Here is a 71620-nt window from a genome sequence, read left to right on the forward strand (position 1 = left end):
TTTTAATAAGGGTTCTCAAATGGTTCAACCCCCTTTATAGCCCACCATTCAAAGGTAGGGTAGAAAATATGGTAAACAGGACAAGGGGATGTGGACCTGTTTAGAAGTACTTCTTTGGGGCGACTCCAATCTCTATTTGTCAGGATACCAGCAGTCCAATTCAGTAGTATCAGGATACCAAACATGAATCAGCAGTGGCAGCAAGAGCCAGTAGAAATCCCCAGACCTCTGCCAGATTGGCTTGAGTCAGCAGGAGCTACCAGGACCAGTCAGAATGCCAGTTCTCTGCCATGCTTTTCTCAACAACCAGGTGGAGATCAGCAAAGACTCAAGATCAACAAAGCATTGCAAGGCTAGCTATGTAAGCATGCCATCATTGTCTGTTGAGTTCTATTTATACTGTCTCCAGACTTCACGTGTCCTTCCATAGGTCTTGCCTTAGCAAAACACCATGTGAGTCTGAAAGTCTGCACCACATGTCACATGCAGAAATTTCCACTTCATGGGAAGATCTACTTCTAATCCAGATCCACAGGCAGTAGGAAAGGAGAGACACTGGGACGGACTTGAGCTTTTGAAACTTCAAAGTCCATCCAAAGTAACTTATTTCCTCCAACAAAGCCACAGCTCCTAATCCCTCTCAAGTAGTGTCCCTTCCTAAGGACCAAGCATTCAAATATACGAGCCTATGGGGCCCAGTCTTAGTCAAACCACCACCCCAGAGAAAAAATCTAGAAACTCCCTCCTAAACTAAAGGGACTACTAAAAATGACTCATGCTGTTGATGAAGGCACAGAGGCACTCTAGAGTGTCTGAGAATAACATGTGGTTCATTATTGTATAAGATACAGTAAATATTGAAACTGCTAATGAGATATGTGACACATGAAGTTTTATGTAGAAATATGTGTAACAGGGTGTGCTTACAATAGCCTATGCCATGCAAATGAGCCCCAAGGCACCTGCTGTCTGATGCAAAAGGTCCAATCTTTTGGACTGCAGCAAAAACCATGCTTTAATTCTGGTTTGTTCCCACCTCCCCCAGAAGTGTACAACCCCCTGATAAACTATCTCAGTTACTGTTGCAACCATGGGTTTCTGCTCAATATTTTTTTCAGGGACACAGCCTGAAAGAGACACTGTCCCCCAACCCCGAGGTATACTCTGAACTCTGATATCAGCTAATATCAATAAAGAACACATGGTCACAACTATAAAAGTTGTCTGCTGGGGTTACCCTGCTCGGTAGGAGGTAATGGTTGCTAACTGGACTAATCTACACCATGCACTGACTGGCGTTCAGTGAGTCCTCCCAAAAATAAGTTGCTAAAAAGTTTAAGTCCAATAGACTCCCAGTATCTGCCTTACTCCCATTTGCTCATAAGCCACCAATTTAATAGGCTCATTTCTAGGAAAGAAAAAATGGAAACCAGACTCTTTCAGAAATGTGCCAGGAGTTAAAGTTAATTCACTATTGAGAGGTCCTGGGTCTGCACACCCCACCCCCTCCTCCCTTTAACAAGACAGCTCAGCTCACTGACCCACTCTAGCAGGGCCCCTCCCTCTCCCACTCCCCTGGACTTCTAGAAGATTCCTAATGCTGCTTCTGCTTTCACATCTGCACTTCCTCTCACAACCCTGGAATTTAATTCATCTCAGCCTAGAGACAGGAATCCAATTGAAGACATCAGACCCTCTCCCTGCCCCTCCATACTTCTGTTGAGTTGCAGAACCCTGCCGGTGCCCTGTTAAATGCTGATGAGACAGAGCACACTGCCTAACTGTCTTAAACAGGGTTTCTTTTTGTGGGTCAGTTGTTCAGTCCTTTTGTTCTGAGGTGGGGCTCTCTCACTTTTGGTCCCTTCTTATCCCCTGATAATTTCACAAGGCTTTCTCTGAATGGCAGGTCTGTCTTTCTCTTGTTCTTCTTGATCTATGCAAATCCTTACTGGCCTGCTTTGGGTGAGTTCAGCACATGCCCTGGGCCTCTGCTCCTTTGTGGTTCTGTTTCTGTATGTGGTTCTTTTATACAGAATTAACTCCTGTGCCCAGATGAAAAGGACTCTCAGCTCCAGGCTTCAAAGTGAACACTGAGATAGACTTTTGTAGGGAGTCTATTTGAAGAAGTATTAAGACCATGAACAGACAGGCAGCATGGCAGAGTTCTGAGCCATGCCAGAGGCAGACAGCATCCTGGAAAAACCTCAACAGAGACTTGGTCTCTCTTCTTAGAACTCTGTGAGGAAGGGGTTTGCTTCACAGCACACGCCTGCAGTTAGGCTCTCTAGCTTCCCTGTAGGAAACATGGAAGCAGGTGGGGGCAGGATGTGTAGCCATCAACACCTTCTTCTGTAAACTCATTTCCCCAGGGGAGAAACCCTGGCACCTGGGTAGCTGTTAGAGATTCACAGAAAATATTCTCAGTAGGGTGCCTGCTGATATCTAAGACGGGAGGGCTGCTGCAGACCGGTCTGAAGTCTAACATGGCATTTATGAGCCACCTTCTCACTCCCACTCTAAAGAACATTGGTCAGTATGAGGCAGTTTGGCTACAGTAAGAAATGCTTAGAGCAACAAGACACGATTGTTTAATTTTTGATCAGTGATTCAGCAAAATAGAAGAGGGCTTATTGTCCTATCCTGAACCACAAGGACATGTGGCTTTCTTAGTCAGTGCAGGGGAAAAAGAAAACACCTTCTGATGAGTTCAGCATTTTCCCTAGGCCTCATCCTCATTCACAAACCATTGGTCAGAATTTGCTGTGCCCACAGGTTTGGAGAAGGACAATGAGTGAGCATGTGATGTGCATTCCATAGGCTGAGTCAGTCCCACAATGACCTTCTCAGCTCTGTAAGTGTATAGAACCCCTGGGACCCTCCAGCTCTGTTATCAAGCCTATTTCTTTCTCTGTGTCTGCAGGGGGTAGGGGGTGTGGCTGTGTAGGCATTCATATGCACATATGCATGTGCATGTATGTGTGTAAATGGGTATGTGGAGGTCAGAGGACCTCCACTGTGCCTGGAGTTTCCTCAAGGTTCCTCAAGTGCCTTACACTTTGGTTTGAGGCAAGGTTTCTCAGCCTAGAATTTCACCAAATAAAATTGGCTAGCTAGCCAGGGAGCTTCCAGGGATCTGTCTGTGTCCACCTCTCATCTCCCCATAACTGAGATTACAATTGTGTACCACATGTCCACCTTTTTATGGGGGACCTAGGAATTGAACTCAGGTCCTCATGCTTGTGAGGCAAACATCTGACTAAGCCATCCTCATGCCTTTTTATAAATCTCTTTTTTCTTTCTTTCTTTTCTTCCTTCCTTCCTTCCTTCCTTCCTTCCTTCCTTCCTTCCTTCCTTTCTCTCATTTCTACCCTACTTTGTTTTCTTTGACAGGAAGTCATGTAGGCCATGCTGGCTCTAAATCTTATGTAGCTGAAGATGACCTTGAACTACTGTTCTTTTTGCCTCCATTTCTCAAGTGATGATATCACTGGCATATACCAGCATGCCAGGCAGAGGCCTATTCCTTTTTTAAAGTCTATGCCTCATGTCCAAGGTTCTCCCAGCCTTTCTCTTCATTTATTTGCACCATTGTTGAGAAACTATTGCCATTCTAACTCTACTCTTATCATTTGAGTCACCTAAGTAAAATATGATTTGAGGAAGGCAGCCCGTGAGGATAATGGCAAGATAATAATGTGGTCCTAGAAAGAGAACAAAGACAGATGGCAAGTAAGTGACAAGTCCTGTTAAGGGACAGAAGACACAAGGAGGCTTGCCTTCTGCTCCAAGCTGAGTCCCTGCTCCAGCTGCTTCTACAATCCTAGCTGCTTTTAGAAACATAGACTCAGTTCCACTGAGACCCACAGTCAGACTGCATCTTAACTAGACACCCAAAGAGGTCACATGTGACACAGTGTCTGGAAACCCTAGATAGAGTGGCAGACCACATCCGTGGAAGCAAGGACCTGGGTCTTTGGACCCAGGGAGAAGTGGGCAGAGAGATGGCTTGATGACCCCATCTTAAAGACAGGATTCCTGAGACATTCCGAGACCAAGTGAGTAATTAGCTGATACAGATACTCAGCAAGAAAACCCATTGAACTTGCAACCACATTGCTAGATATGGAAAGGAACTTTGCACACAGTCAGAAACAATAACTGAAAATTACTTATATGAGACCAACAAGGAGTGGGCTATTCTCACTAATTTCTTAATTAGTATTTGATATTAGCCCTGAGAATGAACACAGCACCAAGGGTGGTGGTATACACCTATAATCCCAGCACAGAGGAGGATGAGACAGAGGTTCATGAGTTGGGGGATAGCCTGTATCATATCAAGGACTTATCTCACAGAGCAGGAGGAGGAGGAAGAAGAAGAAGAGGAGGAGGAGGAGGAGGAGGAGGAGGAGGAGGAGGAGGAGGAGGAGGAAGAAGGGAGGGAGGGACGGAGGGAAGGAGGGAGGGAGGGAAGGAGGGAGGGAGGGAGGGAAGGAGGGAGGGAAGGAACTGCTTCCCAAGGTGCAGTTGCATTGTCATCCTTTACATATTCTTTATGCAAAGGTGTTCATTTGCTAGAGGGGTCAGAATCAATCTACCCCACAGGCCTTCTTGCTAACAGTGATGAGATTTTAGCCTTTGGGTTTGTCACTCCAAAATCCTGGAACTTCTCATTGCCAATGCCTCAGCTTCCTTTCCCTACACTATGCTGATGGCTCTTGCATCTGTACGGATGGAATGAATCCATCCGTACATGTTATGGTATAGTATGCTCAGACAAGCAACTCAAGTGTCTTTGAGACACTTTGAGACCCTTCTTCATTTTAAGAGGTCCTGGACAAATTGGAGGAGGGAAGGAGATAGATAAGAAGGCCCTGAGCATCTGTGCCAGTCACACATATGTGACAGAAGCAACCTAAAGACAGATTGATTTTAGCCCATAGATTGAACAGGTGCAGGTCATTATGGAATGGAGGGCAGGGCAGAGTTCCTAGTGGTAGGAGTGTCCAGCTGGGACTTCTCACTTCTGGAAAGACCAGGAAGCAGAGAACAGGAAATGGTGTTTATCTCACTTCCTTTTTATTCAGGGTTAGACCCCAGCCCGTGGAATGTTACTGCCTACACTCAGAGCATTCCATACCATTGAGCTGTCCCTCCTCAGTTAATCCTCTCTGGAAATATCTTTAAGTCACTCCTACAGTGTATCTCCTAGGTGATTTCAAATCTAGTCAAATAGACAACTAAGTATTATTCTATCTACCTCTCTGAGATGTGACTTTTCCTAAGTCCCAAATACCCCCTCTGCTTCCACTGCCCTCCCATACACACACCTTCTAGGACACTGTGAATCTTTTGTATACCCAGCTCAAACCAGCTTTCTGTGGCTGGAGCCAAGAGATTAAGCCATTCTCCAAAGCTTCACCTTTTTTTCCTTATACTGCTGTGGGTGAACCTGTGCTTTACCAACTATGCTATATCACTGTGGTTTTAGTTTTTCATTTACTTTATTTCTTAATCATACTGAGGACAAAACTCAGGGTCTCACATATGCTATACAAGTGCTCTATTGCTGGGCTATGCCTGCATTCCTATATTACAGTAAAACCACAAGATCGATGTAAAGCTGCGTGTATCTATATTGTGATATGGTTCTACAATGAATCCATCCGTATATGTTATGGTATAGTATGCTCAGGCAAGCAACTCGAGTGTCTTTGAGAACTCAGTAAATATGAGCAGCTCTGCACACTCATTTTCACCATCTTTGGAACAATTTGGCACATGCTCTTCTAAAGACAGACAACTGAACATCCCTTACATGCTATTTCCAAACATTTGCTCCCATGAGAAGCCAGGTGTCATGGAAAGATGAGGCCATTCCATAATTTCTGAAGCTAGATGAGTCCAAGGCAGGGAAGAACCTTCTGAGAATCTGACTGTGCCAGCACCATGAACTCTCTCAAACTTTAGCATCCACTAGATAGGCACGGTGGTTCTGACTTGGGGAGGCAGAGCCAGGAAGATCCTTGGGACTTATTGATTATCAGCCTAAATGAATCAGCAAGACCCAGGCCAATAAGAGACATTTGGGGCGAGGAAGAGGGGAAAATGCACTGCTCTTGAGGAATAACACCTGAAGTTGTCTCTCTGGCTTGCATGGAATCACACACACACACTCACACACACTCACACACACACACACACTCACACACACACACACACTCACACACACACACACTCACACTCACACACACTCACACACACACACACACACACACACACACTCACACACACACACACTCACACACACACTCACACACACACTCACACACACACACTCACACACACACTCACACACATACACACATACACACACACACCACTATTGGCATCTATTTGCTACAGAACTGCGTGTAGCTCTTAATCCTATAGAGGAAACATGAAATTGAGGTTTGGTAAGGCATGCTCAAAATCACAAGTTAATAAATGATTCATTTAGGAGTTGACTCTAGATCTGTTCATCACATCTCTTGGTGTGCAGCTGTGATTCCTAAATTGAAACTTGTGTACAGTCATGTGGGGATTCCCTAGGTACAGGCAAAGTCTGACTCAACAACTACAGACTCTGGATGGGAACTGGCAGTTCATATTTTTCTTTTTATACTTGTTATGTGTGTGTTTTACCTACCTGTATATTTGTGCAACCTGTGCATACCTGGTGCCCACAGAGATGAGAGGAGGGAATCAGGTCTCCTGAAACTGGAGTTACAGATGCTTGGGAGCCACTGAATGTTCTGGGAACCAAACTTGAGTCCTCTAGAAGTGCAACAAATGTTCTTTACCACTGAGCCGTCTTTTCAGTCCCTTTATTTTTCTCTTTTGAGATAGGGCATCATGTAGCTCAGGTTGGTCTTAAACTTACAATGTAGCTAAGGATGACCTTGAATTTATCTTCCTACCTATCTCTCGTGACTCTCCTGGGATTACAGGGGTGTACTACCACTGCTGGTTAAGAGTCCATATTTCTTTTTTACTTTTATTATTTAATTTTAATTGTATGTTTGTGCCTATGTGTGAGTGTATACATGTGTGTGCAGGTCTCAATAGGAGTCCAGAAGAGAGCATAGATGCCTCCAGAGCTGGAATTACACATAGTTGTGAGCTACCCAATATAGATGCTGAGAACTAAACTCAGGTCCTCTGCAAGAGCCGTGCAGACTCTTATCTGAGGAGCCATCTCTCCAGACCCAGAACTCATATTTCTGATAAACTCCCTGGAGATATGAAAGCTACAATCTCTAGACCTATAGCAGGTGACTTTAGATGACAGCATACCCTTGATCATGTAAGTCCTCTGAGCATTAAGAGGGAACTCAGGAGGAAGCTTGATTTTGTAGACCTCGGAATTGGACGAGTGAGTTAATTTTATATAGCTCCTGTAGTGTAGGGGGGCCTCACGGTAACATCTGGGCTACATAAGTATTCAGCTGTACCGAGCACAGCTTTGTTTTTTAAGATACAGGGGGGAAAAAAAGACTGAAAACTCCTTTTTTGGTCTGCTGGCAGAAGCTTCCCTAAGAGAGAAGACATATTTCCCTGCACCCTGCTCTTTTCAGAGTTGCTCTACACTGGCCAGTTTGTCATTTCACCTTATACATGTGTGGGGCAGGCCATCAGCCATCAGCCATCACCTAGCTGTAGCAGGAAGTGTCTGAGCTCCCTGCCCTTCCCCCACTGCAGGTTTTCCAAGAGGCAAAACGATAATAATTCCACGATTTTCCATGATAAATGTCACTTTGAGAAATGGATTCACACAGTAGAACACGTCACCAACCCAGGGAAAAGTCCAAATTTTCAGGAAAACAATTTTCTAAAATTTTTTTTGCACATATTTGAGAAAGGGGGCAGGGAGGATAAAGACACTTGGCCTAGGAGATTGCTCATTGAGTCAAGGAAACCTAAAATGGCTGTTGGCAGTTCTTTGCTGGAACGGGGTGTGGTTCCCATTCTGACAGCTCCAATAAACTGCTCAACGATGAAAGTGACCTTGAGCTGTGTCTCCAAAGCAAGAGAGACTTTCTGCAGCTTTTTCCTGATACTAACTTGGAGCTCATTTCTATCCTATCAGGAGTTGCAACCGTCAGCTCACAAACTAAGCCCCACTTAAAACTTAACTATCCAAACCCATGTCCACATTGGCAGTGTTACATAAACCATAAAAGTACGTGCATGAGATGTGACCCACAAGTCTACCCTCCAGTGCAAACTCAAGAGACATGCACTGAGGACAAAGTGCTCAAGGAAGCTCTATTCTCAGTGGTGCTGAACTGAAAACAACTGGATTATCTAGTAGTCAGAGAAAAATGAAAGGGGCGGCATTTATACTCTGGGATATTATAGGGTGTTGGGAAGTGTAGTAGACTTCTCCAGTTATGATGTAATCATTATTGTCTTGACTCAGACCAACTGAGATCACTCAGATCTTCCCTCACAAGACTGAGCCTATTATCTTTTCTTCCTAGAAGGTTATATCCTTGGGCCCTCATCTGAGGGTCCAGTCACAACTCCCTCCTGCCACTGTCAGCTGCATATAATCCTGTCCTGGCTACAGGAATTGTTTTGTTTGTTTGTGTTTTGGAAGGGTGCTATGGAAGGCAGGAGTTTGAATTGGGTCAGGGGAGTCCAGTGATGCAGCTTTCCCAGGTCTTCATCTATGCTGGGAATGGGTAGGTTTTGGTAATACAGATATATTCGAGTCACCTATGTCCCTGTAAGTGATCTCAGTGAGGTCATTTGTCAAGCTGAGCTTCCATGGAGATATTTCTTGGGTCTGTAAGTATCCTATCTGGGATGAATAAGAAAATCCATGCCTTAAGGGGAATGGAAGAACACTAAGGTACTCAACAACAGTGGGCGAATTCTACAATGTACTACAAGATAGACAAATGTAAACAGAGATGGGTGAGCAAGATGGCTTAGTGGATGAAGATGATTGCTATCAAACCTTAAAACCTTAAGACCTGAGTTCGATCCCTTGAACCACATGGTGGAAAGAGAGAACCAATTCCAGTAACTTGTCCTCTGAATTCCATGAGTGGCACACATATCACCACCACCACCAAATCAATGAAATTAAATTTTTTTAAGTAAACAAAAGTGTCAGGAGTCAAAATAGTGAGATCTCCAGAAGTGGAGAACACTGGGGTAAGGATACCAGGGTTCTGGTTATGCTCAGGTCCCCAATCTGCACTCTAATAATATGAGTGTACAGTGTGTGAAGCAGAATTTGTTGTGTTTATAAAAAGATAAAGAGAGAAAGAATATGTTTTGGTGGGTGTGTGGTTAGGTGTGGGGGAAGGGGGTGCCTCGGCGGGCACATGCTGAAGCGTCGGTATGATATAGAATAGAGTTTGTTCAGGGCATGGGGAGGAGAGTTGAGAGGGTAATAGAAGCAGAGAAAGGCAGAAAGAGAGAGAGAGAGAGAGAGAGAGAGAGAGAGAGAGAGAGAGAGAGAGAGAGAGAGAGAAGTAGAGGCCAGCCATGAGCATGTGGGTAGGTGGGGGGATGGGGAGAAAAGGGAAAGGGGACAGGGGACAGGAGAGAGCAAGAGAGAGAGGAGGGGGCAAGCAGCCCCTTTTATAGTGAGTCAGGAACACCTGGCTGTTGCCAGGTAACTGTAGGGTGGAGCTTAAACAAAATGCTAACATAATCCAGCTGAATATTCATGCTTATAGACTTGTTATAAGAACCAAACCTTCAATCCCATCCCCAATACCATAAAAAGTGGACATGATGATTTAAGTCCATAATTCCAGCACTCAGAAAGTTGAGACAAGTAGACCAGAACATCAAAGTCATCTTCAGCTACATAGTGAGTTCTGGGTACTCTGAGCCAATGAAACTCCATCTCTAATTAAATAAAAATAAATAAATATTGACTTAAAAAGAAAGCCTACCAGTCTGTTGATCTCCAAGCAGCACCGAGGACTCCTCCTGGGGCCTCTACCACCTCAGGCCTTTCTGTGCTGTGACTGATGGGACTCTTTTCATCTGCTTCACTTCCTTAGAGATGGTCTCCCACTGAGACCTGTTACAGATGAAACTTCCCATCTCTGGGCTCTGCTTTCTGTCCTGCTTATTCACTCCTTCCAATGTGTCAATGTCCACTTCTATCATGATCTTTTTAACCACCCACCTACCACCAGAGTCCAAGATAATACCCAATTCCTCTGTGTGGCCCATACATCTTCAACCCCCTAACCGGCTTTATCTGCTCTTCCCTTCCCATGGCCTTTTATGACAGATTCCTCGGCTAAATAATTTCTTTGGTTCTTTGGTGTCACCATCCCTCTTATCCTTGCTGCCTGTATTCCCAAGGAGCAGAGAAATTCCAGATCACCTCAGTCTTACTCAATCTTTCTAGAAGGATTGTCATTCAATCAGATTTGCTAGTGAGCCCGGATCATGTCCAGTTTTTCTCTCCCCTGATTTACCTTACCTGCGTACATTATCCACAATTGACTTTGCATGTTTGGGTTTCTTCAAAGAAACTAAAGAGAGAGAATAAAGTGTTCTGAATGTTGCTCACCCATGCATAGGTTCCCAACATGTGCCTGCCTGTTACTGTCTAATACAGAAGTTTCTGGCTCACGCCTTTAATCCCAGCACTCAGGAGGCAGAGGCAGGTGGATTTCTGAGTTCGAGGCTAGCCTGGTCTACAGAGTGAGTTCCAGGACAGCCAGGACTACACAGAGAAACCCTGTCTCGAAAAACCAAAAAAAAAAAAGAAGAAGAAGAAGAAGAAGAAGAAGAAGAAGAAGAAGAAGAAGAAGAAGAAGAAGAAGAAGAAGGAAGAAGAAGAAGAAGAAGAAGAAGAAGAAGAAGAAGAAGAAGAAGAAGAAGAAGAAGAAGAAGAAGAAGAAGAAGTTTCTGTCTCAGACCTAGGTCACCTGGACACCACTGATGATGGCCTTTTAAAAAATAAGACTTACTCATCTCTCTCTCTCTCTCTCTCTCTCTCTCTCTCTCTCTCTTTCTCCCTCCATTCATCCATAGTGTGTGTGTGTGTGTGTGTGTGTATATGTGTGTATGTGTACATGCACCAAAGCTCAAGTGTAGAGGTCAAAGGACAATTTGTAGAAGGCAGTTCTTTCTTTCCATCATATGGGTGCCGGGGATAAAACCTAGGTCCGAGGCTTGGTAGCAAGCCTTCACCTGATGAGACATCTGAGGCCCACATAGTTGGTCTTAAACATCAGAAGACACAGACCATTGCCTGGGGACTGCCTAAAATGGCATAGCAGGGGGATCTCTTCCAGCCACTTAGTGGAGGAGCTAAGTAAAGCCTGAGATTCACTACTGACGGCAACCAGAATCACAGGGTACTAAGGTCAGCTGAAACCTTAGATTGAATTCCCCATGCCTCTGCCTGCCCTCCCCTCACCCTTTTCTCTGGGATAAAGCTTCTTGGAGAAAATGAAGCTTTTTTTTTTTTTTTTTCTCAGAAAAATCAAAGCTGGAGTCCCTGCCCAGACAGTTGCTGGCCTGCTGGCCTGGGCTGGGTGCCTCCCCACCCTGCTCTGGGTCAGGCTGCTGGAGGACTGGAGAGAGAATGAGGCAATGCTGGCAGGGTGGTGGCCCAGGGAACTGAGGAAACTGCCCAGGCTACAGCCTACACAGAAAAGGAAGCACTTTTACCAGAAGCAAGCAGGGATTTGCATACACAAAGAAGAGTCACAACTGCATTTCTGACCCTGCAGGGTCAATCTATCCCAGTGTGACATTACAGTAGTCATGGACAAGTCAGAAAAAGGCCAGTGAAAAGAGGTTTATGAATGCAAACAAGAAAGGGAAACAAAACAAAACAAACAAAAACCCCAGCCTTTCAGGAAAATGGATGGAAGTGGTAACTATGTTAAATAAAATGACATGGGCTCAGAAAGACATATATTGCATATTCTTTCTCATATACTGACCAATGCTTCTGATTTTTATATATGTGGGAGTGTTTAGTCTGGTTCTGGAAACTAGAAAGAGGTCAATTAAGAGAAAGGGGGGCTTTATGGAAGGAGGCAGGGAGGGTTCTAGCACCCAGCACCTTAGAAACAGACACCCCTCGATGAGTCTTTTACAGGCTTGTGGCAAACTAGTCACATGCAGCTTGGGGCTAGAATTGGAAGTTGAAAGATACAGATTATTCAAGAATACAAGCCATTCAGATGGGTAGATTTAGAAAAGGGGCTTGTAGTGACATCTTCAATGTGATCACAACAGGAGAAATGTTGTGCCAGATACGTGTACTTGAACTGCCAGACTATTGAAACAATGGACTGAAAAGAAATAAATCTCCTCCAGGAATCCCATGCTGAAGGAAAGGAAAGGTGGAAGCCATAATGCCAGCCAGAAAAGAAACTTGTCTCCTGGGGAATGATTCCACATGTTTTGACAATTTATCAGATCATCTTTCAGGAAAGACCGGAGAAGAGACAGACTCTTCTGTCTCTTGTTCTGTATTTAAACCAGTGGTTCTCAACCTGTGGGTGGCAACCTCTTTGGGGATTGCATATTAGATATCCTCTATATCAGATATTTACGATTCATAACAGTAACACAATTACAGTTAAGATGTAGCAACAAAACAGTTTTATGGTTGGGGGTCACCACAACATGAGAAACTGTATTAAAGGGTCACAACATTAGGAAGGCTGAGAACAACTGATTTAAATGTAGACCTTGTTAAGACCCAAATGAACTTGTCGCTCTTCCCAATGAATAAATCTTATTTCTCTGCCTCTTGCTATTGTCTCTTTAAGTGACATATTGTAGATTCGTAGCCAGGCTCTCAGGCTTAAAACCAATTGGTTAGAGCTTCCAGTGGCTAAACATTGATCTTTAAAATCTTTAAAGTGTGGATGTGGGGATGACGTAGACCCCACTCAAATCCCATCTTTACCTATTATCACATGTGACCTTGAGGGAGTTACTTGACCCCCTCTGGGCCTTGTTGATTTCACCTGTGTACCATGGCTGATGATGCCCAGGCTTCTATGAAGATACATGCTTGGAAAAAGTACCTGGATCTCAGCATCACATCGGCATTGGTTTTGTTGGCAGAGACTGGGCAAAAGATTTTGAGTTCCAAGGATCCCTCACTGCTCCCTGGCGGTTTCCACTGCCTCTGCTCTTGCTGCCCACACAAGAACAGATTCCTGTACACTCTGATATACACCGGGGACGAATGTCTAGGAGTTGTCTGAGGATTCTAAACAGCAGATTTAGAACGTTTCTTTCTTTCTTTCTTTCTTTCTTTCTTTTTTTTTTTTTTTTTTTTTTTTTTTTTTTTTTTTTTTTTTTTGAGACAGGGTTTCTCTGTGTAGCCCTGGCTGTCCTGGAACTCACTCACTCTGTAGACTAGGCTGGCCTCAAACTCAGAAATCCACCTGCCTCTGCCTCCCAAGTGCTAAGATTAAAGATGTAAGCCACCACTACCCAACTGATTTAGAACATGTCAATGGTAAGATGTACCCAAGGTTCCGAACTACTAGCTTTTGTTGACTATTTTATGCGTCGACACTGTATATGACAAATTGTGTCCTTAGGGACAAGATCCGAGTTTATGTCTGATGGAAAAATATATTTTGTCATCATAGTGAGATAGGGACAGTAAAGACCTATTATGGGAAAGCTGGTTCCTTCTGGTCAAGAAGAAAAAAAAACTGGCATGGATGGAGACCTAACATTCTTAGGTTTTTTTTTTTTTTTTTTCATATTTTTTATTGGATGTTATGTTTATGTTTACATTTCAGATTTTATCCCCTTACCCCATTCCCCCCACCACCCAGGAACCCCCTATTCCATCCCCCCTCCTGCCTCCACAAGGGTGTGCCCCCACCTACCCCTCACTCCCCCCTCCCATTCCTCAAATTCCTCCCCACTCGGTGTTCAGCCTTCATGGGATCAAGGATCTCCTCTCCCACCCATGCCTGACAAGGCCATCCTCCCCTAAGTATACAGCTGAAGTCGTAGGTGGCTCTCTTTGTGCTCCCAGGCTGGTAATTTAAACCCTGGGGAGCTCTGGTTGGCTGGCACTGTTGCTCTCCTCTTGGGGCCACCAACCCTTTCAGCTCCTTCAGTCCTCTAACTTCTTCATTGGGAACCCTTGATCAGATCAATGGGTAGCTGTGAGCATCCACCTCTGGATATGTCAGACTCCGGCAGACCTTCGAGGAGACAGCTGCATCAGGCTTCTATCAGTATGCTCTTCCTGGCATCCATATAGGCGTCTATCTTTGGTGACTGCACATGATATGGATATCAAGGTAGAGTGGTCTCCCGATGGCCCCTCCTTGACTTTCTGTCCCACACTTTGTCACCATATTTGCTCTCTTGAGCATTTTGTCACTCCTTCCAAGAAGGACCGAGGGATGCACACTTGGTCTTCCTTCTTCATGAGCTTCATGTGGTCAGTTAGTTGAATCTTGGCTATTTCAAGTTTTTGGGCTAACATCCGCTTATCGGTGAGTAAATACCATGTGTGTTCTTTTGTGATTAGGTTACCTCACTCAGGATGATATTTTCTAGTTCCATCCATTTATCTAAGAATTTCTCGAATTCATTATTATTTTTAATAGCTGAGTAATATTCCATTGTGTAAATGTACCACATTTTCTGTATCCATTCCTCTGTTGAAGGACATCTGGGTTCTTTCCAGCTTCTGGCTATTATAAATAAGGCTGCTATGAACATAGTGGAGCATATGTCCTTGTTATATGTTGGAGCATCTTCTGGGTATATGCCCAGGAGTGGTATAGCTGGGTCCTCAGGTAATGCTATGTCCAATTTTCTGAGGAACAGCCAGACTGATTTCCAGAGTGGTTGTACCAGCTTGCATTCCCACCAACAATGAAGGAGTGTTCCTCTTTCTCCACATCCTCGCCAGCAACTACCATCACTTGAATTTTTTATCTTAGCCATTCTGACTGGTGTGAGGTGGTATCTCAGGGTTGTTTTGATTTGCATTTCCCTGATGACTAAGGATGTTGAGCATTTCTTTTTTTTTCTTTTTCTTTTTTTTATTAGATATTTTATTTACACTTCAGATGCCATCCCCTTTCCCCATCCCCCCTTAGAAAACCCCTATCCCATGCCCCCTTTTACTTTTTGCATTTATACATTTTTTTAAAAATAATGTTAATCATAAGCGTTATAAGTTTGGAATTGTTCAATCAGAGGTGTAACCCACTGACCGACCTAGATATAACAACTATCTTTGACTGGTGGAGATACATGAATATCTGCCTCCCTGTCTCCCCCCTCTTCTTAAGGTGCTTCTCAGCCATTCAAATTTCCTCAGTTGAGAATTCTTTATTTAGCTCTGTACCCCATTTTTAATAGGGTTATTTGGTTGTCTGGAGTCTAATTTCTTGAGTTCTTTGTATATATTGAATATTAGCCCTCTATTGAATCTAGGATTAGTAATGATCTTTTCCCAATCTGTTGGTTGCCATTTTGTCTTATCGACATTGTCTTTTGCCTTGCAGAAGCTTTGCAATTTTATGGGGTCCCATTTGTCAATTCTTGATCTTAGAGTATAAGCCATTGGTGTTCTGTTCAGGAACTTTTCCCCTGTGCCTAAGTATTCGAGGGTCTTCCCCACCTTCTCTTCTATTAGTTTCAGTGTATCTGGTTTTATGTGAAGGTCCTTTATCCACTTGGACTTGAGCTTTGTACAAGGGGAGAGACCTAACTTTCTAAATTACCAAAAGCAAGTCAATCTAGTTGGAGTGTCAGTTAAGGAACCACCTCTTAGGAAGGAGCTCACCTTAAACCATGCTGAAGAGATAAGCAGAATACTTATCCCTTTAGTGAGATAGTGTACCTTTCCTTCCCAGAATTCCTGTCCAGTAGCATAGTTCCTGCAAACTGCCATGAGGTTCTGTTGGATCAATTCACCTAACTCAGAAAAATATCACTTTTCCTTTTTCTTTATTCTGTCTCTTTTGAGTCCTGGCCAGGTATGTTTCATGTTCATTTCGTACTCTGGGCTTCCATGTTATTTCTCTAATACCTCGCTTCCCATTACATGGTGCTTCTACACCATGTGGCTGACTTCCAAGCTGGCTTTACTCAGTGGGCATGGCTTCCCTCCTCCCCATCTTTTCTCCACTTTCTTCCTCTGGGCATCTGTTGTGATTTACATCTTGCCTGCCTTGAGGTTTTTCTTTGAAACATGAATAAAATTGTTCTATTTAAATATACTTTGGCTCTGCTTGACTTTTAAACTTTTCCTGTCTTTTGATTCTCCAATGGGTAGAGAAAAGGAAGCTATTGTTGCATCCCCGGACAATGTCAACAAGGATAAGGGAGAGCACAGGAAAGGCCTAAAGGGGCTGTCATGTTAAAGCCAAGCATCTGTGTCATGGAGGTGGCTTGGAAGGGCTAGGGAGCTCTTGCAATCTAAGTCAGACAACCTGAGTTCAATCTCTGGTCCTCACTGTGGAAGCAAAAAAGGAACACTGTGAAAGTTATCTTCTGACTCCACCCATGTGTTACCACACACCCACAGTCAGAGTCAAACAACAATGAATGAACTGAATTAAAAACAGCATCTAATAAGAAAGCTCTTACTATCATAATGATCCTTCTTGACCTCAGCCTCTACACTTAAAAGGCAGGAACTGCTTTATCTTGCTTTTCTTTGAACTTTTGGTCTCAGCCTTGTTTTCCCTGGGCATCACCTATTAGGGAGCTTACGTCTCTCCTTGAGTTTCAAGTTCTTCAACTGTAAAATAGGGTTGAAAACATTTTACAGGGTTTTAATAATGCATGGATGGGTTTGGAGGTGCCTCATACGTAGCTATTGACATTAATATCGTCAGCAACAATACTCACTTGTAATCCCAAAGGAATTGTTTCTCACTAAAAAGAAAAAAAGGCCCTTTTCCCTAGAGCCAGGCATGGTGTCAAACACCTGTAATCCTAGCATTTGAAGGAGGATGGATCAGAAGTTCAAGCCCAGTTTTGGCTTCTGAGTGAGTTCCAGGCTAGCCTGGTCTACATGAGACCTTGTCTCTTAAAAACATTCATTAAAATAAATGAACAAACAGAATTCTTTCTCAGCACATTTTGCTGTAAAGTCAAGCTCCACTCCACCATCATTAACTTGGTACAAAAGTGCCATCCTGAAATCCCAGGACAGAAATGGAGCCTGAATCCCTAATGCCTTCTGAAGTTCCTCAAGTTGTCCCAGATTGTGAGACATAATTAGATACCTAAAAAAGGAAAGTGAACATTCATGCTTCCCCAGAACATTTCAGCTATTTAAGGGTCATAAGTGGTGCCATTCAAAGTGACCTAGTCCAGTGACCTCATTTAAAGAAGAGAATCCTGAGACCCAGGGACAACAGCTGCTTCAAGGTTAGTGAACAAGCTGCTGAGAACATAAGTTCTTGATCTAGAAGATCGATTGGGTATTACAAAGCAGGTCTCTCAGCAGGGATAGTTCTCTCTCTCTCTCTCTGTCTCTGTCTCTGTCTCTCTCTCTCTCTCTCTCTCTCTCTCTCTCTCTCTCTCTCTCACACACACACACACACACACAACAGGGATAGTACTCAAAAGAAACACACTTCTCTCCCTCTCTGTCTCCCTCCCTCCTCCTCCTCCTCCTTCTTTTTCTTCTTCTTCTTTTCTCTCTCTCTCTCTCTCTCTCTCTCTCTCTCTCTCTCTCTCTCTCTCTCTCTCTCTTTCTGTGACTGGAGATCTTAATCCCCACCTAGACTCCAAACCACTTAAGGCAAGAACACATTTAATGATTTGTCCACCAAGGCCTTGTACTTCATAAACGTCTGTCACTCAGGGCAAACGACTGCCGCTGTACAGAACAGGTAACTTTCTTTAACAAGTTGCTCTTAGCTGGGAATGGTGGTGCACATGGGTTATCCCAGCACTCGGGAGGTCCTGAGGCAGAAGGATGAATCATTCATAGAGATGATCGCATGAGTGCTACCTGTTAACTATTCAGAAGCGGTAAGGACTAAGTGCATTGTAGTATATTCATGCAGTCATGCTGGAATTGTGGTTTTGTATGTTGGTGGTGTCTGCATATGTGTACATGTGTGCATATACACTACTACTACTACGCGACTTTTATGTGAGTGCACAAGATTCAAATGTGCATCCTCATGTTTGTACAAGGATCACTTAACCCACCCACTGAGCCATCCTCCGAGCCTTGGAATTATATTTTAATTGCATCTTAATTAAATTCTTGTTGGAAAAATAAAAAAATATTAAGGAAAAGGGTCACAAAATTATTTGTAAAATCAAGTTGCTAAGTGTGATGTTTCAGACCTTCAGGCATTAGAAATTAGAAATTAGATTTACCTTTGAAATTATCTCTTAAGATACTGCTGGTGGGACTGGAAAGGTGGCTCCACAGTTAAGCATGGCTCTTGCTCTTGCAGAGGACCTGGGTTCAGCTCCCAGCACCCACATCAGGCAGCTCACAGCTACCTGATACTCCAGGGCCTCTCTGGCTTCCTCAGAAACCCGCATACACATGATGCATATGAACACATGTAGGCACACAATGTGTATAAATAAATTTTCACATGTGTGTAAAAATCTTTGAAACAGTGACAGGGAGGCAAGGTAAGAAGGCAGAGACATATAAGGGGGCACGGGAAGGGAAAGAGGCCTGCAGCCCAGGCGACCTAGCTCATGTGTCCTGCTGAATGGTGGTCAATGAACTTCAGTGTCACCGGCAAGCTGACCTACAGAGATAGTGTTTGTCTTCAGACACCTCAGGCAAGGTAGGGCCACACTATTTGTGTCCACTTTTTGCACTGTGCTAACCATCTGCTCTCAGCCCTAAACCCCCAAGCAACGTACTTCATAAAGCCACCTTCTAAATTAATTTACAAAAGGAAATTCTTTTAAAAAAAACATGTAAATAAGCCTTTTTAAACATAATTGTATTATCTGTTTGTGTGAAGATATGGGTATGCGTGCATGTTCATGTGTATGATGTGTGCATACAGATATACCAGAAGACCATGGGTCACCCACCAGTGTCATTCTTCTGTCCACCTCAGTTTTTGAGAAAAGGTCTCTTACTGCAACCTGGAACTCACCAACTGGGCTAGGCTGGCTAGCCAACAACCCCAAGGATGCCTCCTATTTTTTCATTCCTCCAAGCCTTTTTGCATGAGGCCTTCATGTCACATGCCAAAGAGTTCACTGAGCTATTTCTCTAGCCCTACCCCCTTTTACTTAATGTTTAAACGTGACTTAATCTTTACAATATTGTACAGTACAACTTTTAAACAATGTAACTTAGGATGATGCAGAGTCATATCTAGCCATTATTAAAACACCAAAGGTAACTCTCAGGAGAAGTATGTGCTCAAATCTGGGTGTGTATTGAAGTTTTCCTAAATACCCCATCCACTCACCCCAAACTTAAATCTAAAAGTGTAAGCGCATTTTTTTGGTTACTTTATTGTGTTCTTATATCTAACACCCTTCTCCACCCCCAATCCCTTCCAACATTAGGTAGGTGAGAAAGGAGGTCAGAGGGGAAAGGAGGTGTTGATCTCTCCTGCTGATTAGGGGTGTCAAGTTCTTTGGGGCAAGTTTGACCTTCTCTGTCAGGATATCCAATTTCTTCTTCTGTTTTTGCTCATGACCACTTGACAAACTGCAAAAAACAGACAGGAACATCAGCAGGGGGAGAGCAACCCCTGCAGCCTCTCCAGGCTGTGGTATTTTTGTACCCTCTCAAGACCAGAATTCCAAATGTAACTGATTTTCCACTGGCAAAATCACTCCCATGCCAGAGAATGAGACAAATCATAGTCAGCTGCTGCGGACATTCGGAAGCCGCCCCTTTATCCTACACCTAATGTTAAAACAAAAACATATTCATATAACATAACTGGGGTTTTAAAGAAACCAAAATTGTCACTAAACAAAACTGTGTACTATCCTCTTTACAATAAACTCTTTACAATAAACCTGAGATTCTTTTCTCACGCAGTAGCCAAGGTGCCAGCTTTGCTTGAGGGAGGGTGCCTAGGACGGCCGGGCACTCCTTGGCTGCTGTCAGAGGTGCTGAGCCTCAGCACTGCCAGCACAGTAGCATTGACTCAAACATATGCCACAAGGGACAAACCTAAGACTCCGGAGACTTCCCTTAGATGCTAGATACACCAGAATAAGGTTGCTGTTTTAGTAATGCAGGAACAATTTTACAAATGACAACTACTGCCATAAGATAACGTCTCGTGAAAGATGGGGGAAGGATATACTCAGAATATATCCATGAAGCCCATGAAGGTGTTTGAGTCCACTATAAGTAGCTGCTGTGCTGACATTTCACAATGTTCTTTTCCACTCTGCCCAGACATGAGATCTTTGTCATGGATATGCTCTGATCCTCAGCCAACATCTTGGAACCACTGTTCTGGGTGACAATTAAGGCCAACTCCCTATTCCCCAGAACATTATGTAACGTCCAAAGGCTTCCAAATTGTACCAGAAGGTAAAGCTTCTAAGCAAGGCTGTCACCTAAAGCAGCATGGAGTTGCATCCTACAAAATCTTTTGCTTCTTTCTGTATGGCAGTAGCAGGCAGGCTTCACCTCTCAGCTAGTTCATCTTTACAGATGGCACTTATTTCCCAAATCTTCCGTATTAAGAAAAATAACCAAGCTAAGGTCCATGGTTGTGAATATCCACTCACTGCATCAGAAGCTATATGCACAGCTAACCCTGTTTTACCATCCCCAGCTGTTGTAGTAAAGCTATCCTCCTGCCCTCAACATACTACACACACACACACACACACACACACACACACACACACACACACACACACACGTCTGTTACAACCCTCTTACCATCATGGAGGCCAGATTGTTGTGATGACCTATTGAATGCCTGGCCCAGTAGCCATGACAACAGAATAAGCAGAACACAATAAGCTACTATGATCTTGGAAAGTTCTCAGTGTTTAAGAGATGCAAGGTTAAGTGAAGGTGAGATTTCATGATGCAGTTTGCATGAGGTCATCATTGCTGAGGTGCAGCTTTTCAGTGATGCCACTGTTCTGAAATCACCCACACTCTATAAACTAACCATCATGGTCCTGTAAGTAAGCTCATTGGTTTACCAAACTAGGCTTGGCTAGAATTGTTCCTTTGGCCTGTTATCAAATTTACTATCTGAGATGAACAAACAATCTGTTCATGTGTCCCCAGGAAAAGTCACAGAACACCAACATGACCCTCTTTCCCTTCTAAAAGAGCACATAAACTTCTCTCCCTGAGAATAAGCCACCCACAAAAATCGCAATAATTTCTGACAGTTTTAAGTATGGGATGTATCTAGGAAATTAGTATGATACTATCCTAATGTATCATTATTAATTATTAATTAGTGGGGGTGGGAGATGGGGGATGGGGGTTGGGCAGGGGCCGGGAAAGACTCAAAACTCATGTTCATAGAGATAATAATGATAAAGGCCAAGACCAAAGGGGTGATTCAAAGGACACTGGACAGAGATTTCTATGTTGCTCCTCAAAAAAATAAAAAATAAAAAAATAAACAGATTTGCCAGGCATAGCAGTACAAGCCTTTAATAACAACATTCCAGAGGCAGAGACAGGTGATCGCTGGGGTCAAGGCCAGCAGGGTGCCCACAGCAAGTTCCAGGACACCCAAGGATACATAGAAAGACTCTGCCTCAAACAAATCAAATCAAAACAAACAAACAAAAACAAACAAACAAACAAACAAAAAACCCACCACAGACATTCCTGAGCCTTGCAGGACTTGAGGTGATTGTAGTCAGCACTGGAAAGCAGGTTATATGCCAGAAGCTCCAATTCCAGTAAGGAATGGTGCACTTGCATCACTGGTACTCAGCCTCAAGGAAGGTTCCAGAAACTGTCAGCCTAAATATATATTCAGGCTTCTGGGGGAAGGAGCCCTGAATATCCAGTTATCTAGACAGCCCTATGACAAGAGTGAGGCATGGAGCTAAGTCTGGGCTTCCCTCAGGGATCTGAGAGGCAGGCTATTAGCTAGGTGGCCTAGCCTTTGGATGCTGTACACATGGATATCCAGAGCCTAGAATACTGATGCATGACTTTTCCTGGGAAGTCTATTTCTATTCACTCCAGATAGGGAGGACCAGGACACATCAAACAAATCCAAATCCAGCCTAGTGAGCCCACAAGTTTAATTGGGATTGTTTAAGGACAGCTACACCACCAAAGAGTTACCCCACTGGCCCACACCCCACCCCTGCCAACCATTGTTAACTGTTTTTATATCCTTGAGTGTAGGGTACAGATGAGACACCCTCTTTCCTTTCCGGAATGTTAGTGAGCCCAGTGAGGGTGGTCTCACTTGGCAACCAAGGCTTGCTATGACTTCAGACGGCAACAGCTACATCAAAAGCTCAGACAACAGATCATTCCAGCACGGTGGCCCCCAGCAGGAGAAGACACTTAAAACAAAAAAAAAAAGACATTGTGACCTTTCCTTTGGCTGTCAGACTATTGAAACAAAGAATCCCAAAGAGTTAAATTTCCACAGAATCCTATGCTGGGGGAAGGGACAGTCTGATGCCCTGGTACCAGCCAGAGGAAGTGCTTGCCTCCCAGAAAGAGACTTCAAGTAGTTCTGATAGTCAATTAATGTGTGCATTTCCTGGCTTCCCTTCATTGTTTCTATAAAATTCTATCACTACAAGAAAAGCCAGAGAACTCACAGTCTTCCTTTCTGTACCTCACAGTGTAAATAAATCAACGCTCTGTATCAAATGCCTCCTAACTTCTTTTAAAGACTGGTGCGTTTCTGAATCTACATCTTTTCAAAGACCAAGATAAAACCTACCAGTGGATTGAAGGTGCTGTTGCCAAGCCTGAGTTGACCTGAGTCCAAGCTCCATGATCCACGTTGTGGCAGGAGAGACTCCCAAAGGTGTTTTCTGACCTTCACTTGTGTACCATGGTACACTCACAGACCACACACACACACACACACACACACACACACACACACACACACACAAACGCACGCACGCACGCACGCACGCACGCACATATACACAAAATATATAAACAAACAAACAAATAAATAAATAAAATTTCTGTTTTGCTTTTGTTGTTTCAAAACAGGGGTTTCTCTATGTAACCCTGGCTAACCTGGAACTCACTCTGTAGACAAGACTAGCCTTTAACTCTGAGATCTGCCTGCCTCTGCTTCCTAAGTATTGGGATGAAAGGTGTATGAGACCACTATAAGTTTAAAAAAATATATGTATGTATATTTTGGAGAATGTTTGGGGAGAGGATAAGATGCCCCAAGACAGATGCACTGGCTTCTCTTCACACTGTCTTTACATCCTGTGCACTGTAACCCCAATGCTGGGAGAATAGAATTCTAAATTATGGCTCTGATCCCTGCTTTTTCTGATTCTTAAAGGAATTATTTATTTTCTGTATAGGAGCACACTGTCACTGACACATCAGAAGAGGCCATTGGATCCAACTACAGATGGTTGTAAACCACCATGTTGTTGCTGGGAATTCAACTCAGGACCTCTGGAAGAGCAGTCAGTGTTCTTAACCCCTGAGCCATCTCTCCAGCCCCGAAGCTACAATGGTTCCACTGGGGCTCGAACCCAGGACCTTCTTCATGTAAAGCAGACGTGATAACCGCTACACTATGGAACCATGTTTTTCTGATTCTTAACAGCAGGCCACCTTGGGGCTAGGGAGCAGTTAATCACTCTTGTAAAGGACTCAAGTTCAGTTTCTAGCACGATACAGTAAGTAGTTTCATAATCCTCTGTAAGCCCAGTTTCAGGGAATCCAATGCCTTCTTCTGACCTCCATGGGCATCAGGCCATGTGGTGTAAATGCATATAAGTAAGAAAAACTTTAATAAAGTAAAATAAATAAATACATATTAAAAATAAAAGCAGGCCACCTATCAGGCATGATAGATATCTGTAATCCTACCAGACGCAGAGACAGAGGCAAGTGGGTCTCTGTGAGTTCAAGACCAGCCTGGTCTACTAATGTGTAGGTAGCCTAAGACCCTAACTCAAATGTACTGGTGGCCTGGAATCTTCTGAGGCTTGTTTGTTTTGTTTGTTGACTGATTGGTATTTTCGGGACAGGATATTACTTTATAATCCAGGCTGTCCTTAAACTGGCTATCCTCCTGCCTCAGCCTCTTTGGTACTGGGATTATAGACATATTTCACCATACCCAGCTGCTCTGAGACTTTTACTTTTCCTGAACTCCCTAGTGTCTTGGACTTTTCATCCCCTGAGTCTGTCACTTCTTCCATTTAGAGAGGTCTAGGTCTGGGAAGCAGAGTACTGTGTGTGTGTGTGTGTGTGTGTGTGTGTGTGTGTGTGTGTGTACTGGGCACTGCTCACTCCAGAAACAAATTTAAGTACATTATCATAACCTGAACCTGATTATGAAAAGCCATGAGTAATTTTTGCATTATAACAATCACAGGACTAGAAGCCAGAACTCAATTCTCACGCCAACTTCAAGGGCTCCCTGGGGAGTCTGGTTCTCAGTGGATGTGTGAGAAAGACCAACTTCCCAGGGTGGCGAATGGTTTCTAGACCCTTGAGGAGAAGAGCTAAACTCATTACCAGGTGCACACCTAGGCCTACAGTTCACAACCCAGAGTTCAAGTTTAGCTTAGGCCCTAGAAGAACTATCAATGTAACAGCCCCCATTCCCAATCCCCCAAAACAGAGGTCAGTCCACCCAAATCCTCTCATTTCTCCTTGGAGTTTCACTCAAATACCTGGGGAGCTTACAAGATTTTATTTTTCTGGGGGCTGAAGAAATGTCTCAGTAGTTAAGAGCACTGGTTGTTCTTCCAGAGGACCCGGGTTTGGTTCCCACTGCCCATATGGCAGCTCACAGCCATTTGTAGCTCCAGTTCTATGGGATCCAACTCCTTCTTCTGGCCTCCATGGATATGTATATAGTTTACAATGCAGGCAAAATACTCACATACATAAAACGCACACACACACACACACACACACACACACACACACACACACACATATATATATATATGAATGAAAGGGTCTAGTGTAACCCAGCCTGGCTTCCAACTTATTATGTACCCAAAAAACAATCTTGAACTCCTGATTCTCCTACTTCCCCAAAGCTAGGATTATAGGTGTCTATCAGCAGGCTAAGCAGAAGCTCAGCCACCTGAAGTACATCTTCAGCCTCCGGAAGGCCTACAAAGGCCCCATGCAGGCCATGGCAGCCTTGTCCTGACACTGATAGTCCTCAGCTTTGGACCCAGAAAACACTCTTGTACTTAGAAAGACAGGAGAGAAACTTCGCTGAGAAGCCAACAAAGCAAAGCACAACAGGGATGAGAGTGGGCATGGGATGCCTTACACCCATGCTACTAGAACCAGGCCTTGGGCTAGAGAGGAAGAAGAGGCCTCAGCAGTGGTAATGGCTTGCCTTTGTTTTCTGTGGGCCCCATCCAGTGTCATGCTGCCAATAATGAATGTGTAAAATTTTTGACAGATGGAAGTCACTGTGTAGGGTCAAGATTTACTTTACAAGATTTACTCTACACTTAACCTGTCTGTCAGAGTCCACTCTACCACAGGGCTGGGCTGTAGGGAAGCTCGGAGACACTGCTCCAGAGAAAGGAAAGTGAAGTCTGAGATGTGAGAAAGCCAGAGCTGGTTCAGGGGTCCCCAGGCCTGTGATGAGTTCAGGGCCTTGGGATTCTCAGACTCTCGGACATCCATGTGCAGCTGGGAGCCTCAGGAGAGCAGAGGCTGGAGTGTGTAATAAGTCTAGGCCCACAGAAGATGTTGTTACCAGACCTGAAGAATGGGGGAGGAAAAAGAAACGTGGGGTGAAGAAGGAAAGACAGCTTAGCCTGTGCAACAGCTTAGAGACCAAAAGAACACACAGAGCTCAGTGTCAGAGGCATAGTTTGCAAGGCAGCTATGAGACTCAACCTTCTGGAAACGTCTTAACTAGGAGTGTAGCTTTTGCCCTCGAGTTAGTGGGAGGATTGTGGGAAGAACTGCGGAGTGGGTGAACAACAAAGACATTTGCATCTTTAGAGACCCAAAGGTTCCTTAACAAACCAGAAGCCAGTCTTGCTCAGGCATCCTCCAAAACCCATAGGATGCTACAGCCAGTATCCCACCTTTCTCTATGTCTGTTTTGCCTGAGTCAGTTACTAAAAGCTCTACACAGTGCTCTGTAGTGGCCCAGGAGGAGCTCAAACCAAATGTTTGAGACTCAGGAAAAAAATTCACAGAAATTACCCTCTGGATGGTGAAGAAATAACTAGGTCAGAAGCATATGATCTAAAAGAGCAGAGGGACTCCATGTTAGAAATTCACTCACTGACGTAGCCAAGTCCTAATACTAGGTTCTGTCAGAGATAGCCCATGGTTCATATCTTCCTGTTTCCACTTAGCAGCTTGTGACCTGGGCAAGCAGTTTCAGTTAAGCATCCTCTCCTGAGAGAGTTCTGTGTCCCTCAAAGTGTCAGTTGAGAGCTGAGTGATATAAAGGAGGAACCATGCCAACTACTATTACCCTTTCATTAACCAGCGTACTGAGAGTCTAGTTGATACCTAGGGATGACAGGGACGAAAGAGACATGCCAGTCACCCTCCCACCCATATGCCTCTTCTATTGTCCCAACTCAGCTCTTGGTGATCTATAAAAGCAGTCAGACTTAGGATCTATCTGTAGGTAAATGTGTCCTACCAGCACCACACAAGCTCCTGATCTTAAGACCAGGCTAGCATCAAGTGGAGAGGACATGTTCTTCCATTCTCTGCAGATCAGACTTAGTATGTTCAAAGAGCCTTACATCTTGCGTCAACACAACCTGGAGATTAGAAAAGGATACATGGGCCTTGTTCATTCCAAGGTACCTATGGCCTCTCTAGAAAACCAACCTTCAATTAGACAGAAAACAAATCATGAAATTCCCTCTCACATGTGGTCACTAGAAAGAGGTGGGCAAATCAGTTCCAGCCAGCACCATTCTTTTCTGGCAGGTTAACATAGCCAATATGACTCCAACTAGAGATTACGAGGACTGGAGATAGGCAAAAGGTTAGGTGCTTAAGCTGTTCTCCTGTGATCTTCCTTGCCTCTCTACCAACTATACTACATGATAATCATCTTTGTGTTCCTGGCACCCAGCATCCTCAATGTACAGCCAACTTCGGGAGTCTCTACTAAAGACCCCTGAACTCCATTATCAGTATCCTCACAACTGCCAGTAGCTCTAATTAACGTCCTCTGTATGGAGTTTGCCAGCATGTACACACACACACACACACACACACACACACACACACTTTTTAATACTTACTTAGTAAGGTAGAAATTACAGTTGTTTCTACAGATCATTCGAACTACGCTGGGATTTTTATTGTTGTTTTATTTTATTTATGTCTATGGGTATTTTGCCTGAATGTATGTCTGTACACTGTGGGCATGCTTGGTGTACTTGGAGGCCAGAAGAGGACATCATTTCCTCTGGAATGTGAGTCACAAATAGTTGTGAGCCACTTTGTAAGTGCTGGGAATTGAACTCAGGGCCTCTGGAAGAGCAGCCAGTGCTCTGAACTGCTGAGCCATCTCTCCAGTGCTTATGGGATTTTTTTTTCCTCATTGTGTTTGTGGTAGGGTGTGTGAGTTAGAGGGTGGCGAGCAGTTTCATCTAGCCCAGACTATACTGAAGCTGGCCTTGAACTTCTGATCCTCCTGCCCCAGCCTCCCAAGCACTAGTTTAAAAGTCATGAACCACTCACTACACATAGCTTTAACTACCTATTTTGAAAATTAGTACTACTTGTGTTTAACATGATATGAGAAGAAACAGCTGTCAGGGAGCCTTTTAGGAAAATCTGTTTACCAAAATATTATTTAGTTACAAAATCCTCTCTCCCTCTCCCTCTTCCTCTTTTTCTCCCTCTCCCTCTCTCTCAGTGGATTTTGTTTGTTTTTGTTTTTTGACATAGGGTCTCATGTAGCCCTTAAACTTCTGGCCTTCTTGCCTCCATCTCCCAAGTGCTAGGATTACAGGTATTTGCCACTTTTGGCTGTTGGTCAGTTGATTTTACAACAGGAATCTGGTGATTACCCAAAGAGTAAAGGTGAAAGGAAAGGGCCTATGTCACCAAGCTGCCCTGAACCTAACATTCAGCGAGATGATGCCGTTTCTTCCAGTAGCTCTCCAGTTCTGGAGATTTGCCACCAGTCCAGACCTCCTGAAAGGTGTTTGCCAGGAGAGCCAAGGTAACCGATAAATGATTTTGCTTGATCGGTATTTGCTTCAGTACCTTCCAAAATTTAAGGAGGCTACAGCTCAGTGATAAAGCATTCATTTAGCACGAAAAAAAGTCGTGGGATTATCTACCCACACAGAGAGACACACAAAATGAATGAATTAACTGTTAATAATTGGGTTGTTTACAAGTGATTTGTATTCTGAAGTAATTTGTGCTTGGATAATACACCTCACATCTTCAGCAGTTTGGGGAAGTGACACACTCAAGTTGGACGAATCCCAAATTATATTTCCCTTCCTCTAAAACAGGATTGACTAACTCTCCTCTGTCTTTTCTTTAGCCAAAACTGAATACATGTGTGCTACACATTAAGAATAGGGTCAGTTAGCAAACTCAGCAGACAAAGCTTAGCAAGCCTGAGGACCCAAGTTGAATGCCCAGATCCCATATAAAGGTGGAAGGAGAAAACCAATTCCCCAAGGTTGTCTTCTGACTTTCACATATCCTTGTGACATGTGTGCACACACACACACACCCCAAACACATACATTTGAACACATAAATCATCTTATAACTCCACTGTAAGCCATAGTTTCAAACTGAGGGGACTGGTTTGTTTTTCAATTATGACCGAATTCATATTTAACATCTAAGTCTTCCCTGAAGAACAAAATGTAAGAGTTGAAAGATTTTAAGACATACAGTGTTGTAGAGAGTCTGGATTGGAGGCCTGAAACTACACAGAACATGTCTCAGAGGACAGAGAGAAAGCATCAAGGCAATTGCTGTGTCAGAGCACTCCAAGTTAAGGCAAGAATGTCAAGGAAAACCATGTGAAGCTAACATTCAGCGAGAAGATGCCGTGAGGTAGATGGGGCTACTCTGGTGGATTCCATCACGAAGTCTTCCCCTTCATGGAGTTCACTGTAAATATTTGCTTTAATTTTTACAACGGGAAAACAGAGGCACAAATGTTTGGAAGACAGACACAGTGAGTAATACCTATCTCCTCCCAAGAGTGTTCTAAGGACCCAAGGACACATTATGGGTGAAAGTGGTTTGTAAACTAAAGAGGCTGAAATAAGGATAGTAGATGCTTCAGTTCCCACAGTTGAGAATAAAGCCAGGACTCAGTCAATGCTACCTCACACTGACACAGAACAGTCCCAGGGTGAATGTGAGTAAGATCTCCTGTGCCAAAGAGCAGTTCTTACTAGGCAGGGTTAGGACCAGGGTATGACTGAGATCCTGTGTACCCTCTGACAATGCATCCATCATGTGAGTAGCAGCTTCTCGTCTCAGTCCCCACTCCTGCCACTGTGAGAGTCTTCTAAAAGACAACTCTAGTTTTTGAGGCTGGTCACCCTTAAAGAGCCCCTATCTCTTGAGTGTATCACATACTACAATATAGATTTCCTGCAGTACATATTTTAATAGGTCTGCACATTAAGTTGCTTGTGAGTATGTTTTATAAACTCAGTAGCCAGGGCTAGAGGGAAAGCTCAGCAGTTAAAAGCACTCGTTATTCTCACAGGAGACCCAGGTTTGTTTCCCAACATCCACACGGTGACTCACAAATATCCATAACTTCAGTTCCAGGGAATCTGACACCCTCTTCTGACCTTCTTACGCACTAGGCATGCACATGGTACACAGACATGCATGCAGGCAAAAACTCATTAAAAACAAAAACAGAAAACAAAACCCTATACAAAATAGTAAATAAACACAGACGTGAAGTGTTCTTTCTTGAGTGGTCAAAGAGCTCACAGGTTGTCTCTTTTTTTTTTTCCCCTTCTAATTCACCTTGCTATTTCTAGGACAAAAGACAATATGTAAGAACATAAAGCCAGAGAGAGAAAAAAAAGAGGAGAGAGGTGCTTAATTCTCAAGCTGAAGAGATGGCTTCCAGGGTATTGCTATACAACTTTGATGATGTAATTCCCAAACTTGTCCTCTGATCGCCACATGTAAGCTGTGACACATGCATAGTTGCGCGCGCGCGCGCGCGCGCGCGCACACACACACACACACACACACTCAAACATCTATTTACAAAAGAAAGTTCTTAGGGTCTGGGGACATACCTCAGAGGCAGAACACTTGCTTGCCACATACAAAGACTTAGGCTTAATCTCAAAATATCCAAGAGAAAAGAACACCAGAGTAAAGGAGGAGCTCATAGAAATGATATAGCCCCTGATACACAAGTGGTGTATCCTGAAATTTAAAGATGGAAAAAGAATAAAAAGAAGCTTGCATACTCTATAGGGTAGGAAGTCTCCAACCTAGGCATGCATCAATGACCTGAAGAGCCTGACGCAACACAGACCAGCTTCTATTGAACAAAGCTGAGGTGGCATCCAGAATAATGCAGATGCTGCAGGTCCTTAGACCACACAGCAGTACTGAGTCTAGATCTGTATCATTCACAGCTGTATCTGAGTTGGCTCCCACTGACTTTTGGCCCAGTGAATGACCATTATAACTATTTCACTACTTGCTTATGTAAACTCGTTGCAGGCATTTTATTAGTTTCATTTAAAAGCCTAAACCAAAATCTGTGTGTCAGGCATTATAGCCTCTGACCTTAATGGGCACGCTGCTTTGTTAAATTGACCCCAATTTTATTAAACTAACCCCAATCACAGATGCCCATGCTAACAATAGGTTTTCCTTGTATCTAGACAACTAGTTTTTTGAGCCTTTTATCATTGTAGAGGGAAGCAGATCACTCCCAGAAACTTTGCTTAAGCAAAATGGACCAATCAGATAACCAAAGTAAATAATGGAGCAAACTGATGATCTGCCTGGAGCACAAGTGTCTGTTTCTGCCCTTAAAACCCAGGTCTCCTTAAGAACTCTTTCACTTACTAGAGCCAAAGGTCAAGTCAGGCAGCAGCCACTGGCAGGGGTGCTAAGTCTGTGGATTTCTTCTCCAAGTCCTCTCAGTCTCTGTGCACTTCTTGGTTGCTAACTCAGGGAGGTCCTCTGTCCAACCCCCAACCCCCACCCCCCCACCCCCGCTCCATTCTGCCTGTTCACCAGTCCCATTCATTCAGAAAAACAGGTGTTCCTGTTAAAATTAGCTGTCTCAAACTGCAAAATATCTCATATCCCTATACCAGCTTTAAAAGGAAAGTGAAAAATAACCACCATTCAGCCGTTAACTGACGTTTCCAGAACGTTTCCAGAATTAGTCTCTCTTTCTCTCTCTCACACACACACACACAGACACACACACACAGACACACACACACAGACACACACACACAGACACACACACAGACACACAGACACACACACACACACACACACACACACACACGCACGCACAGTTTTGCATTCTTACCAAGAACTCAAGATGAATTACAAAGTCCAAACTTTAAACTGACAAAGAAAGGCTTCTTGTCTTGTTTTGATCTCCTCCCCCCCAATATGCTTGAAAGCCTGTTCTGTCCCATTTCTTCCTTGGGTTGACTGTCACAGACAATGGCTTTTGTTCAGGGAATTCAGCTGTTTTTCCATCTTTCTCTTTAGCATTCCTAAGAAGGTTCATGACATCTTTTGGTCAGAAAGATTAAGGCTCTGCATTAAGCCTGACTTACAAACCTTGACCTGGAAAGTCAGAAGAACCCAGGGATGGACTGGAAGTTGGTGGTAGTGAAGTTTAATTTACATATTTATAAAAGGAAGGCAGAGTGAAATGAGGCCGTTCTGATTTTATTCCTGGAACCAGTAACTCTGCTGACCTCATTACAGCCTATTATAAAATAGGTTGATATACTTCTTTAAGATAGTTGTTATATCTAGGTTGGTCAGTGGGTTACACCTCTGATTGAACAATTCCAAACTTATAAAGCCTATGATTAACATTATTTTTAAAAAAATGTATAAATGCAAAAAGGAAAAGGGGGCATGGGATAGGGGTTTTCTAAGGGGGGGGAATGGGGAAAGGGGATGGCATCTGAAGTGTAAATAAAATATCTAATAAAAAAAAGGAGAAAAAAAAACATGGAATACTTAAAGAAGTTTGGCAACTAATATACTGGAAAGAAGTTAGAATGCCCAAGTTCTGTGTGTCTGCATGCAGTGCCCAAGTTCCTAACCAGGCACTGCATGCAGACACACAGAACAGTGCTGTGCATTGCTCACTCTGGCTTCTAAAAACCTACTGAAAAGACAAGAGATAATTTCAAGACACCAGACTGTAGGACAAACCCTGACCCTTACAAACCGAAGAGAAAAAGGAAGTTAAATATCACATTTCTCAAGGACAGAGATTTTTAACATCCCGCACTCAACCCCTATCATATACACGAGCACTGAAACAACCGCTACTCATCTGTGAGGAAGAGCAGTTTCAAATTTAACGTGGAGACTAGCTAGTTAATGGCACGCAAGGAGATCGGGCAAGTCTTTTTTCCTTTTAGCTTGCATAGTTTTAAAATTAGTTCTTCAAGGAGAGAGTCCAAGAATAAACTGACAATTCTTTTTTCTTAATTACCAAAATTACAGGTTTCTGGCCCTTTATTCCTTTCAGTTTACTCTCTGTGATCTGCTTACTAAAGGAACCATACAAAATTTAGACTTTATCATTATTTTCGTAAACCCAGTGAATAATTTCCATGTGTATGTAGGATTTCCTTTGGCACCCCACTTCCCAATCTCCTGAAGCTGATCTAGACTAAACTTTACAAAAGAGCTGGGATAAGGAACATACTCAAGGCCACTTTATTTTACTTTATACCTTAACTCTTGCAAGATCTAATCAGAGAAAACTACTCCTTTAACCATTTCTTATTTAATTCCTAATGCATATCTGTCTGAGACAGACTGTGCTGGCCTCAAACTTATGGCAAGGCTTCTACTTAAGCCTCTTAAGTGCTGGAATTGGAGGTGTGAGCCACCACAGCCAGCTTTCCCCTGACCATTGAAAATAAAATGTATATACCTTATTACTTTAACTTTTTCTAAGAAACTGTGGGGGAAAAATGATTCTATAAGTTAACTTTCATATTCTTGTAATAAATACAGCCACTCAAGCAAGTCAGTCGTATGACTTTTTCACTCTAATATTTTATGGTGAAAACTTTTCAGATCTGTGGGCACTGCAAAAGGTTTAAGCACAATAAATCCCCCTGAAAAAAAAAAAAAAGTAAATGATACACTGAAAGCTATAGGAGTTTTTGTGCTTGTGGCTCTTCCAGGTTTAAGGCTGCAGATTGTTTGTCACTCTTTTTAATAAGGGACTATTCAACAGTGTCTCCCTTTTGAAAAAGCCCATCCCAAATTCCTTTACATACCTACAGAAAAGCCAAACTACCTCGACATAATTTCAATCAAAAAAAAAAATACTCTTCCAATACGCAACCAACCACTTGGAATCAAGGTCAGAAAAACGAGCCCCCCCTCCCTCCCGCCCCCCCCCCCCCCCGCAGTTATACTCTAGAAAGTTCTTAATACTCTCCAGAAGATATCCTCCTCCATCAAACTGCCTAGAATCTTCTTTAAAGCCATAGATATTTCTGAGTTAGGCCTAGCCTCACCGAAGACGCTAAAGGCACTCGGTTGATACATAGTCCCATGCAATATCCTGTGAGCTGGCAAGGAAGCATCCGCACAGTATTAGGAAGTGCTTTAACCTGAAAATGACAGGCTGAATACAAATCAGTAAGCCTGAACCATGACTCGCTAATTATGTTGGAGAGGTGAGTGGAGGACAAAGAGGGCTAGATTACTTTCCAGAAAAACTAGAGGGAAGACAAAACCCCTACTAACAGCCCGCCCTCAAGCACTGCATAATCCAGTCACCTCTCGCTTGCCTTTAAGAATAGTTCACATACATTTGTCTTTCTAGGGTGCAAGGATACTCAGAGGAATAATACTTGAGGGAAAAGGTTAGGTACTGGGGATTCACCTGCTGTCAGAAGTAAACCGATGTCCCCCACAGCTCCTTCCCACAGATGACAGGCAGCATGCACAGTTATCGAAAATACAGCAAAAAGCCATCTGAGAAACATAACAATTTAATAGATGAAATAAATACTCCAGTACATGCAGGGTAAAAACTTGACATTGGGGGAAAAAAAAATCACTCTATAGTGTAACTTAAAAAATAAAACTCACGCTCACAGTAGCTTTCCCCCCACTTGCAAATCATATGGCAAAGTCATACTCTTTTCACACCGTGTATACTCTAATTCAACAAAAATAACGACATACAAAAAGGTAGCTACATCCATGTCTAAAGGAGTGAAAACTGAGGTAACCTTTCATTTAATTAAAAAGAAGAAAGAAATGAACCCATGACCTCTTTCCTGCTCAATTGATAACTGAGTTGAGGGGCTGGAGTGTGTAGGGGTAATCCTGCAGCCAGCAGACTACCCATCTTCTCTGTCTGAGTCTCTAGAGTGGGCTGGTAGACACCTGGGCCCTCTGTGTACACGTTGAGTGCATGGCCCTGCCTTCTGGAAAATTCCTCTTGAGCATTTAACATGGGGGAGGGGTCACCTATGGTTTCTTTGGTATAAATGGAGAGGGAAGGAGTTAAGTGTCTTCCTTTAGCCTGGGGTGGAAATCGGGTATGGGGGCTGGGGTGGGGGCGGGGAGTGCTAATTCACAGAATTGGAATTCACTGGCGGTAAAGTCCTGGGTGAAGACCTTTCCCTTAAAGCCTGAGATAGCAGGGTGCAGCCTTCAGACACGGCGCAGGCCGAGTTCCTCAGCCTCTCCCTGTGGTCCGACATCTTGGCGCTCCCATCCGGGTGCTGCGCCAGATCCCTGAGGCACTGGGTCAAGAGCACGCAGGCCGACACCACACTCATGGCACCTCCCAGGATGGCGGTCTGCACCGCCTTGCCCTCAGTGCTCACAGCAGCTGCGCGACCCAGGAATTGAGGCTCGGTGGCAAAGCCCACCAAAGCGCTCACCGCCTGCACCAAGGGCCCACTGAAGAGCGCGCACCGGCTACGGGCCAGCTCGCTGGGCGCCGCCTTCACTTCGCGCACACATGCTAACAGCGCGGATGCACTGGTGCTCATGCACTTGACGCCCAGCTTGAACTGTTCGCGGGAGAAGCGGTCCCGTGACTTGTCACTGGCCAGGGCGCACGCATCCGTCAGGAACTTGAGGTTTCGAGACAGGCCCTGGGACACCTCCAGCAGCAGCTGTGGGGTCATGTCTGCCAGTGGGGTGGCTCGCAGCACAGCACAGCCTTGCTCCACCTCGTGGCGGCAGCGTGTCACACGGTAGCGGTCCACAAGGCCAGGCTGTGCAGGTTGAGCGCCCGGTGTGGCAACGGCTGCCAGGTAGGCCGCATGTGCGGAGCACTCGGTCAGCGACACCACCAAGTCGCCCAGTTCCACAAGACTGTCCCCCGCCTCTCCGAAGCGGCCCATGTTGAGCTGGCTCTGCACGTCGTGGGTGAGGATGGACAGCCCCTTGGTGCGCGCGATGATGGTGTCCCGGCACTGCTCGAAGGACTCGGCACCAGCGCCAGGGGAGGCGGGGCCTTCGAAGAGCACCGGCCGCGCCTCGCTCGACAGCAGCAGCAGGTCGGCCACCAGCTGCATCTTGCCCTTGCAGTGATCACAGATAGACACCAGCCTCTTCCGCGGCTGCGAGCTGGCCCCGCCGACGGCGCTCCCAGGAGCCGGAGAAGCCGCCTCGCCAGTGGGCTTCCCGGCGCTGCCGCTAGCCATCGCGCCCAGGGGGCACTGGCATGCCGCTGGGGAGCCCGATACCACCGCCGCCGCGACTCAGCTGGCCAGGGCCGCGCTGCCTTCCGCGCACCATCATGCCACCCACCGCGGCGGGCACAGAGATCCGGGTGGCGGCGGCCGGTGGCCGGGCGTCGCAGGGCGGGCCCAAGCCCGCGGCAAGCTCTTCGGGGTGCTGTGTAGCTCGCGGGAACCGTGAGCCGGGGCACGGCAGACTCCTGGTCCGCGCCCCTCTTCACGAGCCTACCAGAAAAGTCCCCGCTGCCGGGCTGTCGCCACCTTCCTGGGCATGGCCGGCCGGGCCGCCGGAGCGGAGAGGGCGGGACAGGGAGGCTGGGAGTTGTCCTTCCTTCCTTCCTTCCTTTGAAATCAAAATCCTCTGCTCCTAGAGGAGCGCGGGCGGCGGCCCCGGCAGGCTTTGCTGTCAGCCGCTGCGCTGCGGCGACCCGGCTCAACAGCGCACGTGGGCTTCAGGGGCGGCGACCCCGCCAGACGGTACTGGCTGGCGACGGCGGCCGGAGCTGACGCCCGGGGGCGCGCGGCCGCATCTCCTGCTCCGGCTCTTGGGGCGCTGGGCGGCCACAGGGCCGAGGGCGTGGCTGGCTCTGTGGCGGCCGCGCGGAGTCAGTCGGGCGGGAGGCTGCAACGCAGGGTGCAGGGCGGCCGCGCCTTCCCGCCTGGCGGTTCAGAGTGCGCGGCCCGGCGCCGCGGCGGCACGCCCTCCCTGCCTGAATGGCCTGCGACCGGCGACCGGCTGTCGTGGAGATTCCATCTCTGTTTCCCCGCAGAGCCCGCGGGCCCTGAGCATCCGACGCCCCAGGGTAGTCGGCTCAGAAGGTGAGCGCAGCGTCGCGGAGGCCGCCCCGGGCCGGGACTCCTGCCATGTTTGTCAACCAGCAACTTCCGAGCGACCTCCGAGCAACTGAAAGGAAGGGCGGAGACCGCAGGCCAGGGGACACCCGCCTGCCGGCGCGCGAATGCGGCTTTCGCCTCCTCGCGTCCGCCTCGCCCCCGGCTCGCCGCCGCCACCTCGGCCGTAACCTCCCCGGAGCCTATAGGAATCTTTTGTGTGGCGTCACCGCCTTTCGTTTAAATCCCGCTTCCTCCTCTCGCCCTTCCTCCCGCCCCCTCCGCCGATCCCGGATGCTTGCGCGATGCGCTGCTCCTCCCCCGGGAAGCTGGGGGCCGTGGGAGGACGCCGCGCCCAGCCCCGACGCTGCGGCCCTGGGGCCGGTGGTCCCTGCATCCGGAGAGGCTAGGAAGCTTGTGTGGTGGGGAAGGCCCGCCCTTGCTCCGCGCCCGGGCGCTGCGCACACTCTGGGGACACCGGGGCGCAGCCGCTAGTGGCCTTACGTAAGCTCTCAGGCTGCCCCACGACTCGATGCTTCCTCCCCGCCGAGGGAGCTAGTGTAAAAGGTGATCTGTTCTGCTTGCTTGGGGAGGACGCGGCTCACTATTCCCTGGTTCTCACCCCAGCCTCGAGATTCCAATCACCTCTGAGATTCGATGACTTTAGCAAGGCCTCCTCCGCCCTTTGTTGTGTTCGACCCTCTCCTGTGGGTGGGTTTCTGGGTTTCTGTGAAGCAGTGAAAGGAGCGCTGGTCACGCTCGAGTTCCCACAGCTAGTGGGGCTCAGAGATACACTCGTCCTGGGATTGTCTCCCCCCCCCCCCCCCCCGGCCATTTAAGAGTTGTGTGACCTTGGGCAAGTTCTCTCTCCAAGTCAGATAGTGTACGGTGACCTCGGTTCCAGCTGGCTAGGATTCGTATGTGCCTTGATCAGCAGTTCCTGACTCCATCTAGATAATGGAATAATAGCAGCCATTGTTAAGTAAGTGTCTATTGAGGTAAACATTGTTATCTCTGGGTTACGGACTGGGAAACTGATTGCTCCTGGCCCTGTAACTAGGGATTAAGCCCAGGACCTTGATCAAGCTACTGTACTTTTTATTTACTGATTTAACTGATTAAATTGTACAGACTGGCTTTGAACTTCTGATCCTCCCCCCTTCAGTGTCTCAAGTAGTTGTGATTGTAGGCCTGTGCCATAGGGCCCTGTGGCCAGGTGGACTTAAGTGACTCCCTAAGCTCCTGACCACAACAGATGGCTAGAAGAGATGGTCCCCCACCCCCACCGGCCACAGCGACCCCCTTTCTTTGTGTAAGCCTTGTCTGCCAGAAACTCCTGGAACACCTGGGTCTCCTCCCAGCAGCCCTGAAGTCTGCTGGTGCCCAGCACAGCCGGTGTGTGCTCAGCCAATGGAAACGTTTGCTCTTCTGTCTTCCTAGGACCTCCACGTCTACATTTTAAAGACAGTTGTAAATGTTATTTGTAAGTTGGATGACCTCAAATTTATTGTCCAAACCCCAGTAGTTTACAGAATGAACTATGAGGCAAAATTTTAATAGAAGTCAGCAAGGAACAACAGATAAAAACCTGTATATGCACTCTACTCATCACCAAAAAAAAAAAAAAAAAAAAAAAAAAAAAAAAATGCCCTTGCAAATTCTCTAGATTCTAGGTGAACCAACTGTCTCTGCTAACTAAAGCCAGTAAAACTAATGGCTCTCTTAACAAAAAGTGATTCTGTCAAAATACTCCTTTGTATTTTTCTACAAGGGAAAAGCAGATCAGACTCCTTCCATAGTAACCCAGGAATAGCAGTTAGTCCTAAAGAATAGTTTCCTTAACTCTAAGAGCCTAAGAGAGGGCCCAGTAAGATGGTTCAGCAGTCAAAGGTGCATACTCTTCCTAAACTGATTAATTATCTACTATGTGCCAGCCCTCGTTCAAGGCGCTGAGCTTACATAATAGATTGTAATAGGCGGCCTCTGCCTATGAAGATTAGAGTCCAGGAAGGGCAGGTTCACAAACAAGTGCTCCCAGTTACTGTTTGTTCAGTGAAAGCACAGGACAAAATGGACAGCACATCAAGTACTGCATACTAAGTTTTTGGTCAAGATGGGCAGACTTAGGCGTTCTGATCAGTACTAAGGAGGGAAGTTGAGGTGACCTGCAAGCCAAAGCAGTGGAAACCAAATCTAAGATTCCTTGTACCTTGCTATAACTGCTGGATAGGTGGGGGGCTGGGAGGCAATGGTGAGGGAGGACTGTGCCCAGTACCATCCACCTTCAGAAATGTTTCATCTTCCCTGACACTGTACCTGTGAAATAGCATCTCTTCATTCTCCTAGTCTCTGGCCATCACCAACTTCATCCATGAACTTGATTATTTGAAGTAGTCTGTTCTTTGTGCCTTTCATTAAGCTTAATATCATTAAGGTTAATTAGTGTTATAGTGTATCAGAATGTCCATTTTATGGGAAATAATATTAACTTGTATGTACTTTGGACATTCATACCGAAGTTTCATGATACACCCCCAAAATTTGTGTACTAGCAACCAAGCTGTCTGTGGTATACAGTGCCACCCAGTGGTTGGTAAGCAGCAGTCTTGGCCATATCTTAACTTTGGACCAGTGTTTCTTGGTTTTATGTTTGTGCTCACAGGTGGGCAGTGATCTCAGGTGATCTTTCTTACGTATTTGCAGTCATCATGGTTCTTGTTCTTTTGAGTATCAGTCTTGACCAGGCGTGGTGTCACACACTTAGCACTTGGGAGGTAGAGGCAGCAGGATCAGGAGTTCGAGATCATCTGCCAGCTATGTAAGGAGTTCAAAGCAAACCTGGGCTAGGTGAGACCTGGCCTAACAACAATAGCAACAACAAATAACACCTCTCCTGGAGAAGAACAGTTTACAACTGAAGGATGTGGTCCCATCCTTTTTTTCATCACTGTTGATACATAAAAGCTCCTTATTGGCTAGGGTACAGAATTACCATGGAATAGACCACCCTTCTTACTTGGTGAATTCTCTAGCCCCCTGGCACACCGTGATTTTTCCTGTCCAGTAACACACTTGGGGAAAGACTTTGGTCTTTAGTTTCTCATCTTCTCTGTTGCTTCTGTAGTGAGCAAGGAAGCTGTGCACAGGCCCAGTGAATGCCTGATCATTAAGCTTCTAATATCTAGGAGAGTGGGATTTCCTCCAATTGTTTCCCAGGGTATCCTACTATGTTACTATTGCTATAAGCCTTACTGGTACCATGGTAAGGCTGCTTTCACAGGCTAATAATTTCATAGCCTATTCTACCAGCCAGTGGGAAAAAAGATGAATTCCAGGATTTAGGGACCATAGGCAGCTAAGACTAATCATTCCTGGCCAGGATACCTGGTGGTCAGTTATAGATAACTCTGTTATCTATATTGTTGCTCTGTTATCTATATCTATGTTTCTGCCTCACATGGAGCTTCTCTAGACCTTTAGACACACTTGGGTATGTCTGTCCCTCATTTCTACTATGCTGTCCGCAGAACCTAGCTGAGGTCATTGCCATGCTGTTTGGGACTACTGGCTTAGCTCCCTCCACAATTCTGTTAACCTGTGAAGAACAGAGGCAGTATCTATTTTCCCCTACATCTGATTGCCTTGCATAATCACAAGACAGTGTTAATAGCATTCATTTGTCAGACCTTCACACAATTCAGTCCTTAAAGGGTTAACGTTTGTTTCCCACTGGGTCCTAGGCCTCACTGGTGATGGTGTCATTCAGGTTTTGGATGTTGCTCATGCAAAGTTTCAGGTAGTACTAGAAGGTGTTGCTCTCACTCCTTAGCTGTGGAGAACATAGGCCAGCATGAATGAAGGCCCATGCTTTCTTTTTTTTTTTTTTTAAGATTTATTTATTTATTTTATGTATATAAGTACACCATTGCTCTCTTCAGACACACCAGAAGAGGGCATCAGACCCCATTGCAGATGGTTGTGAGCCACCATGTGGTTGCTGGGAATTGAACTCAGGGCGTCTAGAAGAGCAGTCAGTGCTCTTAACCACTGAGCCATCTCTCCAGCCCAAGGCCCATGCTTTCATTAAACTTAGGATGCACTTGGGATGAGTATTTAACCCAGAGCCTGGCCTCTCGTTCAGGCACTGAACACAATTTTACATCCGGCCCCTCTTCTCTAGCTCTATACTGCACTGCCTCAGACCTGGTTCAGATTCCAGGACTATCTGAGTTCTCCTGGCTCTAAACTTTGAAACAATTTTCTATATGGCCACTAGTATTACTATGCTATAAGCCTCACTGGTGCCATGGTAGAAGACAGACATCAGAGAAAAAAGTGTCCTGGATTCCTGGGTCCGTATTTTTGTCCCATGGCTATACCATGTATTTGAACACAGCTAAATGATTCCAAAATGAAAACAAACACAATGGGCAGGATCTGGGGAGATAGCTCAGTGGGTAAAGCACTTACTGAGCAAGCATGGGGACCAAAGTTTAGATTTCTGGAATCTATATAAAGCTGAGTGGGCCAGCCCTCAAGGAGACAGAAAAGGGAATCCCTGTAGTAAACTAGTTAGCCAGATTAGTAGAAATGGTAAATTCGAGGTTTAAAGAAAATAACTGGCTTCATTGTATTAGTAAGTGGAAATCAATGAAGAAGAGAGAGAGAGAGAGAGAGAGAGAGAGAGAGAGAGAGAGAGAGAAGAAGAAGAAGAAGAAGAAGAAGAAGAAGAAGAAGAAGAAGAAGAAGAAGAAGAAGATGATGATGATGATGATGGTGGTACAGACATTTACCATGGCATCATGATCCCTTTAGCTTCTGACCTGGAATCTGTAGAATGTACTGTAGATGGCTCCCTCTGCTATTGCAAACCCTCCTATATGATATCAAGGACTTCAGATTCACTTTCCTCTCAATGTCTCAATTGCTGAACAGTGAGTTGTTAGGCAAATAAGGTCCATCAGGGTTCCAAAACACCAAAATATACTTAATGTTGAAAATGTAGTAGCTTCAGATATTTTCAGATCAGTGGAGTAGGAGCCAGATGGGTTTCCTCCTCAGATGACAGTCAGTAGCTCTGGAACTTCTGACTTGTTTTAACAATTGTGGTACAATACTAAAAAAAAAAAAAAAAAAAACTTTATTTTCTGTAACTAGGTATTTTGGGCCAAGAAAACCAGTATTTTTTTTTAAACCTTACCTTGGCAGTTGGCAGAATAAATGACCAGGGTGACCCCGCCCTGTAGAGCACATGATCTGCCACAGCTGTGCATGGTTTTTAGCATGACTGTGCCAGGACAGAGCTCCAAGCCACTGGGTGGAGCAATGTACCCCTGGGAGAAGGCTCATGACATTTCCCCTATGATTTCAGAAAAGAAAAAAGTTTCTTTTTTTTTTTTCCTTTTATGAGTTGTTTCTGCACAATGTCAATAGAAAATGGCCTTGTGTTTATTCATATTCATGCGTGAATATGGAAAAAAATCAGCCACTTTACTACAGTGGGGATAAATGCACACCGAATTTGACCTTAGAGTGGAGGTCAATAAGGCACACGTTGCTAGTTAGCTCTTTTCTTAACCTCTGCTTTATGCTTTTCCCAACAAACCTAAGTTTATTTGACATGGTAGCAAATACAGCTAAATGATTACTCCCCAGCCCCTCTCAGAGAGGTAGCTCAGAGAGACCAGAAATGCTGTGCACAATCCGAATAGGATGCTCTCCCTTCAGCTTGGCTTACTTCTCATTTCCGTTGATTGGAATGTCATGTGATGGCTGGAGTCATCCTGGAACTTTTGATGACCTTGAGGATGGAAACTCCAGACCTGTGTGATGAGGCTATGGATAACCCAGGACACTCTTAGACTCAATTTCCACCTACTTCTGTGAAAAAAGTATCAGTCATAAGAAAGACTTGCACTTAAACATTTTATAAAGGATTTTCACTATATGGAACCTATTGATCATATCCATCCAAAGCATAGAACAAATACAGGGCAAATAGTAATAACGACCATGAGTAGAGAAAACAAAAAACACTGGCATAGTAGTGAAGAATGCTATATACTGGTAGTGGTAGCACACGCCTTCAGTCCAGCACTTGGCAGGCAGAGTCAGGCAGATCTCTGAGTTCTTGGTCAGCTTGGTCTACAGAGTGAGTTCCAGGTTAGCCAAAGAAATCCAGTCTTGAAAAACCAACCAACCAAACAAGACAAAAAACACCCCCCAAAACAACAAAAACTATACATTAGAGAGATGAAGCACTCAGCAGCCCCAGTATGCTTAGTAATTAATACAGTATGCTGAAGTAAACATTGAAACCAGTTCTTGAAATACTTTCACATTTGTAAATATAGAAAGGAATTGTACGCAGTATGTGGCACCTTGGGGTTAGTACTTAAACTATATTGTTCTAATTTTTCCAACTACACCAAGGTTTCGTGTCTTACTATATAATTTGAAATTTTAAAGATATCAGATCTGCCACTTAAAGCTTAGGAAACTTTAAAGTATCTCTGATCCCAAGTATTTTATTTCTGAAAAGCTTAGTGGTCAAAATCTTGTAAAACAGAAAACAAGAGAATGGAACTATTTTAAACAATAAAAGTGGTAATCAATGAAATGATTTTTTTTCAGTTTAATTGACAGTGATATTGAAAGACTGGTGGGTTGAAAATCATCTGTGGAGCAGAATAACAGTGGATCCCATATTTACAGCCTTCAAGAAAAGTTGCCCTAGCTGTTCTTAGCTTTTTAGAGGGTGGTTTGTTCTGGCAGGAAATTACTAGGGAGCTTGGTTGAATGTCCACACCCTGAAAAGGGCCTCAGGGTCAAGGCAGTTTGCATATCTTCCATTCTCATTCATTTAATAGGCTTCGTGGACTCTGTCAGTTTATGCAGGCCCTGAGGGAACGTTTGGACCAAGCTAGTGAATGAGAGACAAAAGGGCTGACTTCTAACAAAACCCCAAAACAGCGGAAAAAGCAGTCTGGCAGGACCCAGCTAGAGTAGATTGCTTGGCCAGATCGAGGGGAGGAGCTCTCGGGGCGGAGCCTGGCAAGGGGCGGGATCAGGGGGAGGAACCCTTGGTGCCCGGCCAGGTGAGGTCCCAGAGCTATGGGGCGGAGTCTCGTAGGGAGGCGGGACACTAGGAGCGGAGCCAGGAAACCGTAGCTGAGGGGCGGAGTCAAGTGGTGAAAAGCTCGATGATGGGAGGAGCCTGAGGTTGGAAGCCCCAAGGGAAGGCAGTTGTGGGGTGGAGCCAAGGGGAGGGGCGGAGCTACCGGATGAAATCAGGACCGGAGGAACCGGGACGAGGCGGGGTGCGGTAGGCTGCGGAGGCCTGAGAGGCGGAGCCATTAGGACTTGAGTCCGCGAGGGTGGGACGGGGTCGAGTTCTGGGTTTAGTTCTGCACAGAACACGCTAGGGACTGGCTCGGAAGGCAGGGGGTGTGGTGGAGGCGAGGCCTTGGTGCGGAGACTCCGCACGCTGTCTGCGCAGGCTCAGTGTACGTGACGCTGGGCAGTCCGTTTCGCTGTGCGGCTAACATGGCTGCCTCCAGGTGGCTGCGCGCGGTTCTGCTGTTTCTCTGTGCCTCGGACCTTCTGCTGCTCTCTCCTCCTGAAGCCTACGCGGCCGATACTCCCGGCGAGGCCACCCCACCTCCACGGAAAAAGAAGGACATCCGCGATTACAACGATGCCGACATGGCGCGACTTCTGGAGCAATGGGAGGTCTGTGTCGCCCGCATACTCCTGAGCATCTCCCCATACAGATAGATCCCTTTTCTCTAACCCTTACCCTCTTGGACTTCTGTCCCCTGATCCCTCTTCCCTGCCCTCTTAGGGTCCTTGTTGAAATGTCTCCCAGTACCCGTTGGTCTCCCGCGTTTCCCTTCATTTCACCACGGCTCAGGCCTCTTGCCCAGTGTCCTCTACAACCATGGCTTCTCCACAACCATGGGTCCACTCCAGTCAGGACTTGGACTCTCACCAGTCAAGCCCTGCTCTCCTTGCTGTGTCGCGGTGGTCTCTACATTGATCTTGGTGATCAGTGAGCCGTAAACATGGAGCGAGCGCTCCTAAAGAACGTTCTCTTCTTCCCCTTCCTGTTCTGGAGTTAATGTGTTGTAAAGGTGGTCTCTCAACTTTTTCTTTTTTTTAAGCTTTGATAGAGATTCTTCCAAATATAGAAGGTTTCCGACTTCTTTTGATGTATGTTTCTGCTGGGACTTTTGTAATTTCGTGGGTGGATTTATTTTAATGGTAGAGGGAGCTAAGGCATTTCATATGGAACTCAGGTTTTTCACGGATGGGAAGGTAGTGAACTTGTTTTGTGAGAGGCCGAATTCTGATCTGTTACTTGATTGCATTTGCGGTGTGCAAAAGGTTCTAATTCCTGATCAAAAGTACACTGTAGCCCTTGATTGTACTGTCGTATTTGATTTGCGAAGCTCATGGAAAGGAATCACACACATACAGCTGTACTCACTATAACGTTGGGCAGGTTGTCTCTTTCTGCAAGAGAACTTTCAGGGTTTGTTTCCAATGCTGTTTTAACTTGTAGCTAACTGTGTACTGTTGGAAAGGGGTAAAGACTTTTGGGCATAAGTTTAAAATATCCACCTGCTGGACTTGACTTGAAAAGGGGGGATTCCTGTTTTCATGCTGTCTGTACCCAACAAGAGAATTGGAGCAGTGAGTGGGGCCATGGTAGTGCATGGTTGTAATTCCAGCACTTAAGAGACTAGCGGAGGAGGCTAGCCTTAGTTAAACCTGGGCTACATAGTAAATTTCAAACTAGTTTGTGAGACCCCAAAAAAGAAAATTTAGAGTAGATTTGAGTGGGTATGACTGAATCCCCTATTCTTTTCTCAATTCCAGACTGTCTTTTTTTGGACTTTAGTAAATAATGCCTTTTAATCTGCCAAAATGAGAACCTTACCGTGTGAGAAGCCTAGCCATGAACAATGCTCAGACCCCGAAGAAGAGAAGGTTGCAGAAATGAGCATCTGTCAGAACAAGTGGGAAGGAAATAACCATAGTAAACAGAAACAAAAATGGTTGGCTCTTATAAAGAGAAAGTGTGGAAATGTCAGAAGGTTTCAGGGAGAAGGTTTGATTTTAGACAGGCTAGGAGAGTGTGCTAGAAGACAGTTAGAGAGACATGGATACATGGGTACGTGATACAGAGACCAACAGATTAACATTCCATGCATTTAATACACATAAACTTGTGACTTGGGTCTAGGAGAGATCTGTGTGCCTCAGCATGCCTGTGAGGGTCAGACAACAAGTTGGGTGTCAGTGGTCATTTCTTTTCTTCCACCTTGTGGGCCCTGGATGTTAAACTCAGGTCATCATGTGTGCCAAGGCAAGCACCTTGGCCACCGAGCCAACTTACCAGCCCTGCAGGGATGTTTGTCTGCTTGTTGTGTACATTATTTCCATTTATTAGTTGTTTTATTAGTTATTCTATTTATTAGCTATTTATTGATATTCTTTTTTCTTTATGTCAGTATGGACTTGGAGAATTATAAATCCTCATTATTATTTTAACGTTCATAATATTCCTGATTTGGTCTTTGAACTGCTTCAGGTTGGCATCTATGTCATTCTGACGTGTTATATGAGCATTTCTTTCTGAGGCAAAAAAGATATTTAAGGCTTCACCTTTTGTTTTTCATACAGTGATTAGGCTTTTCTTCAAGAAACCCATGTCTTAATATTTTTATCTATCCACTCATCCCGGTACCTACCAAGTCAGTCTGCCTACAATTCCAGTCTGCAACCACAAGGGGCTCTCTTCCTGCTTCCATGTCGTATTGTCCCCCAAGTGAAGGATCTACTATAGTCACCCTTAGGTTTCTACACTTTTGCTCCTTCCTAGACTTCACAGAAGGTGTTTTCAGAATTGCCAGAACACACCACTACATAGAAGAGGCCTAACACCTGGGGTTGAACATTTGCGTGCAGTGACTTGTGGTTGTTAAGGATGCAACATGAGGAATTTGTTTTTCCTCTGCTGAGAGCAAGGACCCAGGACCTCTAGGGGTTGCTAGAAATGCACTGTAACTGAGAACCTACACTTTATTGAAATACAGAACTGAGTGAGTCCTGGGATTGCAGACCATCACACCAGAAGGTTTCTTCATGTTCTTTTTCAGTCAGACCTATCTCACATCCTCCCAGAAGCAATCAGTATTCTAATTCCTGTCACCCCACATTAGTTTTACCTGTTCTTGATACCTTAAATAAATGGGATTGTATAATACGTCTTTCTTTTATGCCTGTCATCTGTTATTTTAAAAAAAGAAAATTGTCTTAGTGGTGTTGGAGATATGCCTCAAGGTCTCACACATACTGGGCATGTGCTCTGCCACTAAGCTATATCCCCAGGTGGTTTTGTAGCTAAGATCCTGCTAAATTGCTTAAGTTGGCCTTGAATTCTCTTTCTCCTTGAGATTACTTGGAGTCACTGAGAGTGCAGACCTCAGCCATTATACCTGTATTTGAGATCTGTTGTATGCGTATTTGATTTTCTTTTTTTGTTTGTTTGTTTGGGTTTTGTTTTGGTTTGGTTTTTTCGAGACAGGGTTTCTCTGTGTAGCCCTGGCTGTCCTGGAACTCACTCTGTAGACCAGGCTGGCCTCGAACTCAGAAATCCGCCTGCCTCTGCCTCCCAAGTGCTGGGATTACAGGCATGCGCCACCACCGCCCGGCTGTGTATTTGATTTTCATTGCTAGGTAGCATCTATAACCACACCAGAATGTGCCTGTTTTATAATCTAAATTGAGAATAAAAGCATTGTAGAAACCTATGTGACACAGGATCCCTAAGTATTCTCAAGGGGGATATCTTGTGTAGTGGTTTGGTGGTGTGTTCCTGCTTCTGACATCCTGGGCAGAGTCTGTACAAGTGCAAAGAGCATCTCTGATAACAGGTTAATGCTTGCCTCCCTCTTGACAGAAAGATGATGACATAGAAGAAGGAGACCTTCCAGAACACAAGAGACCCTCAGCACCTATCGACTTCTCAAAGCTAGACCCAGGGAAACCTGAGAGCATCTTGAAAATGACAAAGAAAGGGAAGACTCTGATGATGTTTGTCACCATCTCAGGGAACCCCACTGAGAAGGAGACAGAGGAAATCACTAGCCTGTGGCAGGGTAGCCTGTTCAACGCCAACTATGATGTTCAGAGGTAAAGACCCCAAGCTATGCTAGGTCATTTTTGTGGGAATTTGGGGTTTACATTTGATTTTTGTTTTGTTTTTGTTTGTTTGTTTGTTTTTCAAGACAGGGTTTCTTTGTGTAGCCCTGGATGTCCTGGAACTCACTCTGTAGACCAGGCTGGCCTTGAACTCAGAAATCCGCCTGCTTCTGCCTCCCAAGTGCTGGGATTAAAGGCGTGCGCCACCACTACCCGGCCGACTTTTTTTTTTTTTTAAGATAGGATTTTTAGCTGTAGCTTTGGCCATTTAGTCTAGCTGGCCTCACTCCTCACACTCAAAAATATCTTCTTGTTTAGCACTGGGATTAATCTTTGTGCCACCTCACCTGGATGTGTGCTGGGGACTTTTCTGGGGCTGAAGCAGGCGTCTCTTTTTGGTAGTCTTCCCGCAGGCCTTGGACCTTTCCTGTATATGAGTTCTTTTATTTAAGTTTTTTCTTGAAACACTGGTTTGTTTTTTGACCAAACTCAGTACTTGGAAATTTGGTTTGTCTTTGTCTCTTTAACTTCTGCTTCATCAGAATAAACATTGTATTGCTTAGTCTCTTTGAAGGATGAATGAGTTACAGCTCCTCAGTTTATGGTGTAGCTATGTTGCCATACGTTGTTACAGGTGGTTAATAACTGATGTGAACAAGTCTGTTTTCAAAGACCATATGATCTTAAATTTTGAAATCTTAAAATGTGAAAGATTCTATATATTTTATACAGTATATTTTTAATCATATTCACCACCCTATACCACCTCCTCCTCCTTTTCACCCTCACCTCCCTACCCACCCAACAGAGGTTCCTTTTTTTAGAGCCTACTTTTTCTGTTTAACAATAGTTCCAAAATTTCAAGTCTTCAGATATCTTAATGGAGGAAGTAAGGAAATGGTAAGAAAGAGGGGCAGCATCGTGCCTTCTGTGACTCGATGAGCTGTCTTGGTGAGGACTGCTGTCTGATGGTCTGTGCTGAAGAGAACAAATGTGCTGTGCTCAGGAACAGGGCCTCATGCCTTCTGGGCATGCGTTTATGTGTCACCCAGACCCATGCTGTTGCTCTCTTCTTCCGGGGCACTAGTGTATGGGGATAGGCTGAGCTGCTTGTTTCTAACCTTGGCTAGGATTTCTGTCTGCTTCCCAGGTATCTTTGTGGGCCCCTGAGGAGGAGTCTTGTAGGACTTGCTCCATGCTAGTGGCTTTTAGCTTTCTTATCAAAAGCCTTTTGTCCAATGAAACCAGTTTGAGACTTCAGAACATAAAAAAAAAAATGGCTGAGCATAGTGAGTGGCATATGCCTGTAATCTCAGCACTTGGGAGACGAAGTCAGGAGGATCTGAAGTTGAAGATCATCCTCATATGAAGTCATACTGAGCTATGTGGGAACATTTATCAGGAAAGAAATAAACAAACAAAAACCATAAAATATAGATGGAAGTGTTAAAGATAAGCATGGAGATTCTCCCCTCCGCAGCATACCTGTGTCCCTTGCAGCTCCCTAAGGAGTTTGCCTTTTATAATCTCTTCACAGCATCACTTATGGATGCTTCAGGACCATCAAGCATCTGCTGCTTCTGTCTTGATCTAAGCAGGATGCTTGTTTAGAGCTCAGTGAACATTAAAGTCAGCAGCCACTTGGCCCAAGGCAGAACAGTATAGTGTTTGCATTTAGATGGAATTGAAATATAGGCACCCCAGCCTTCTCTGATCCCAGGCACCTCACTTATGTTGCTAACTGGTGGCTTCTCTATCTAGGTTCATCGTGGGAAACGACCGTGCTATCTTCATGCTCCGGGATGGGAGCTATGCCTGGGAGATCAAGGACTTTTTGGTCAATCAAGACAGGTGTGCTGAAGTCACTCTAGAGGGACAGATGTACCCTGGCAAAGGGGGAGGAAGCAAGGAGAAAAACAAAACAAAGCCAGAGAAGGGTAAAAAGAAGGAGGGAGATCCCAAACCACGGGCGTCCAAGGAAGACAATCGAGCTGGGAGCAGGAAAGAAGACCTCTAGCAGGTGGCAAGCTTCCCCCCTTGCAGACTGGTGGGGCAGGTGGGTGCAGGAAACTGCATAACAGATGACATTCTCATGTCCTCTAGAAAGAGTCTGTGTGTGACCCTCTGGTCAGTATCACAGTTACTGTATAAAAGGCTTCACATGTGAAGGCAGGATTTATGATTGGTAGTGGACTGGCAAGTCATGCTTACTGTGGCATCACCTGACTTGGAAACTTGATAGCTGTTTTGTACCTCGTACATCTTGTGAGTCCTTGACACCCGCAGAGTACCACTCCCTCTTCACTGCACCTGCTGTGGTCCATGGCCTGTTGTGTCTGTGTGTTACAAGCTCAAGTCAGAGAAGCCTCGAGAACCTTTGGCTTGACTGAGGCAGGCAGTGATCATTCAGTGAGTGAAGATAAGTGTGCCGTATGAGCAGTGCTGCACGCCCAGCATCTGGACAGCAAACTCATGCAGAATGTGCAGATTCACAAGACAGTGCCATCCAGAAGTCCTAAGGAGTCATTTCACATGGCTCTCCTCCTCCTCGTCAGTTCAGGGGATCCTTTGTCTCCCAGTCTTCCTGTGGTGGTAGAGGGAATGCTGTTGCGCCCCATGTGAGAAAAGAAGGGTGCTGCAGCTGAGGGCTCATGGTCTCCATAGCCCGACAGCTGTGAGTTGGTGAGGAGGGACCAGCAGAGTCTTCGTAGGAGTGGACTCTCATCTATAGTATTTCTAAGTGGTTTTCTTTGATAAAGTGCCTAAACTTGTGCTTTTGTATGGTACTCTCATGATGTGCTACTGTTCACATCTGCTTTTGCTGTTCATACGTTGAAGCTTATCTAAAAGAACATTTCTATGAGGATGCCATTTTTAAGAACTTACATTCTTTAAACCTCAGTTGTGGTTTTAAATTCAAAATGGTACATGCATACATACCCGGCTAGGAAGTGTCACTGTTAGAGTGTCACAGTGTGAAGAATTGCCCTACCCTGCTGCCAGTACGTTGTCCCAGTGAAGCTACTGTTGATCATTGGTTTTTCAAAAATAAAGTACGTTTACCGGCTTCCAGTGATGGGTATATTCTGTCCCCAGGTTGGTTTCCATTCATGTTTCTCTTAGTGAGCCACACCTCCCTCCCCTGCTCAGGGTGTCCTGAACACAACCTGCTGAGCCTCTTCAGAAAGAAGTTTTTCTTGGTCCTCACACATTGTGTGACTTTAGATCATCTCCTGTCCTGTTTGAGGGTGCTGCCAATCCAGGAGAAGCGGGGACAGGGCACCCATCCTTTTGGTATCTATGGGCCCAGTAAATCTGAAACAAGCCCAGTTTCTACGGGGTTTTCTGTTTTCACATGGGGCGGTTGACAGGCTACTGCCATGTCCAGCCATGATGCTCTTGTCTCATGACTGCTGTTTCCTTCGAGAAGCCTTCATGTTGCTGACACAGGACTGTCGTGGCTCTCAGTGTGGTGTGCAGCCACTGCACCACAGTTCATGCATCATCTGTGATGTAGTTGGCACTAGTGGGTGCCAAGGACAGTGCAGACATGGCGGGAGTGACAAATGGCCTGCAGTGTTAAACGGGGAGAGTGGAAGAAATGTGGACTGCAGGGAGCTGAGAGGGCAGACTCTTTGCCTTGTTGGGACAGTCAGGGTCATTCCTTTACAAAGGCCCTGAGGCTGGCTAGCGATAGTAGAGAGGAGGTCCCAAAGCCACTGAGGAGTCTGGCCTGGGGAGTGAAGACTCCAGGCGACTGTTGAAATTTTGAGTGCCTGAGAGGTTTTGCATAGTACTGACTGACAGACAGAAGAGCTTCTCAGGCTTAGGCTTGTAGTCTCCCTGGTTTACAGTCAGGGAGGCTTGAGTCAGCCTCGTTCGTTCATGCTTGCTGCTGCTGCTGATTTCTTGCTGTGTATTCCGAGCTGTGATGAACAGATTTTCCTCTCCAACACTTACTTGCTATTAGAAACTAAATTAGCGCATGAAGACTCCTTTTATTACAAGTCAAGGGTTTGAAATCTAAATGGATCTAATTATTTTCCTGATTTTTCACAATACCTAAACTGCCTAGTATTCTCACATTCCTTCAAGTTCTTGGGTTCAAGTTTCTAAAGCACTAGAAGCCAGGAGGCCTACTGGTGCTTTTATGAGTCAAATCAAGTAGAATTAAAATATACTGAAGTCATTTGTACCCAAACTACAGATTTCTTATAGTGATACCAAGGAGGAAAAACAGGTGTGGTGCTGCATGCTATAGTCCCAGTGTTTAGGAAGGAGAGGTGGGAAGATCAAGGGTTTAGTTTACAGCCAGCCAGGCTAGGTTACATAGTTTCAGGGTAGCCTCAGCTACATTGGAAACTCACTCTCCCTCGCCACCCCCCAAGGTGGCAAAACAAAAAGGACTAAATGCAAAAAGAAACTAGTCACAATTCTTGGTGTATGGTCTTAAGAGGAGTTCTCTCAGCCTCTTACATAAAATTACCTGTAGGAGACTCTGGCCAACACTGCCATCATTGCATTGTATTCTTGTGTTCTCAGGGGAGCCGGCCTCTGTTACAGCAACTGCAGGGGCATCTGGACAGCACAACTGCTTCAGTCCAGTGTTCCCTGAACTGAAGTGAGGACAGTCTGCTCCTTGGCCAGCCATCTGTCCATGGGGAGAGCCACCTTAGTGCTTCAGAAAGCTCCTATACTAGAAATTGATCCTGGCATTGGTCAGTTATTAGTGTTTCTGAACAGACCCCCATGCAAGCCCCCTGTCTGAATTTTCTAGGGAATTCCAAAGGACATCTAAAAAATTTGGGGGTGGGGAGAGCTGTGTTAAGTCTTTGGCTGGGTCTGCTGATGTTTCTGAAAGATGCTTCAATGTAGCTCCCCCCCCCCCAATTATATACCTCTAAAAGTGTTTTAACACCCAAGCTTACATGTAAGCCCAACACTGAGGAAGCAGAAGCAAGATCAGAAATTGCGGGTCAGATTGTATTACAGAAGACGCTCCAAATGAGACGAAATAAGCAAAACACTACCATTGACAACAACAAAACAACCAGTGACCTAGGCCAACCTCTGGATGTTAGTTTTTATTTTGGCTTGGAACTCACTATGAAGACCAGGCTGGCCACACTGGAGAGCCACCTACCTCTGTCTCCTGAGTATTGGGATTAAAAGGAAGCCCACCTTTACCCTGCCCCTCTGGACACTTTCATATACAATATTTTGGTGAACTTTTTACATTTGAAGGGTAAGTTGCAGTATAATTGTTAAAATTTAACTTTTCGTACGTAGTACTAAATAGCTGCTCCTACTGGTTCTGTCACACGAGGCTTCCCAACAGTAGACCCCTGATCCTTGACAGCCTTCCATCACATGTAGCATTCTGAACAATTTAAAAACAAAGTCTCTTTAAAAGAAAAAAATATTTATCTTTATTCTATGTGTATGAGTGTTTTACCTGCATATATGTCTGCAGTGTTAGATGAGGCCAGAAGGCATCAGACCCCCCTAGAACAGTGCTTCTCAGTATATAGGTCATGCCCCCTTTGGGTGGGTTGAATGACTCTTTGACAAGTGTCTTACTCATAAGCCACATTTTTAGTGAATTTGTCTGTCTAGTGGGCTAAGAAATTTGTATAGCATCTTTAGACTATCAACCACAAGATGTGTTAGCCTTATTAACTAGGTAAGTATGTTTTAGGACTACCTTCATCCTTGAGCTCTCTGGTATGACAGCTCTGTTGTAGTTTTTAGTGTTTTTATTGCTTTTGTCTGTATGCATGCACACACATGCACTCTGGAGAAGTGTGAATTAGCCACTTGTCAAGGTCAACATTGACCAAGCCAGCTCAGTCAGTCAACTGGGTCTCAAGCGAGGGAGCAAGGATTAAAAAGAAAAAAAAAAAAACAATTAGACAAAACTATAACATGACTCCAGGCAGTGCCAAGGCTAAAGTGGGTTTATTTCCCCGCCCCTCCCCCCCCCCCCCCCCCCCCCCCCCCCGCTTTTATACCATTTTAAGTACATGCAAAAAATAAGGTGAGTTCTAGGTTAAAGAACAAACAAGGCAATAAACAGTCAAGGAACAAATAGTCAAGGAACAAATAAGGCAATAAACAAAGTCTTGTGATGACTCTTTCCAGGGACTTATCAGGATGACCAAGATAAAAGGATTGGCACATTTTGCCACGAGTTTGCCTTGAACTTTGTATTAGCCCAAATGTAAACATTCTTATCTGAGCTTACTTCCCTGTCCTAGCCCAAAGTCAAATCCCTGCCTGAGCTTACTTGTCCTGACCCAATGTCAAATTTCTGCTAAGTTTCTAGAAGTGGCCCCAAAAGCTCTCCACAGAACATATACTTGTTAGCATTTTAATGCTGAAGCAAAATGACAGAGAGAACTAGTTTAAAGAGAGGTTAATGTTGCCTCACAGTTTTTAATCTATGGTTGCTTTGATCAGTGTTCCTGGGCCTATGGTCAGGCAGATTGGAGACAGAGGAAGAATGGGGATTCAGAACTACACTTCACAGGTGCCTCAGTGACAGCCCCCTTCCAGAGCTGCCTCCTGAAGGCACTGTAGGCTCTGCCTGAGGTTTCTCTATACACAGTGGCTATAGGGCAGACACTTATTAGCATATCAAATGCCATTGATGAAGGTAGGCCCTCATGGACCATCACCTATCCAAAGCCTGTCTGCTAAGACTAAATTCTTAACACCTGAGCCTTCACAGAACACACTGCTATTCACATCTTAAGGAATTTGTGGGTGTCTTCCTGTCTCTCCTGTTGCTGTCTAACACTGGGGGAGGGGGTGTTCTGTGAGATAGCTCAGTGAGTGAAGTGCTTACTGTGCAAGCCCAGGGGCCTGTGTTGGATCCCCAGAGCATATATGCAATGAAAGCAGAGTAAGGATTCCCAGAGTCAGCCTCTGATTTCCACACACACCACGGCATGTGTGCCCTGCCTTGCCATCACACACAGTTAATAAAGTTCATTTAAAAATCCTTTCTGTGTACACTCATGAGGCATATAAGACTGGTCACCCTCTGTGAGCATTATGTCAACCTTTTAAGTCCGTTACAATGTGGGGCGTATGACTTCTTTAGCATTCACACTCTACCCCTTTGGTGTCTGAGACTACCCTATTTGTTACCCCATGGAAGACAGTGGTGTTTCTATTAGGTTCTAGGACGTTTTTCACTTTTACCAGTTTTTTGCATTTGTTTGTTTGTGCAGCATTCATGTAGGCATGCAGGTGTCACAGGTCCTGTGTGGAGGTCAGAGAACAGACAACCTGCTAGAATTGGTTCCCTCTTATTGTGTAGGTCTCAGGGATTGAACTCAGGTCACCAGGCTTGGCTGAAAATGCTTTACATGAGGCCTCTTGCCAGCCCACATTCTTTCTATTATCAACATTCTGTCATTTTTTTTCTAGGAAAATTCTTCATGCTGATTTTTCTTAATCTTGACATATTCAGCTCTCTTTCCTTTGCTAAAAAAATTTGGATAAAACTTACCTTTTATTTGTCAGCCTATCTGTAGTTTTCTGTACAGATTTTGCACATCAAGTTTTTCCTTAGTTTTCAAAGTTTTTTGTTTGTTTGTTTGTTTGCTTTATTTTGTTACTTTGAAACAAGGTTTTTCTATGGAACTCAGGCTGACCTCAAACTCACTATATAGCCCAGACTAAACTCCAACTGAAGATCCTCCTGCCTCAGCCCCTCGAATACTTGGTTTACAAACATGTACTACATATATATTTGAGACAGGAATTTATTCTTTGACCCAGACTAACCTGGAAAGTACTATGTAGTTCAGGCCTCAAATTCACAGTGATCCTCTTACTTTAACTTTCCAAATGGTGGTATTATGACATGACATGCCTGTCTTTGAAATGATTTTTAAATCTCCGTCAGTTTTAAATATCCATCAGTTTTAAATCATATCTTTGAGCTGTTTGATTTAAAAATCTAGTTTTTTATTAAGTTCTTTAACTCAGAAAAACACAAATGAAGACTCCCCATCTTGGCTTATGTTTTTTCCCGATAGAATATTTGTCTGTGTTGAGACTGGGGACATGGCTCAGTTAATAAAGTGCTTGCTAGGGTGCACAGAGGCCTAGAATAAGTCCTCACCATCACATCAACCCAATGTGATGACAACACAGACTTACACTACAAGTACATAGGAGGCAGAGGCAGGAGGATCAGAGGTTTAACGTCATCCTTGACTATATAGAAAGTCTGAGGCCAGCCTAGACTAATGAAGCTTTGTCTATAAAAAAAAATATGTATTTGTAGCTTGCTGTGTTTTTTTTGTTGTCTCATTCCAAAATGTTTGGGTAGAAGCCATGCCTATTTCTTTTCTCTTTCTTTCATTCTTGAATAGACAGCTTTTCCCCCACTTCGAGCCTATGCCAGCCTTCTCGGTTATTTATCCTGGACCGCCCTTCCCTCTGAGCTGGGAAGATGCCATCTAGTGCTAGATGCTGCGTTCTCAAACTGAACAGTGAGAAGAGAAAGATTCAGGGGACATTGAGCTTGGCCTGGTTTGGCAGGTGGCCTTAGCCTCCGTGCTTCCAGGAAGTGGCCTAGACTAGGGTCTTCCTCCCAGGTTGGGGAGAAGCAGCCTGGACTTAAGAGCTTCCCTCCCCTGTAGCTGTGAACCTGGGCCTCTTTGTTGGGAAAGGATGCATGTTCTCTGCTTTACTTATCTGTCTTCCCAGAAAACATTTTCACTTCCACATCCTGCAAAAGTCACGACCTCATAATGTGTGGCTTTTGGGGGTGCAGGTGGGGGCAGGGTGTCTCCGTTGGCAAAATAATTGCAAGCACAAGAACCTGAGTTTGTTCCCTAAAACCTACTTGAAAATGCCAGGTGTGGCATTTGGGAGTCAGAAGCAGGTGGATTTCTGAATTCGAGGCCAGCCTGGTCTACAGAGTGAGTTCCAGGACAGCCAGGGCTACACAGAGAAACCCTGTCTCAAAAAACCAAAAAAGAAAAAAAAAAAAAAAAAGAAAAAGAAAGAAAGAAAAGAAAAGCCAGGTGTGAAGGAATCCATTTGTAATCCCAGCATTGGGGAAGCAGAGACGGGAGACTTCTAGAGTCTCCTTGCCAGTGTAGTCTAAAGTCTAATTGGTGGTGAGTTTCCTGCCAATGAGGGACCCTATCTTCAAGGCAAACTGATAGACAGTATTCCTGAGGATGACACTTCTGGCTTACACACACATGGACATCCACATGGGAAAAAAAATTGTGTGTGTGTGTGTGTGTGTGTGTGTGTTGATGTGGTCAAGACTAAGGCATGGGAAGTACTTGCCTTGGGTTGTCACAAATCCAGTAATCAAAATAAAAACTTAATGCTGAAGTTGGGAAATTAACATTAAAAAGATTTTGATGAGAAAAAAAAATCAACATTTTAATAAAAAACAGTGTCTTAGTTAGGGTTTCTATGGCTACGGTGAAACAACATGATCAAAAGCAAGTTGGGGAGGAAAGGGCTTATATGGCTTACACTTCCACAGCACAGTCTATCACTGAAGGAAGTCAGGACAGGATCTCAAACAGGGCAGGATCCTGAAGGCAAGAGCTGCTGCAGAGGCCAAGGAGGGGTGCTGCTTACTGGCTTGCTCCCCATGTCTTACTTAGGCTGCTTTCTTATAGAACCCAGGACCACCAGCCTGGGGTGGCCCCACCCACAATGGGCTGGGCTGCCCCCCCCCCCCCCAATCAATCACTAGTTAAGAAAATGCTCTACAGATGGATCCAATGGAGGCAGTTTTATTTTTCCTAATAAAATTTTTATTCACTTTATATCCCAATCATAACCCCCTCTCTCTTCTCCTCCCAGTCCATCAAATCCCTTCTCCCCCATTGCCCCTCCCTTTCTCCTCAGAAAAGGGAGCCTCCTCCCCCCTAGGTATCACCCCACCATGGGATATCTAGTCCCAGCAGGACTGAGCACCTCCTCTCCCACCAAGCAGTCTAGGTCAGGGAAAGGCAACCCAATGACAGGGAAAAGAGACTGAGACACCCGCTTCTCCATTTGTTAGAGGATCCACATGAAGACCAAGCTGCACATTTGCTACAATTGTGTAGGGGTTCTAGGTCCAGCTCCTGGTTGGTGGCCCAGGCTCTGTAAACCCCCATTGTCCCAGGTTAGTTGACTCTGTGGGTCTTCTTGTGATGTCCTTTACTCCTCTGACTTGCTCACTTCTATCCCTGCCTCTTCCACAAGATGCCCCGAGCTCTGCCTGATGTCTGGCTATGGGTCTCTGATCTGCCTCCATCTGCTGCTGGATAAAGCCTCTCAGGAGACAGTTGTACTAGTTTCCTGTCTGCCAGCATAGCAGAGTATCATTAATGGTGTCAGGGGTTGGTTCTCTCACTTGGGATGGATCTCAAGTCCAGACAGTCATTGGTTGGCTGTTCCCTCAGTCTCTGCTCCATCTTTATCCATGCACATCTTGTAGTTAAGACAAATTTTGGATTGAAGGTTTTGTGGGTGGATTGGTGCCTGGCTACAGGAGGTGACCACTTCAATATCTATACCCCCTCTGGTAGGAATCTCAGTTAAGATCACCACCACAGACTCCATGTGTTCTCCCAGTCCCAGGCCTCCCAGAGATGCCCTGCATGAATTTCCATTCTCACTCTCATTGCCTCTTAGAGGCATTTTCTTAATTAAGGTTCCTTCCTTTCAGATAACTATAGCTTGTGTCAAGTTGACACAAACAGTTCAGCACAACCAGTGATAGTGAGGCTGTAGTGTCGTGGGTGGGGCTACTCTGCCAGTTTAACCTGCAGTTCTTTAAGCAGATTCTTAAGGAGACTAGAGAGATGGCTTGGTGCAGAAGAGCACTTGCTGCTTTTCCAGAGGATGTAGGTCAATCCCAGCACCCACATGGAGGCTTACAGCCATCGGTAACTTCAATTCTGGGGAGATGACACCCTCTTCTAGCTTTTGTGGACACCAGGCATGCAAGTGGTGCACATACATACATGCAGACAAAACTAAATTACACTAAAATAAACTGAAAAATTAAAAACTATAATTTGTTTTATATATAATACAGTTTACATGGTATTTATTTATTTATTTATTTATCTCTATGACAGGGTTTCTCTGTGTAGCCCTGGCTGTTCTGGAACTGGCTCTGGAGACCAGACTGGCCTTGAACCCAGAGATCCACCTACCTCTGCCTCCCAAATGATGGGGATTAAAAGCATGTGTCACCATGGCCCAGCTACAGTTTACATGTTAAATAACACTATAATAGAATCATTTGACAAAGTTTTAAAGGATTATTATTATTGTTTAAAGTTATATGTATATGTGCATTTGTATGCACATCCCCCAGAGTCCAGGAGACACCAAATACCTCAGAGCTGGAGTTATAGGCAGTTGTGAGCTATCTGGGCTTGGGTGCTAGGAACCCAATGCTGGCCCTCTTCGAGAGCACCGTGTACACTTTCTTTTTTCCTTCTTTCCTTCCCTCCCTCCTTACTTCCTTCTTTCCTTTCTTTCTTTCTTATTTATTTATTTTTGGGACAGGGTCTCACTATGTAGACCTGTCTGGCCTGGAAGGCTCTGTGTAGACTAGACCTTCAGTTGCTGGGATTAAAAGCGTGTACTACCACACCTGGCTTCATATAGTTTTAAACAGAAGGAAAAATGGAGAAAATTTCAAGTTACAAAATCCCTCCCCACAAACCCCATTTTTTTAAAAAATCACTTTTTTGAAGTAGGTCAGTGTAAAGAATGGATACAGTAAGTAGTCATGCCTGCTTCCTGTTGCTGTGATGGTCCGTGGAATTGGAGAGCTTGGCCTCAAAGGAAGAAGACATGTTAGATTTTCCTAGAACACCAAAATGGTTCTTGCTGATTCCTTGAGATAAAGCTTCACATTTTCTGAGTCCCCAGGTTTTTAGAATAACAACTGAAATCTTGATTTTGTTTGTTTTGGTTTGTTTGTTTTTGAAACAGGGTCTTGTTATGTGTCCATACCACAGCCTTCTGAAACCTTGATTTTTACTAGGATAATCTCACAAAGCAGGTTGTGATAGTACTGCCTGAGTGTAGGTAATTATGACTGGAGAATCGCAGAGAGGGTTCTTCTAGGTTGGAAGTTAGGCCTGGCGGCTCACTGAAGGCCCCTCCACGGCTCCTCACAGGAAGGCCCCAACACACAAGAAAGTCCATGGGTTTCCAAAACGGGTTTATTGGCATGATGGATGGTGGATGGATCTGGATGCACCCCCACCCCCACCCTCACCCCCGACCCCTACCCCCCAACCCCCACCCCCACCCTGTGGGGAGCAGACAGAAGGTGGCTATCATCCTTGCAGCCATCTTGAGCCATATACCCTGACAACAGACTTGATAACAATAGCCTACAACAGCTGAGCACACTCTGATAACATCTTGTTTTAGATACCCAGGATTTTCCCTTGGGTGTGTGAGACTTAAAGGTGTGTGACTTAAGGGCGTGACTTAGAGATCAGATTTAGAGACAACACCTAAGGGCATGACTTAAAGGCGTGACTTAAAGGTGTGGCTTAGAAGTGAGACATATAAAAGGTGAGAGGCAGACAGAAGAGATGATTATTAATAGGCCCAGGGAGTAGGCACTTGAGACTCTGAAATGGGAGGATCACTGCAAGTTCAAGGCTAGCCTGAACTCAGAAAGAAGTAAGCAGTAAAAAGCTATACAAAAGAACAACTTGGGCTGAGTTGATGTTTCAAAAGGTAGAAGTGTTTGGTGAAAACCTGAAAAACAGCAAACCAAACCAAATAACCAACCATACAAACCAACAAACAAAACTGAGGGTCATCTCTGGTTCTCACAGTTCAAAGACAGGACTAGTTCCTCAAAAGTGTTTGTTGACTTCTGCATATTATGACGTGTGTGTGTGTGTACATACTCGAGTGCGTGCGTGGGCGTGTCTGTGTGCTCATGCACACACACACACACACACACACACACACACACGCCATCACACAATAATAAACAAGAACAGATGGTTGAAGACTCTGGGTATGATGGTGAACAGCTGTAATCCAGCACTTGAGAGATAGAGGCAGAAAAAACCAGCAAGTCAAAGTCATTCCCAGCAACAGAGGGGATTCAAGTCAGTTCTGGAATCCATAAGATTCCACCTCAAAACAAAACAAGAACTTCCTCTACTAAGACATCCTTCTCATGTGATAAAGATGGGGGTCATTATCTCTGACCATTATTTTCAGATTGATGTCATTATCGTCGTAGAAGAAATAAGAGTTTCATTTGTGCTCTGTTTTCATCTCCCTGCCCAGGCTTTATGCTCAGTAGCCTAGTGGCTATAGCATCTCCATCTTATACTGTACCATATTTTCACTTAGGATTTTACAGATGACATCATGGAGAAAATAGGGCCAGATGTGGCTCCAGGGAAGACTCTACAGAAGCACTTGAGTCAGATCAATCCTATCTCTATAACATGGCCCCAGACCTTAGCACACCTCACTCCATGATGGAAGCACCGTTCAGGCTGTGAAACTCAGCACGTAGACAGCACCACCTGCCAAAATGAAAACAAACACCTAATCCATCAAAGTCCATGGTTCTGGGAAAGTGTCTAAATGGACTAACCTTGCTTTTGGCTTCTATAGTTCTGCTTCTGGCTAACTGTTCTTGTTAACTGAAGCATGTCAATCCAGGATATAGTTATTGTGCGTAAAAGTTCACCCTGAGGCCTAGCTTCTTTGGACGTGGACGTCTAAGATACCTTGTCCTGCTTCAGCCTTTGGTTCCATCTCATGAAACCAGCATTGTTGTAGCCTCTGAGAACCCTGTCTGCATCCTCGGCTCCATACATCTTAGGAGAAAGTGAGGTCTGCCTAGAGTCCCTCTGGGTTTCAGCCACCAACAGTTCAGGGACTGCAATCTCGCCTTCCCAGCCCTTCCCCCTCCTATATTTTTTCACATACTAAATTGTATCTCACTGGATAAAACTCTTCAGATTACTTGTTTAAATGTATAAGCTTATTAAAAAGTCTGTTGTTTAAAAAAAAAAAAAAAAAAAAAAAAAAAAAAAAAAGCTCACCCTGAGAAAGGCTTGGGGCTACACTGGGATTCTGAACACCCAGGGTTCTAACACTGGCAGGCTAATAAAGACTTCCTGTTGTGTTAAACTCAGGTCTAAGTAGTCTTCTCTGGTGGATAGCCCAAATCATTCGCTCGTCTGTCCCATTCTGCAGCACCTGCTTACAGCCCAAGGTGCCAGCCATCCTGCCAGCCTGTTGCACTTTCTAGATGGTCATGGAGACCAGAGATGAACACCTGACCCCTGGGGTGTCTTCACATGAGGTTGGCCAGTCAGCTCCTCCTCAGCCAGGGACTGACTCAATAGCTCAACTGTGACTGGACAGCGAGATGGAAGGAAGGCCTGGCGACTTTTGTTGGGCAGGCTTCTACACTGGCCTGAGTTGTGTGTTGCCATTACATTCTAAGAGTTCAAGATTCACAAGGGCAAATTCAGAGAAGTTTCTGCATTTCTGATTTCTACAGAGCAGACCCATAAATCCAGCTGCCCAGTAGGATCAGGCCATATTGTCAACTCACCAAAAACAAAATAAAAAAACCCATATTGTTATTGATCACTTATGTGCCAGGTGAGAATGTTAACTTACCTTAATTTGTAAGCCTTATATGAGTGATATTTCCTGCCCACTGTACTGCTGCCAACCGAACCACCTAGATCTGATCCCTAGAACCCACCTGATGGAAAGGGAGAGCTGACTCCTGCCAGCCGTCCTCTGTTTTCACATGCCTGCCATGATGCCTGCACAGTCTCCCTTCACCACACACAATAAATGAATGGAATGAAAATATTTATAGCTGGGTGTGGTGATGCACACCCTTTGACCTCAGTGCTCTAGAGACAGAGAGGCAGGCAGATCATTGCAAGTTTGAGGCTAGCCTTATCTACAGCCTGCATTCCAGGACAATCAGGGCTGTTACACAGAGAAACAAAACAAAATGTTTATTTTATTATTATTATTATTATTATTATTATTATTATTATTATTATTATTATTATTTTGGTTTTTCGAGACAGGGTTTCTTTGTGTAGCCCTGGCTGTCCTGGAACTTACTCTGTAGACCAGGCTGGCCTCGAACTCAGAAATCCACCTACCTCTGCCTCCCAAGTGCTGGGATTAAAGGCGTGTGCCACCACCGCCCGGCAAAACATTTAATTTTAAAAACCAGTTCTTCCTATAAAAATAATTTATTTTTATTTCCCTTTTTTCTTTCTCTCCCTCTCCCGCCACTTCTCTTTTCTTTTGTGTGGATATCCCAAGGGTTGGGCTGAGAAAGCAAGGTTTTGTGTGTGTGTGTGTGTGTGTGTGTGTGTGTGTGTGTGTGTGTGTTTGGGGGAGGTTATTTTTTGTTTGCTTTTCAGGAAGGCATTAACTATGTGTATTTTTGCTTTTGAGGCCGGATATTAGCATTGACTAACCTGGAGCTTACTTTGCAAACTAGGCTGGCTAACGTTGCTAACAACACACGTATATTGGTCCACCTTACATTGCATAGTTGAGCTGCATTTGTCAGGACTCCATAGAGAGAAATGCACCAAAAAACTTCCAGTGGTGTGCTGCAGTTTCTTGCTGCTCTTTCAGCCGTAGGCTGATTGGCAGAGTGATGTCAGCTGAGACATGTGCTGAGGCAAGACCTGTGCAGGACAGGGGATGTTTGGAGAAAGTACACAAAAGGACTCAACAGAGTGGTGGAGGCTGAGCTTGGCTTGAACATAGAGCTAGCTGTGTAACATTTGTCGGCATCACGTTTTTGCTGATCTTCCCTTTGCTGAGAGAGGCACAGCCAAGAGCTTTTCCTGGCATTACTCCCTGGTCCCTCCTGCTGACTTGTGCTGAGGTTGAAGCCTGGCTGTCTCTGCTAGGAATCAGTGCCACCACTGCTGATTCATGCTTGCTACTTTGACTCTACCAAACTGGACTGCTGGTGCATCCATAAAGTGTTTGCCAGTCAATCAAGCTGCCGCTGTTGACCTGTGAACTGAACTACAGATTTCCAAACAACGAAAATGGGAGTTGCTTCAAAGAACCCTTTCTAAACAGGTCTGCTCCAGGTCCCCCCCCCCGCCCCCATCCTTCCTTTTACACTGCCTCTGGTGGGTTGTGGGCTGAAAGGGAGGTTAAATCATTTAAGAACCATCATTAAAAGTAAGTATTGGAAAAGTTAATATTACAATGATCTGAATGAGATTTCCTTATATTTGGGTATCTGAATACTTGGTCCCCAGTTGGTGGCACTGGGTAGGTTTGGGAGATGTGGCCTTGCTGGAGGAAGCCCATCACTGGAATCAGGCTCTGAGGTTTCTAAGCCATACACCTAGTGCACTCTCTCTGCTTCCTATTTGTGGTTCAAGGTGTGAACTCTTTGCTGCTCCTCTGGCCACTTGCCACCCGCTCCCTCCACTCCATCACCATGGACTGTTATCCTGTTGGAACTGTAAGGCAAATAAACTCTTCTCTACTATGCCTTTTTTATACTGTTTTATTGAAGCAACAGAAAAGTAACTAGCATGCACAAAGCTCTGGGTTTGAGTTCCAGCACCACAGAATTTGGGTGGTGTCACATGCCCGTAATCCCAGAGTGTGGGAAGTAGAGGCAGAAAGATCAGAAGTTTAAGGTCATCCTTAGCTGCACAGAGATTTCAAAGCCAGATGACAATACATGAGATCTGAGATAGATCTGTCTCCCAAAAAAAAAGGAGAAAGAAGAGAGAGACAGAGAGAGAGAGAGAGAGAGAGAGAGAGAGAGAGAGAGAGAGAGAGAGAGAGAGAGCCTTTACTGCCTGTGTGACAACAAGGGAAAGAAAGGGCTCATCTGAGAGTGCAATGAAGAGAATAGTTATTGCTGTGTAATCCAGGTTGGGTTTGAACTTGAAATCTCCTGGCCTCAGCCTCCCAAATGCTGGGATTATAGGTTTAGATCACCGTGGTTGGATTCTGAGTGGAGTTTGGCGGCAGGGGCCTTTCTTATCTCTAACATGAAGAAATGTGCATAGTCATTCTTGTACACGGGCATTAGCTCTTGACTGTGAACCTGATGGTAAAATAGGACCCCGTGAGTCTGGAAGATTTGGAAGATTTGAATCCTTTTGGATGGAATCTGAAAGAGATTCTTGTCCTTGATCAAACTTCAGCCAGGCTCCTTCAAGCCCCCTAGGCCCCAGCCCTTAGCATCCATCTATGGCAAACTTGTATCACCCAGTTTGGCAAGAATCCTGTCAAGTCAGTTCTCCTAGAATCCTCTACCCTTGATATCACACTTCATATAGATTATGGTTCAAATGTGAAATGCCTCTTGGGTTATGTGTCAATGCACAGTCCCCAGCCGGTAGCACTATTTAGGAAATATTTGGAATGTTCTGGAAAATTTAGAAGATGGGGCCCAGTTGGAGGAAGTTCACTTGGAAGCGTGCCTTTGAAGGCTATCTCTGGTCCCCAACCCCTTCCTCTCTGGTTCCGTTTCTATGAATAGCCACCTCCACATGCGTACACATGATACTCTGCCTTGGTGCATGGGGACAAGCAATAAGGGAGTGAAGCTATGAAGAACACAAAGTGCTTAAACTGTTTTGTTTATATCCTGCATTTTGTCACAGTGAAGAGAAACAAGAAAGGGAGTATATCGATGTTTTCACTCCTTGCCACTCCTGACATGATTAGCAAGGACCCAATAAGCCAGTTTGGCCAAGACCCCTCACCCCTCTGCTATCTTCATCCACTGGCACTACCCTGCCTCAGCTATAAACCCCAGCTGCTCATGCTGTGTTCAGAACGCTGTTCTATTTCAAGAGCTCCTGATTAAAACCTGGTTTTATCATTTTCATATTTTCAGACTGTGCAGAGTCTGTGAAGAAAAGGTCCTGAAGAACTGGGAATACTGGGTCGGCTTTCCAGAGGTTCCGCTGTAGGGGCTGTGCACAGCAGTGAGCATAGGCTAGGCTTTAGAGATTTACGCGCATGCTCACAACAACCCTGCAGGTAAGACGTAGCTTATTTACAGGCTGAGGCAGAAAAGGGTTTGCCGGGTGATGTTAGCAGGCAGTACTCCCTGTTTCCTTCTCAAGTCAGGTCATGGAGCACACCTGAAATCCATGCGCTTGAGAGGCTGAGACGATAGAAGTGTGGGATTAAGGCCACCTTAAATCTCATTTCAAAAAAAAAAGACAAAGAAAAAAGGCTTCTGTCCAGTAATGTAAAAATTTACGTTCTCTCCTCTGTGATCCTGAAAAATAGGAGAGCTCTTGGGAAGTCCTTTTGCTCTCAAGATAGTCTTCCCATTGAGGAATCGATTTGAAATCTGAGTGGTGCTCACTAGGGGGCAGCAGAGACCGGCTGTGCCTTGCTGTTTCTCCAGCTCTTTTGGCTTTTTTCACTAAGGTCCTTTGGTGAGACTTCTTCAATTATTACTCATTACTCGTCGTGCTCGTATACGTGATCATTTGACCCTTGTGCATCCTTTAACGTAACATATTAATTTAGGTTAGGGAGACTGTTTGGTGAATAAAGAAACCTGACACACCAAGCCATGATAACCTGAGTTTGACCTCAAAATTCACTAGGTGGAAGAAGAGGACCAACTACTAAAACTAGACTTTTGACTTCCACACAAGCATGGCATATGAGCACCTAATACATCTTTAAATAATTTGTATCACCCTTGGCAGCCCTATGTGATAGTCATGTATATGTTACCTTACATAGAGGGAAGCCACCGTCCAGAGAAGTAAAGAATTTCCCAAAGTCCAATCACAAAGCAATGACAAAGGCAAGGTTTGAACTCATTCACACTCTGAAATCTGCCCTAAATCCTTCAATTTGCCTCCGGGTCTTGTTCCATGGACCTCTCTGCAGACCCACCTGCTTGCTGTTCCAGACACTCCCTAAGTGCTGAACACCACTGACCAAGGGGAACTTGAGGGTGATGGGCGTGAATGTGAGTGAGGCAAGTGGGTCCCTTCCTTCTGTTATTTGCAAACTTCATTGCATGATATGACATGTCGGCTCTGTTGACATGCCAGCTCTGTACAATGTGTGTTACCTGCTATGCATAGGTCTTCAGTCCTTGTCTCTCTTCTCTCCCTCAAGGTGACTAGCCTTTAGCCTGAGGCCTGCTGGAGCTCTGCCTTCATGAGCTGGCCCATACTGGGCAAGTCCCTAAGGCCCTTGCCTGCCTATGCATATCACTAGGCGCTGATGCAAGTGTCCACCTTGGGGAAGTGCTGTGAGGGTCAAGTGAGTTAACTCACCCAAACTCTTATTACCATCATGGCTTTTGTGGTGGTTTGGATAGACGTGGCCTCAAAAGGCTCAACTATTAGGATGGTTGGTCTTTATAAAGTGGTGCCCCTTGGGAGAGATTAGCAGGTGTGGCCTTGTGGGAGGAAGTGTGTCACTGGGGTGTGCTGTGGGTTTCAGATGCCCAAGCCAGCCATACTGACGCACTCTTCCTGCTGCCTGGAGATTCAAATGTAGAACTCTCAGCAACTTCTCCAGCACCGTGTCTGCTTGCATGCTGTCATGCTTCCCATCATGACTATAATGGACTAAACCTCTGAAACTGTAAGCCAGCCCCAATTAAATGTTTTCTCATATAAAGCATTTAATTAGCCATGGTGTCTCTTTACAGCAATAAAACACTGACTAAGACAGCTTTCCACATTTTGTTTTGGTTTTTGATTTTATGATAGGTATATACACAGAGGTATATAAGGTTAAATTCAATTTAAAATTCCCAGTCATATCCTTCCCTCTGCAGCATTCCTTTGGAGGGTGGGCTGGCTGATTTTATGTCAACTTGACACAAGCTAGAGTTATCTTATCTGAGATGAGGGAACCTCAACTGATTCGGGGAGCCGACAGAAGGCAGTTATCACCCTTGTAGCCGTCTTGAGCCATATACCCTGATAAGAGACTTGATTGCATTAGCCTACAACAACACACTCTGATAACATCTTGCTTTAAATACCCAGGATCTTCCTTTGGGTGTGTGAGACTTAAAGGTGTGTGACTTAAGGGCGTGACTTAGAGATCAGATTTAGAGACAAGGCCTAAGGGCATGACTTAAAGGCGTGACTTAGAGGCGTGGCTTAGAAGTGAGACATATAAAAGGTGAGAGGCAGACAGAAGAAGAACAGAGAATCAGACAACAGATTATTAGGTACTCAGAGTACAACTAGGAACTAGGAACTCAAGACTAGGGACTTGGACTAGGAAGAGAGCCTGAAGAATAAACAGGATTGAATCACACTCTGTCTGGTCTCCATTCTTCGAGTCCATCCTCACTCTCTCTCTCTCTCTTGCTGAACCCCGACCCGAGGACTGGAGCAGCTTGGGGCAGTGCAAGCTTTAACAATTTAGCCCCTAAGGCTTTTGGCAGTGCAGGTTCCAACATTGACAGAACGGTCCGAGACATTTTGGCCCCCAAACGTGGGGCAGCTTGGGCCGCAACAAACTGAGACAATGCCTCCAGAACATTAGGCTATAGGGCATTTTTTTTTTTTTTCAATTAATGATTGATAGGGGGAGGTCCCTGCCCATTGTGAATGGTTCCAACCATGGGCTGGTGTCCTGGGTTCTTTTTTTTTTTTTAAAGGATGCCGAGTAAGCCATGATGAGCAAGCCAGTAAGCAGCATCCCTCCATGGCCTCTGCATCAGCTCCTGCCTCCAGGTTCTTACTCTATTTGGGTCCAGTCCTGACTTCCTTCAGTGCTGAATAATCCCTTTCCTTCCCAGCTTGATTTTTTGGTCATGGTGTTTCATTACAACAATAGAAACCCTAACTAAGACAGAGGGGCCAGGACTCTCTTACTATGGATCCGAGTCCTAAAGTAGAGAGCCAGGATGAATTAGAGATTGTTTTAGAAGATGGATGGTCACCTTCCCAATGTGAATAACACAGCTTCTTTCTAGGCAGCACCCCTTGCCATTGTGGTGCTCGACTGAGTCTGTGGTAACAGCCTTCACTCCCAGGTGAGGCGGCCTTGCTTCAGGAACCGGTTAGGACAGAGTCCCAGACTCTCCTTTGACTAACAGGAGGCTACAGGCTGACTGGGATACTTGCTAACACAAAAGCATTTCCAGTGGGCAGATTTTTAAAAGGTTCTACACAGTCCTATAAAGCCAGAGGTTCAAAAGACCTTTCTCCTGGGTTCCAATCTCAGGAGATATGTACCGTCATCTGGGACACTGGCAGAGTCTCCAGAGAGCTTGCTAAATTTACACAAACCAGGGATTTCTGAACACTCTGGACCTCAATGGCCTACTTGCCAGATCCCTGTTAGATACTCATCACCAAATTACAGAATGCTTTGTTTCTCTCTCTCTCTCTCTCTCTCTCTCTCTCTCTCTCTCTCTCTCTCTCTCTCACTGTCTCCTTCCCTCCCTCCATCCCTCTCTCCCTCCATCTCTCTCTTCCTACCCCCAGAAGATTCTCAAGGCCTTCCAGGTGACATTCTAGAATCAAAGGGGTTAGGGGCCTGGCTTTGGGCCTGAGGGGCTGTTATAAGCGGGTTACTGGAAATGCCTGAGTCCACTTCTGCCAGCCTGTGGCCTTCCCATGGGGAGGGGGATTCTGGCCAGGCCTGACACACTGAGGCCACTTTGATGCTCTCGTCACTTAGGCCCCAAAGCCAGTGACTGGCTGTCATCTACCAAAGCTCTACAGATTAACCTCTTCTATGAGCAGGGATGTCTGGTCCCTCTGGGCTGGAGATTTATATCTCAGAAGAAATAGCACAAAGGGGTCCCTCATCCCAATGCAAGCAGGTCCCTGAGTCCTCTAGGACAGACCTTCCTTGCGAATTCCCTGAGACCTGTGTTCCTGTGTTTGAACCCCTGCAGGGTAAGGATGGAGATTTCTGCCTTTAGCTCTTCTTGACAGTATATATCACAAGGCTTTCTGGGCCACAATGTGTCTCCACTCTGGGCCTCAGCTGGAGTTTCTCCAAGGGTATAGCTTACCAGGGAGGAGTTTGCCAGTTTTAAAAAAAGGAGGGACTTATTTCTTTTTATTTTCAGTATTATTTAGTTTCAATAATTTGACATAGCTGTATCACCCAGTTTTTCAAAATAAATAAATAAATAATTTGCAAATTATGTATAGATGTTTGTCAGCATGTGAGTATGTGCATCCTGGAGCTGAAGTTACAGACAGTTCTGAGCTGCCTAACATGGCTGCTGGGACCCAAACTCAAGGCTTCTGGAGGAAGAGCAGCAAGTGTTCCTAACCACTTTAGCTCTGTATCAGCCAGTCTTGATGATATGCACAATTGATACTGTGTTTAGGAGGACATTCCCCAGCTATATTAGACAGGGCCTCTACGGAACAAAACTGAGAGAATGAGTCAGGAGAGATGCCAGTGAGACTGACGGCAAGTGCTAGAATGTGCAGCTTCCTTCTTCCCTGTCCTCTTATGTGGACTACCCATGAGAAGGTGTGGTGCAAATTTAGGATCCTTTGAAGTCAACCTATCCACATTTAGAGTATGTCTTCCACCTCACATAATCCAACCAAGAAAAATCCTGCACAAGTGTGCCCAGTTGCTTGGGTTTTAGTTAATTCCATGTATTGTCAAGTTGACAACCAAGATTAGCCATTACTCTATCCCAGAAGTTATCATCATTCAACTAAATATAGAGGGTTTAGAAGATGAAGAAAAGCCAGTCTACGTAGAAGATACACTTAGACCTTGGTGTGGTGGTGCATACCTGTAATCCCAGCACTTGGAAGGTAGAGGCAGGAGGATCAGGAGCTCAAAGGTCCTTAGCTACATACTGAGGTTAGGGCCAGCCTAGACTATATACAAACCCAAACCAAACTAACATACATACACAAGCAGAATTCCGTTTTTGAGACTTAGTTCTTTCCTAGTATGAATTCTTGCAGTCCCCTGTGGTTTGTGTGGTCACTTGGCTGCTTGGGCTGATCTGATAGGCACAGGCAGATAGTCCCATTTTTCTCAAGATGTGTTCAAGGACACCTCTGTTAACTCAAGCTCTCTTGGTGACTGGTCAGTTAGTACCACCTTGTAAACGTTGTTAAACAGGGATTTTGCAATCAGGCTTTTCAGCCATTATAGCCTATGCCTCCTATAGTGGAAGGGTTTACTCTATGGGAACAGAAGTGGTCCAACCCAGGGCTTCCTTCTGCACATCCATTTCTCTCCACTCTCCTTCCCTGGCCTACTGACCACTCACAGATGAGATTAAAGCAGTGACTCTTCTCTATGGCTTTCTTCCTCTGCTCCTGTGTCCTTCTCTATTGTTGATGGTCTGGGAACACAGGGAGGAATGGAGGAAAAAGCTTAGGAAGTCTTCAGTCGTACGTGCTGTGAAGTCCTGTGAGTGGCAAGGGTTATGTCGACTTACTGGCATCTAGACTTATTTAGATTTAGACCATTGTGAGGTACCCCTTACTTACTG

The 71620-nt window shown here is 45.0% G+C and overlaps 2 protein-coding genes, 1 long non-coding RNA gene and 1 other non-coding gene across 4 annotated transcripts; 1 reads left to right on the top strand and 3 right to left on the bottom strand.

Annotated features, from left to right (window-relative positions):
• Positions 1-19472: 19472 nt before the first annotated feature.
• On the bottom strand, positions 19473-37681 carry LOC143442859 (uncharacterized). Its single transcript, XR_013111413.1, has 3 exons — positions 37558-37681; positions 34263-34354; positions 19473-19696 (listed from the first exon to the last, which is right to left on the bottom strand). It is a non-coding gene; the product is annotated as an uncharacterized LOC143442859 (long non-coding RNA).
• Trnav-uac (transfer RNA valine (anticodon UAC)) lies at positions 23668-23740 on the bottom strand. The gene has a single exon. It is a non-coding gene; the product is annotated as a tRNA-Val (tRNA).
• Positions 34356-37480, bottom strand: Tlnrd1 (talin rod domain containing 1). The gene has a single exon (XM_034501792.2). The coding sequence runs from the start codon at positions 36043-36045 to the stop codon at positions 34957-34959; it is 1089 nt and encodes a 362-aa protein (XP_034357683.1). The 5' UTR covers positions 36046-37480; the 3' UTR covers positions 34356-34956.
• A 6411-nt stretch (positions 37682-44092) lies between the features above and the next one.
• Positions 44093-51187, top strand: Mesd (mesoderm development LRP chaperone). Its single transcript, XM_034501801.2, has 3 exons — positions 44093-44643; positions 47879-48111; positions 49882-51187. Exons 1-3 carry the CDS (start codon positions 44458-44460, stop codon positions 50135-50137), a joined length of 675 nt encoding a protein of 224 aa, XP_034357692.1. The 5' UTR covers positions 44093-44457; the 3' UTR covers positions 50138-51187.
• The last annotated feature ends 20433 nt before the right edge of the window (positions 51188-71620 follow it).

The sequence above is a fragment of the Arvicanthis niloticus genome, chromosome 1 (assembly GCF_011762505.2).
Source record: "Arvicanthis niloticus isolate mArvNil1 chromosome 1, mArvNil1.pat.X, whole genome shotgun sequence".
NCBI classification, from domain to species: domain Eukaryota; kingdom Metazoa; phylum Chordata; class Mammalia; order Rodentia; family Muridae; genus Arvicanthis; species Arvicanthis niloticus.

What these genes read in the sequence shown, in the direction of transcription:
- Tlnrd1 (XM_034501792.2), bottom strand. Translation starts at nt 36,045, where the DNA reads ATGGCTAGCGGCAGCGCCGGGAAGCCCACTGGCGAGGCGGCTTCTCCG.
- Mesd (XM_034501801.2), top strand. Translation starts at nt 44,458, where the DNA reads ATGGCTGCCTCCAGGTGGCTGCGCGCGGTTCTGCTGTTTCTCTGTGCC. An exon ending in GACTTCTGGAGCAATGGGAG is followed by an intron (nt 44,644 to 47,878) that starts GTCTGTGTCGCC and finishes CCCTCTTGACAG; the next exon opens with AAAGATGATGACATAGAAGA. An exon ending in GCCAACTATGATGTTCAGAG is followed by an intron (nt 48,112 to 49,881) that starts GTAAAGACCCCA and finishes TTCTCTATCTAG; the next exon opens with GTTCATCGTGGGAAACGACC.